This window comes from Aulonocara stuartgranti (assembly GCF_965226115.1).
Source record: "Aulonocara stuartgranti genome assembly, chromosome: 7".
In the NCBI taxonomy this organism is placed as follows: Eukaryota; Metazoa; Chordata; class Actinopteri; order Cichliformes; family Cichlidae; genus Aulonocara; species Aulonocara stuartgranti.
This window is the reverse complement of record NC_138945.1, coordinates 49,179,909-49,251,997: the sequence shown is the minus strand read 5'-3', so window position 1 is coordinate 49,251,997 and position 72,089 is coordinate 49,179,909. Positions and strand designations below refer to the sequence as shown.

At 38.4% G+C, this 72,089-nt stretch overlaps 1 protein-coding gene across 1 annotated transcript; it reads right to left on the bottom strand.

Moving 5' to 3' along the window:
• Window positions 1-18,016: 18,016 nt before the first annotated feature.
• On the bottom strand, window positions 18,017-44,556 carry lingo1a (leucine rich repeat and Ig domain containing 1a). Its single transcript, XM_082542796.1, has 2 exons — window positions 44,020-44,556; window positions 18,017-22,107 (listed from the first exon to the last, which is right to left on the bottom strand). The coding sequence occupies exon 2, from the start codon at window positions 22,093-22,095 to the stop codon at window positions 20,248-20,250; it is 1,848 nt and encodes a 615-aa protein (XP_082398922.1). The 5' UTR covers window positions 22,096-22,107; window positions 44,020-44,556; the 3' UTR covers window positions 18,017-20,247.
• Window positions 44,557-72,089: the final 27,533 nt, after the last annotated feature.

Below are 72,089 nucleotides of genomic sequence, written 5' to 3'. Positions count from 1 at the left end.
CACGTGTGGGACTAATAAAGGTTATCTTATCTTATCTTATGTTGTTGGTGATTTTTAGGGCTACTTGAGCAGAAAGCAGAAAGACAGGATTTTCTTAGAACGAGTCAAAGAAAACTGAAGTAAAGGTGAACTACTAGTACCAAAATTGCATATCATAAAGTAGTTTTTCATAACTAACCATACCTAATTTTATTCATGATAAAGATTTTTAATATATCGTAGTTTTAAATCCATTTTCTCTGCCTGTCCTGTTCTGAGCCACAAGGGAACCAGAACCTATCCTGGATGTCGTAAGGCAAAATGCAGGATAAACCCTGGACAGTTCAACAGACTGCTGCAGTAATTAACACAGAGAGACAGGCAATCATTCTTGAGACAGCCATTCTAGAAATACCAATTAACTGAACCCATGCATATCTGTGGGAGGAAGCTGGAATACCCAGAGACAACACAGGAAGGTCCCAGTAGGCCAGTGGATTCAAACCAGGAATCCACTTCTGAGACAACAGTGCTAAGCACCACATCACTCTGATATTCAGGTTTTTGTTTTGTTTTTTAAATTACAGTTAATATATATAAAAGGTATTATCTCACATTTCCGTTCATATTTTTCTGTTGTATAAAGTCCAAAAGCTAAAATGACAGTTGAGCATGTTATGATGGCGTACATATTTGAACATGTGCAGTCAAAATATGAGCCGCATCTTCGTGTTTATCATACATTCTGGGTGTTCAGTTTCTGCTGAAACTAATTAATTGTTGGAATGAAGAAAGCCATATGCACAGTCTGAAGGGTTATTGCAGTGTTGTGTTATGGTGTTGGACAGGTTTGCATGTTGACTTGTTTGGCTGATGTATCAAACATGTATTTCTCTGACGGGGCTAAAGCAACTGAGATTTTTGAACGCTTTGCTTAATTAAGCATCAACTCATATTCAGTTTAGATCAGTTTCACTAACATAGCATTTTTTCAGTTAATCCTACTGAGGGGCAGATGGTCAGATGATTGGTGAGCTGAATGAGTCCAGACACAAACTAAGCAGAGGCACATTTCAAATCAGTGTTAGCCAAGATCACAATAAAAGATCATGTATGGAAAGCAGTATATTCCTTCAAAACATAATGCCTTAATACCAGTGTTGGGACTAACGCGTTATTAAGTAACGCGTTACAGTAACTACGTTATTATTGTGGTAACGAGCACGGTAACTAGTTATTATGCCAAAACCGGGAACGCGTTACTCGTTACTGGGATTTAGATAGGCTCGTTATTCGTTACTTCGTGTGGTGGCTATCGCGGTCGGAGCGGATGAAACCAGGAGATGTCCTTACTGAATCATCAGAGCTGTGATGGAGAAACAGGTTTACCTTTTAGGTGACATGAATGAGTTGAAGGGAAGTTATGAACTGTTTCTGAGAGACAAATAACACCAGGATCCTTTTCTAAGTAGCTGACAGCTGGTAACTGTGCAGGGGCGGGTCTAGCAAAGTGTTGCCAGGGGGGCATGTAGGGAATTAAAAGGGAAAGGGGGGCACAAGGAAATACTTTCTTATTCTCATTTAAAATGTCTCACTTTTAAAAAAATAATTATCTGCGTCTTACAACAAACGATTGATAGATTGATACATATATACCATCAGAACAGTGTACATCACTGTCACAACAGCGTTTGTTTTCATTCAAAGGCTTTATGATTTTTCCTATAATGGTGGGCCAGTCTCTAGTCAAAATGTCCGGGCCAATTTTCTGTCCCAGTCCAGCCCTGTATGCAGCTCATCTGCAGTCTGGTGTTACCTACATCTTCCTATTCAGAAGGCAGAATTTCCGAGTTCTGAGTACAATCGAAAGCACCACGACTGCAGTTTTTGTGTTGGATGTAAAAAGCGAGGATAGAATGGCTAGGATAGAATCAGGCGTGGGATTTCTCTCGTAGAAATGTGCACATTATTTTTTCCTTTCTATTGGTAGGTGGCACAGTGCACTTGTGGCAAGTAAGCAAGCTAGAAGACTGGCAATCTTGCTGGGTATCCAGTTACGGAAGCAACACATTAACAAGAGAATTCTGAGTTAAACCAAAGTTACTTTCCCTAGTAACTAGTTACTCTGAAAGTAACGAGTAACTTGAAGTAACTGAGTTACTTTTGATAGAAGTAACTAGTAATGTAAAGTTACTAATTTAAAGTAACTTACCCAACACTGCTTAATACACTGTTGTTAGACAGGCTGATTAATTTGCGTTGACTATTCAGAACCTCCAGAAATCAGAGAAACAGAGATTTGATAGATATGATGAATACACCCCTATTAAAATAATTAGCCATTTGCCAGCATGCCAAAAATCAAACCAGTTGTATTTTGAGTTGACCTTTTGTTGTAAATTCAGCTTCTTTGGCTTTGCTGTTGGCACTATTTGTCAAACACAAATAAACAGAAAAGTCTAAATTTGATGCAAACCTTTTTAATTTGACTGAGAGAGTAAACTCATACAGCCCCACCCTCTTTATTTTATCTCCTGTTCTCAACTCAGATCTCTCAATATGCAATACATACTTTACATACATTGTCACTGTACAGATCTCTTGTATGTATGTGTATATATATATATATATATATATATATATATATATGTGTGTGTATTTTATGACTATTGTTCCTTTTATTAATTGTGTTTTTTGTAAGGTGACCTTGGGTTTCTGAAAGGCGCCCTCAAATAAAATGTATTATTGTTATTATTATTATTATTATATGTACCACCGGCAGATAGGGGAGGCCGATATCCAGAAATCCAGTGGCTGGACAAAGCTGGACTGAAGGACAGCACAAAGGCACTAATCATGGCAGCACAAGAACAAGAGGCTGGGGTCTATCACACCAGGCAAGACCCCAGGTGCAGGCTGTGTAAAGATGCCCCTGAGACAATCCAGCACATAACAGCAGGGTGCAAGATGCTACCAGGCAGGGCATACAGGGAACGCCATAACCAAGTGGCCGGCATAGTGTACAGGAACATCTGTGCCGAGTATAACCTGGAAGTTCCGAGGTCAAAATGGTAGATGCCCCCAAGGGTGGTGGAGAATGACCGAGCTAAGATCCTGTGGGACTTCCAGATACAGACGGACAAAATGGTGCTGGCTAACCAACCGGACATAGTGGTGGTAGATAAACAGAAGAAGACGGCCGTAGTGATCGATGTAGCGGTTCCGAATGACAGCAATATCAGGAAGAAGGAACACGAGAAGCTCGAGAAATACATAGGGCTCAGAGAAGAGCTCGAGAGGATGTGGAGGGTGAAGGTGACGGTGGTCCCCGTGGTAATCGGAGCACTAGGTGCGGTGACTCCCAAGCTAGGCGAGTGGCTCCAGCAGATCCCGGGAACAACATCGGAGATCTCTGTCCAGAAGAGCGCAGTCCTGGGAACAGCTAAGATACTGCGCAGGACCCTCAAGCTCCCAGGCATCTGGTAGAGGACCCGAGCTTGAAGGATAAACCGCCCGCAGGGGCGTGCTGGGTGTTTTTTTTGTTTTGTTTTTTTATATATATATATATATGATGATACAGCCACTGGCTTTATAATGTCTCATGACACCCAGTTCTTACTTTCTTTATATTAAAGTCAGGTTTGAGGCTCTGGTAAAACATAGGTCAATTGCTTTTCAAAGTAGGAAAATGAAAATATGAAATATGTACAACACATTGATGCTTGTTCTAAGGCAGATCAAGGTTATTTATGCGCTGTCTTTCTGTGGCTGTGCTTGCATCTATGCTGTAGTTGAATTTACAAATCTGCATAAACATGAACTGAAGAGCCAATCTTTATGAATGCTAAGTTTGTCTGTGAAGGTTCTCAGTCATCCAGGTCATCGTAGTCAAAGGAGCTTGCAAAGAAAAGCGTCTGGACTTCTTTAAGTTACTTGAAGACGTTTCACCTCTCATCCGAGAAGCTTCTTCAGTTCTAAGGTCAAATGGTGGAGAGTCCCAGATATAAACCTAGTGGGAGTATCCCCCCAAAGAGGGACAAAAGGACCCCCTGATGATCCTCTAATCACCTGAGCCAAGGTGGGCGTGGGTCCCAATCAGCCAGAGTTTCGGGTGTGTTCATTGTGAAACCTGGCCCCACCTTATCATGCGAATTCCTGAAGTCAGATGGCCCAGGATGTGAGTGGGCGTTAAGGCTTCTGGGAAGGGATCTCATGCTAAGTTTGCAATGTCATCTTAATAAATGCTTTGTAAGACAAAAAAATGCAACAGTTGCAACAGTAACACTATGCTGTATGAATGCTGTTTCACCTAATATATATTTTCAGTTTTAACTTTACATGTGATGTATTGTACAGCTTTCAAAATTAATGCCGTCATTTACACTTGTATTTATATTTGTTTATTTACTAATTGCAGCTGTGACAAAACTTCTCATGTGACAAAACAAGAGAAATGAAATGATCGACACTATTATCTAGCATGAAGTCCTAAACATACAAAGGTAACAGAAAAATATGTAGCTTATTCTGAGTTAATTAGCAACCTCAGAACCAAGAGTGATGAGGTTGCATCACTCTGGAAAGCTGAGTGAATGTTGACCCCAGCCTAGCAGTCAGACCCTGAATGTGGGACCGTACCCTGCTTTGTTTTGTTAAATGGTAGTCGATGTCATTTTACAGAAAGCGCAAAAGTAATGTAAAGAGTATTATAATAAATTATTTTCTTCTGAGAGTAATCAATAATAATAATACATTAAATTTTTTGAGTAATGACCCCAAAACTGAGTACAACAAATTGGTTAAATATCTCTAACATATGCACTAATGTAATGTCTTTGATATGGTGACTTTCAAAGCCAAGCCAATGAGAACCAAATGAGAATCCGTAAGGAATCTAATTGATAAGTGATAACCATAATGTAATTGGAATTGCTAAATTCTTATCAATTCCCATCCCTATTTATGGCTGCTTTCTTGAACTTGGGCAGGAACAGGATTTTTTTTACCTTTCTGGTTTTAATTTGTTTGTTTTTCTTTGGTTTTTTAGTTTTCCTTTTTACCATCCATCGAACTTTTGCTGCTTGTCCAGGTTGCTGGGGCAGCAGTCTAGATGGATGACATAATCCCTCCATCATGTCCTGGATCTTCTGTGGGACCTCCTGCCAGTTGGACATGCCCAAAACACCTCACTTAGGAGGGGCCCAAGAGGGAAAACTAATCACCTCAGTTGACTCCTGGATGTGGGAAACTCTAAGCCCCTTCTGAGTGACCCTATCTCTAAGGGAGAGTTCAGGCACCCTTTGGAAGAAGCTCATTTCTTTTGCTTTTATCTGCAACATTATTCTTTTGGTCACTACCCACAGCTTGTGGTCACAGGAGTAAGAGAAAAGGAGATTGACAAACTGACAATTTTGCTTTCGGACTCAGCTCTCTCTTTACCACATCAAAGCGCTTGTCCACATTACTGCAGATACTGCACCAGCCTATTCATCAATCCCACATCCCCATACATGTGAACAAGACCCCAAGGTCCTTAAAGCCTTCCACTTGGGGCAGCAACTCATTTCCAAAGGAGTGGACACGCAACCCTATTATGATTGAGAACCACTGCATCTTGATGCTAATGTTAGTTCTCATTGTTGCTTCACACTAAACTGCAAACGTCACCAGTGCAATCTGGAGGTCAAGCCGACCGAATCACATCATCTGCAAAAAACAGAAATGGGTCTTCCCCAAGTGCCATGTATGCCCTGCCTGCTAACATCTTGCACCCTGCTGTTATGTGCTGGATTTTCTCAGGGGCATCTTTACACAGCCTGCACCTGGGATCTTGTCTGGTGTGGTAGACTACAGCTTGTTCCTGTGCTGCCATGATTAGTGCCTCCGCTCTATCTTTCAGTCCAGCTTTGTCCAGCCACTGGTAGGATTTCTGGATGCTTGCCACTTCCTATATCTGCTGATGGTACATACCGAATTGAGGTGAAACCCTCCATGCATGGTCAGGAGCTTCCTTGTCTTGATGTCAGTGGCTTCCATCTGCTGCTTTGGCCAGCCTATTATCCCAGCAGGGTACCTGATCCCGGGAAGGGCGTGGGTGTTGATAGCCTGGATCTTGTTCTTACCGTTCAGCTGACTCCTCAGGATTTGCCTGACCCTCTGCCGATACTTGGTGTTTGCTTTCCTAGCAACCTCTTCATGGTTCCCATTTGCCTGTGCCAGGTACTTGTAGCTGTCCTGAATATCTGTAATGTTGCCTTCTGCTAGTGTGATCCCCTCAGCTCTGTCTACCTAGCCAGTCTTGTCAATGATCTCACTGTGGGGTTCAGGCCTATGCAGAACAGCAGTGGGGACAGAGAATCTCCTTTTTAGATCCCACACTTGATGGTGACTTGTGCTATGGGCTTGAAGTTGGCCTCTGCTTTTTTAACACTATGTGACATAATAGACATTTAACTAAATTATTTCACTTATCTAGGTATGTTTGTTTCAATGTTTTTAGCATTTTTAGTTTTTAAACACTTGTTACTGTGTTACTCATTCTTCCATTTACTTTACATTTACAGTATCTTATTTTGGAAAACTTTTTAGGGCACAAGCACAATTAATTGGATAGTCCTACATCATTTTATTTGGCCTCAACTTCAGAGCAAATGCATTTACCTTGCAAAGATTAGTTTTGAATGACGCTTATATAACACATAGCCAAAGCAATCAGACCTTTCCCCATAGCTTCCTGCAACTCATTTCTTTGAGCAAGTTTAATTATCTTTAATAGCAAAGTCGGCCTCTGCATATCTGGTAAGAAACAAGGTCCATACCTCATAAATTCATTATACTGCTGGGCCTGGGTAGGAGGTAGTGCTTAAGGCAAGTAAGCTGCCTGTGTCACTTATAGAAAAGCACAGAATGAAGTTAGCTGTGGTATTTTGTTTTGATTGGACTGCAAAGAAAATTATAAATTGAGACAGAAATACTTAATTGTAATCAACCTGTATAATAACCATTCACACCCTGAGGGATGGACGTGTTTTTAGATATATCCTGATTTGATTAGATTTTTTCCTTAACTGTATTTGTGACTCTGCGACTGTCATGAAGCATCTCTGTCTTTGTAATCACAAATATCTTGCATGCACCAATAGAGATTGACAGACCACGTGACTTTCGCGCATTGCATGCCGGTAACTCGTGGCAAAACAATCCAAGTACCTGCATCAAATGCAAGCATTTGCAGCACCGCAAAACGTTCATTCTTCGGTTCCAATAAATTCTTGCTTTTTCTTTGCCGCACAAAAAGGTATGTACAAAACGAAGGAGAACAATGCCGGTCCGTACAAAGACAGACTTGATGAAAATTCAAAGAAAAGATACGAGGAAAAAATCAAAGGAGTGAAAGGGTCAGACCCTTACAAGCACACAGAGGAACAAAATACGTTAGTGTGCTGCCCAACTTTCACCACGCTCATATTTATAATCATACGGTTCTTGGAGTGAGTGCATACACTCGTGAAGTTTAGTAACTTCAGGTCACTGCAACAAGCCCAGGTACAGTTTACCGATGGATGGGTACAGGACCTTGAAATGCACCGTGTAGAAAGTAAAGACCATCGTACATATCATAAGTTTACCAGTCTCACAAATCGTCTTCATAAATACACATTCCTTAACCGTTTATTAATAGGACCTTTGAGCTCAACGGTAATTAATTAGTAGTAGAAATAATTTCTGGTAGCATCACAGAAATGTAGCAGTGACAATAATATTGTATGCTGTAATCGTACTGGGCAATTAGTGATACAAAACAACTGTTTTATCCTGTGAATAAAAGTATATGTTTTTGTCAGTGTACCATAATAACAGAAGCGAAACGCAATATTGTGTCAGGACAATTCACTATTTATGCACAATAAACAAAGGAGCATAGCGCGACAATTTCTGCTCAGCACCAGACTTGCTTGTAACCTATATCACCAATTATGTTAAGAAAAATGACGCATTAACTACAACAGCAGACTGACCTTTGTGGAAATGCTTGGAGCAGACTAACCTGTGAGCTGGAGTGTTCTAGGACGTTATATTTGATCTTTGAATGGCTGCAATCCAGTCGCGTCTTTGTTACTTCGGAAACATGGCTCGAACAATTTCTCTTCAACGACGTAATCCGAAAACAACCGATCTCTTTACCCGTCGGCTTCCCGTGGCTGTCATGCGACCGGCTATTGCAGTTAATAATACAACAGCTTCTTGCCAGTTTTTGTGTTTCTTTTTATCGCTGTATAACTGATTTCAATTGAAAGCCTGCGTGCGCTAGTACCTCTTGCCACGAGTTCCCAGAATTCTTTGCGGTTTTACCCCTGAGTGACGTCACATTTTCAATCTCTATAGTACTAACTATAGTGTTGGTTACTTTTTTTAAAAACTATATCTCAGTCTGCTCCTGTTTCAGTAGTACCAGCCTGTGTTTCATTGTACCTTCAAGCTCTCAGTTAATAATGCTTTCTTGGTTTCAGAAATCCTACAGCACCCAGTGTCTTGAGTTGCTCTTTAATGTGTCAAGAAACATGTTTTCTGGTAAATTCATCCCAGGGCCATTTGGTCTCTGTGGTGGTATAGGTCACAGATCCTGCCAGAACAAGCAATATGGGATTAGGAAAGAGTGTCTTCGTTAATGGCTGGCTCCATTGTTCCAGACTGCTAAGTCTAAGATAAGCAGTTAGCAGGTAGATATTCAGATCTACTGTCTCCAGGCTGAATTTGTTTCGCTTAAACTTCCAGTTCAGGATGCTCACATCATTTAAGCCAGTCGTTCCCAAACTTTTTTTGCTGGGCCCCCCTTTGTTTTACAAGAAAAATTTACAAAATATCAGCCTGATATTATATGTATCCCACTGTAACGTTACTGTATAAAGAGCTAACATCTCCAAGATGTCAGGAGTAGTTATTTATTACAAATGTTTGTGAACTAAAAGTCAAGAATGTGGGATACTGTTTGTCTGTGATTTGGAGAATCCTGCGCGTGCTCCCGACAGGGAAAACCAATTCTGCAGGGGAGACCTACCTTGGCACTTGTGCAGGTGAGCCAAAGGGAAGATATGCTTCACCATATTTTCTAGTCTTTGGCTTGGAAGGAAGTTGGTTTGGAAACATATTTGGTGATGCTTCATCTCCTGCTTTGCATTTGTGTGGGAGCCCCATCAAAAACCTGTCCATTATGCCAGCAGTGTCCAAGCTTTCTTTTTTTTTCTTTTTTTTTTCATACCACGCCCCCCCTGCAATGACTCTGCGGGCCCCACACTTTGGGAACCTCTGATTTAAGCAGACAAAAATGAAAATTCTAAAGCATTTTTTATCATCAGTAACCTCAACACTAAAAAAATACTTCATTTCCCATATAGTGCTCCTAAATTGCACCAATCCTTCAAACACAAGCCCATACTCCCATCAGTACACAAACAACAACAAAGCCTAAAGAGGCCCCAAAGGATCCTCAAGAGTAGTTTAGCTGGCTTTGAACAATGTATGTACATTTTATTTACCCCACAGAAATGAATAAAACGACTATTGTAACCCAGTTCCTAAAATCATCTTAAACAAAAAAAGAAGAAAAAGTAAAACATTTGATGTTCATTGTTTCTGTTCTTACTGTCCTTGTTTAATGTAAGTAACTTGTTGTCGTAGAGGACAGAGTGAAACCGGAAGGTTTACTGAGCTGTGGCTTCACGTAAACACTAAGCATCCACTCGACAGCGGTAAGCTAAATGTGGCTAATTAGACACGTGATGTACCGAGTGCGGTTACAGTTGTGGGGTGTCTCTAAAACGCACTGTTGTTATGCTAGTTATATCGTTAACCAAGTCATTAACCTGTGAAAGCTGTATATGTTTAAAGCAGCTGAAAATAAGTTTTATGGTAATTGTAAGCAGACTATATGTTGCTTCCTGATACTGTTCTAATGTCATTATAATGTCATATACTCAGTATTGAACACTTGGAGGTAATTTTTAGTATATTTCCACTTCTACTAATAGGCCTATGGTACAAGCTGGATTAAGCACATCTATTGTAATACTCCTATCTGTAGACTGAGTCCTTTTGTTTACATGTTATTGAAACCGCACCTAGTGCTCCGGTTACCACGGGGACCACCGTTACCTTCACCCTCCACATCCTCTCGAGCTCACACACTGGTGGAGGCAAGCTACAGTTGTAGCCACAGCTGCCCTGGGGCAGACTGACAGAAGCGAGGCTGCCATATCGCGCCATCGGCCCTTCTGGCCAACACCAGTAGGCGGTAGGTGAAGTGTCTTGCCCAAGGACACAACGACTGAGACTGTCCGAGCCGGGGCACATTTTTATTTTTATTCAATTTTTTTTTTTTTTTTGCTACTTTGGGGAAAAAAAATTATACTTGAAGTTCTGTTAAAACCTGTTGTAATTCAGTGTTGGTTACAACATCACTAAAGTACTTTTAAGCCACACAACTGTGTTTGTCTGGTTTCTCTGCCAATCATGTACCAGAGCTCTAAGAGTCGTTCTTAATCTTCTGATACTAGCCCAAAATTCTCATTACCTTGGTTATTATCCATTGGTACTGTGTATAACTCCACGTAAGTGCTACATGATCTTTCTCTTTATATCAGCAAAAAGGAAAAAATATGACATGACGGGAGGCCTTTCTTATATATAGTGTATTGTGTGACAAGACTTTATGTAATCATGTAGTCTGTAATTTCAGGTGATAATACTAGGTGGTTCCTTGAACCTCATGTCATTTATAACGTGGTCCATGCTTAAACAAAAGTTTCTTGAGACAGAAATTATTCCAAGGATGACCGCTAGATTACCATCTGTAGGCAGATCACAGCACAGATCAAGTCAGTGAAACCACTAAATCAAGAGCCACAAAGCTCATCTGTGAACAAAGGGAGAATGAATAAAAAAAAAAATATGCATCTTTGTTCAAATGTGAGAAAACTTCATATCCGATCCACAATTTTGTGTGCATGATACATGAACCTATTAAATTTTAACAAAAAAAGGACCTAAATGTGAGTGCAGCTTACTAATATTGTCCTTTTTAAAGATGCAAACTCTGCAGAGAATCAATTATGTGAAATAGAAAAAAAGCAGCAATTCACTCTGTGAATGAAGGCGACGCGCCACAGAGAGATTTGCATTGTGCTTGTCCAACTTGCAGAACCAACCTGCCAGAGATGATTTTGTGTTTCCTTAGAAGGAAGTACTGTCTGTAATACAAATGAACATCTTTGGTGCAGAGTTGTAACCTTTTTGTACTTAATGTGTTTTGACATTATGTATTATCTATATAAAGTATAAAAAGGGATAGTCAGGGAAATGAAGAAAGTAGACAGACTACTGAGGGATTGCATGTATAACAAACAGAGACATGGCAAAAGTAAAGGAAAAGGCTTACAGTAAGTTGCAAATGTGATTGCACATTAAGGAAGGAGAAAAGGACTTGTATTGATTAACCGCGCTGAGAGATCGAGCTGGAAAGGATGTGCAGTAGGTTAGAGTGGTTAAGAGTAGAGATGGAAATGTGCTGACAAGTGATGAGAGTGTGGTGAGAAGATGGAAGAAGTACTTTAAGGAGCTGAAAAATGTGAATCTACAAAGTCCAAATCTCAACCTGATTAAAATGCTGTGGCGGGACCTGAAGAAAGCTGTTGATTAGCAAATGTCCGCAAACCACAAACCTCAATAAAGTGAAACAACATTGTAAAAAAAGAGTGGGCCAAAATTCCTCTAGTGATGTGAGAGACATCCATAAAATGACTACTTTAAGTTTGTCTTGCTATAAATGGTTCTGCAAGCTACTGAGGTCTATTTCTTTTTTCACACAGTGCTTCTGCATTTTTGGCTAACTTTTATTTATGGAATATGTCATATATTTTTGTTTGTTTGAGGTAAGGACTAGCTATTTATTCTGTCCTGATATATAAAACCTAGGCACTGACAGAGGCTCTGCTTTGTTTTAACATATGATAACTCATATACCTTCAATAAGGGTGAAATTGGTATGGTTTTGATAACAATATTACTACTGCCACTTCTACTACTACTATTACTAATAATAATTCAGTTTCATAGTCATATAATGACTGAAAGCCATAAAAAAGACAAAGAAAAATATTTCAGAGAACTCTGTATTATTTTATAAGACAACTGAGGCATCTCTGGAGGTTTCCTCTATGGTGTAATTTGAGAGAAACAGGATTTTCTCACCCTCATCTTCTTCCTTGTCACCCCTTTTAAATAATTGAAAGCTGAGCAAAGCTGGGCAATTCTGTCCCACTGAATAAGAGAAAATTCTTTTGTGCACTCCTGCAGTGAGACTGCTAAAAAAGCCAAAACAGCTTAGATTTGTAATATCTTTGCAGCTGTGTGGTGCCTTGCCATTGTTGTATTGATCATCCCCAGGGCTTTGCAAAGAGAGAAAGTCATTGCTGAGACATTCAACTTGTTTGTGTTATCCACCCTTTTTTCTCTGAGGGATTTGGGTTATAGAGAACAACTGGATTGATCACAGCTCCCTTTGTATTGTCAAGTACGCCTGAACATTTCTCTATGAGAATTTTAAGATATGAATTGGCCTTTTAAAGTTACCCTGTCATACAGTTATTACCTCTGGAGATAATTAGTAACTGTTCTAGGAAATTGCTTTATTTGATAATGCACACTCCATGTAATAATAATACCGCTGTCAAAAATAAGTGATTCTGAATAGATCAGCTCATTTGAGAATGACCTGTAATTAACATCAATGTATATGGAGTCCTTTCCTTTCTACATCGATGCCTATATGCACCTCTAATACAGGGAGCACACTTTATCATAATGATGACACAATTTTGAACACAACCCATCATTATTTTAATTCATAGTTGAATATGAGGCATTTGCAAAGCATGCCACTGAGTGGGAACAGCTGTGCTGAGGGAATTGTTTGTTTGTAGAACACAAGCCACGTGCATTTCATGCACTTCTATCAAGTGTTCATGAACTGTTTGGCTCAGAACTGTAATATACAAATCAGTCTGTCTATTAAAATTTTAAATGTTTGATATGCCCCAATGAGCTTCCAAGTGCTAGCAGCTTCATATTGTAGATGACAGTTCCAAACTATCTTTGATTCGACATGTTTATATTAGCCTACAGGTCATTATCATTTTATGCCTAAAACTATAATACACTATAATGCCTGAGGTAACAAAAATGGACTCTGAGCTGAACTATAGGGATGAAAACATACTATATTTTGGAGATAAAGGTAAACATATTTTGAATTAAACACCATAATTTCCCACCAGTATTCTTGTAATCTGCCTCTTAAAAGCTTTAAGACCAGTAGATGTATTGCCAGTTCCATATGATTATACAAGACCTACCAAATATCTCATATTTATTTTATTTCACTCCTCCTACAAATCTTTCTTGTGGTCCTTATGTTCAAAATGTTGAACCTTCAACATGAATGAAATAACATATAGCAGGGCCTCTGAAAAACTACAGACAGGCAAAAACACAATATCAGAAAACAGATGGAGAAAATAATGAAAGATGAAACCCGCACTCACCTGCAGATATCTTGAAACAATGCTGACAAATGGGAGTAGCAGCCTGGCTATGCTGTTTCATCAGATCACATCGTCTATCTCACAACAGCACCTGCCTCAGCTACCCCATCAAATTTCTGCAACCTGCTGTCCTTGAGGCAAGTAGGCAGAAGCCAAATTATTTGCAGAATAGCTACCCACTTCAAGGTGAAACAGCAGCTGAGATCTCAATTATTTCACAGCGGCATATTCAGGACTTGTGCAGGGGAATTGGAAATGGAACACAATTATAGGATGGATTGGCCCCTTACCGTCTTACCTATTTACCTGCATAATAATTGCCCAAATCACTGTGGTAATGCATTTGCCTATAAACAATCAGCTGCCCCATAAAGTGAGGACAAATGATAGGCTCAGTAGAGAAATTTCCTTTCATTGGGTTTATTTTAGCAGGTTGCCAAAGACCTGGTTTTAATGGCAGACAGATGCAGTCTTTTTGCTGTCACATTTCTTTGAACTGGGAACTCATGACTCTTTCATGGGGTTGTTAAATAAATAAGAAGGCTAGATTGAGTCGCCTACAGAGATGTGGGTTGTGGCATATGGTCCAGGCCAAAATGGGCCTCAACAGATTGCACTTTTTGGATGCCATCTTTGTCCATGTTTCATAGCCACAAGCTGGCCACAACAGTAAAACAATAGCAAAGCAGCCTTTTAAAGAACGCAGTGGGAAGTGTGTGTGTATGTATGTGTGTTTGGGGGGTGGGGTGGGGGGGAGCCAGTGTTTTTAACATAGCAGGGCTCAGGGTGGTGTTAACTATGACTATGCAGAACTCTACTAAACATCAAAGCAACAGCTAAGTCTCCTCATGGGAGCCGCACCACACATAAACCCCTGAACTCAGAAGGATCAAAGACTCACCCACTATTCAACTAAAGGCATATTAAACAAATATGAAAATTCTTAATATTTTGTTAGAAGTATAAATAGACAGGCCTCCACTTGGAACACACTTTTTACGATGATCATCTTATAATTACTGAGGATATTCAGAGAAAATGTTATGGGACTTAAGCTGCCTCTTTGTTTTTTGCTAGATTCTCTGCTTTCTGTAGTACTCTCTTTCTAATTTTATCTACCACTCTGTATTTGCGCTTATAAAAGCTTTCATGTCTAATTTCGAAACAATTCTGGAAATTATAAGGAAAAAAGTCACCATATATTACATATACTGGAATCCATATATTGCTGAAAAAGGACATTTCTGCTTTGACAGAATTCCATTAAAATGAGACAAGAGACTCTTACCTTGTTCCCTTAGAAGAGCCAGGAAATGGTTGGCCTTGGTTCTTTTCAAATACCTATGTATAGACTTCATGTTCACATTAAAAGTACAAACCTTTATCTGGCAAAAAAAAAAAAGATTGCTGGCGATGCCTATTAAATAATCATTATTATGATGATTCAACTGATTCAACTATGATCATTCAACAGAATAGCATGGCTCTGGTGGGGAAGAAAACTGCACATGAAGCTGAGGGACACCTGGGTTCTGGAACCATTTTCCTGGTTAAGGCCTGGACTCTTTTCCACTCTGGAGTTTGCACTTGTGCATTGACTGACAGCTCAGCGTACCTTCTTTGAGCCTTCTTGGAGTCACTGGTTGGAAAACTGAATTTTGCTCCCAGCAGGAGACTCCTTTATCCTGCTGGAAAATTTCAATGACAGTGAAACTGGAGGATCATGAAGAGGCTGAACAGAATATGAGCCCGAGTGGAGTTTTGTAATTGGACTTCTGCGCTCACCACAGACTGTCCATAACAATAAGATCCATGGACATATGTCTTCGACACTTGAGTGCAGAAAGGGACCGAAGAGTCAATCCCTATCCCCATCAGGTGTAAAACTTGCCCCATCTGGAGGCAAGTTTTACACATGACCCTGAGCCTCTTAAGGGTTATTCTGAGAACCTGTGCCATTTCATTTGTAAATGCAGTTTCTACTTTCTCAACTTCGTACACTTTTTTCTATGTACATTATACAGGATTAAATATAAAAATCATATATGTTCCTGAAGCATTCAGGTCTTCTGAGTAAAGGCACCTTATAAGGTAAAATTGTAGACCCTCTAAAAATATGTTTTCATTTAAAGAACATATTCCAAAAATTAGAGCTAGCATTAGCAAATAAACATACCTTTGTGATTTATCATCATTGATACGTTTTTCCTGATAACCAACCGTGGCCAAGCTGTGAAATCTAGAGGAGGCTGCAGTGTGAAAAAGGTCGTAATAGCTGCTTTAGCACCTTAGCAAAGAAAGCCCCAATGATGAAGACTGGATGTCAGCTTTAATTTAAAAAAAGTACGTTAAACAGACTGAGACACTACCAGTTCTCTAAAATTAGTATCTATGAAAAATGACGTGGTTAACTGAAATAAATTAAATAAATAAATAAACGCATGAAAAAATACAAAACTTTCTATTTTCCAGAGTCACCACCTTCATTTTTCATTAATGCTTTTAATCTGTAGATATATAGAGTTGCCCATGTCACACAGTGTTCAAGACTTTTAGAAATATATTCATACTTTTTTTTTTCTAAATCAAAATGTTGGCCTTTGCTTCTGAGCTTTTTAAAATCGATTTAATTAGAGGCGCGGACCTATATTATTTGCCAATAATATAGTTGTTTATGCAGTGACATTTTTTCATAGTGTTTTACTTCTTTGCTAAAAGAATGGTCCTATAAAGTTCCTCCATTTCTAGGGACAGTTAGCTAATAGGGAACACTTTGATGATGACTACAGAAGAAGTAATATATTTCAGTTCTTCAATTCATTCATATGTTTGAAAATGGTGCTATTTGTCAATGCTGTTAACCAACGGATAACCAACGAAGATCTATTTACTGTTTTGCTAGCTTTAACTCTGTTTTGCTAGCTTTGCCTCAAGTTATGGTAGTGTTTTATTTTAAGCCTGGTTATTTCACATACTATACTTTCACTCAATGTAAAAAAACTGTGTATATTTTAAGCATATGTTTAAATGATTAGAGGGTTCAAGAGACTTATTACTACAATATAACATTTGTAACACTGTTGGGTACGTCGTCCTTAAAATTATTATTCAGTTTATTCATTATTAATTTAATTTGATTTAAATACATTTTAAGATGTAACCTTTTTCCATTTTTAAATCAAATTAAAAGTACAGTGGTTGTCCCATGTGTACTTTGTTAATTATTGAATTGGAATATTTTATGAAATATCACATATAGGATTTAGAATCGATTTTAATCAGGACTGTGTATGGTTTGACTGAGAGTGACTGAAATAGATTCAGAAATAGGTATAATATAGAAACACATATAATAAGAGATGTTTTCATCCTTTGATATGAATATGAGAGACAGCGACCTGCCATGAGTTTAGATTCCACATCAACATAAAAATCTCAAATGACTTGCTTTTTATTTTAGGCATCTGAAGCTTCTACTTTCTGATAGAAGTGCAGCCAACAGCAAATTCCCACTTTTGTTTGCTTACATGCTGTGTTTCCCAGATGTTGTTAAGAGCGTGGATTTGGATGAGTGCAAGGAAGACCCAGAGGTGTGTCTATATTTTCATGCTCAGTTGAGGAAAGACAACTTGTCGCATGGTGTCAGAATCCATCAGCCTGTTCCTGACCTAGAATTTTAAGCACAGATCTAATATCTGAGGAATGAAAACAATGGATGTCTCCATTACTCCCTGGAGCTCTTGGGCCTCAAGAATAGCTTCTTTCCTCTTCTATTCTGCCTGTCTGTTTTTGAGTCAGAAGATAAATGAGCATGCTTTGATACAGCTTGAGGAAAAAAAGAATGTCAAAAGTCCCCACGGAGTCCTAAAAGGCAGCAAAGATATGGAATAAAAGGGAATGGGACAGAGATTCAAACTCACTGAAGGACAGAAGTATTTTATGAAACCAGGCTGTCCTAGTCGTATCCTTGGTCATTTCCCATAATCGTCAAAGGGCAACCTAATTTGCTACTGTTTTTCTAAGACATATCACAGAATAATAGTGTTACTCAAAGTGAAACAGCCAGTATTTGGTTATATTTCGAAGTTCCCTAGCTGATGACTTTGTCTCTTTTAAAATTACAATTGTGCAGAGTAAATTAAAAATATTTCCAATATGCAACACAGTGCCAGTGAACCTTTACTAATGGTGGTTAATAAATGTTTAGAAGCTAGGCAAATGAACAATTGGACTACAATTTTCCCTGTAAACAAGTAATTAGCACTGAAATATATGATATTAAATTTCCCTTCAGTCTGAATCATCATGTAATGAGCTATTCAATTGAAAAAAATCAAACATTAAGTTCCTCATTTGGCCACTGATACACATATACTTGGTAATCAGAAGTTTAGAAAATTATGCTAAATTAAAAAATGAAAAAAAAAAAAAGAATCTGGTAGCTTGTAAATGAAATAATTAATGGAAATTGTGGCAATTTTACATAAGTGATGAGGAGCTTCAGCACCTGAAAAGTCATCAGTACATATATCTGAGCTGAATCTACCGATACATAGCTATGACATATATATTATTTCTATAAGAAAAAACAATTGAAACTTTAAAACCAAGATAAAAGCATCACTTTTTTTTTTACAAAAGTCCATAGATTGTTTAATACAACATACCATATTCTCAACAATTCAACATCAACAAAATTTTGTTAATTAAAAAAAAAATCTGCATATTACCTTTATTGCACAGAACAATTTGAATGTATTTTCCATAGATTTCTTTTTTAGTATATATATTTTTTTGTAAAAAGTTGGCTTGGACTACATGGTCAGTATAGTCCATGGTCAAAATCAAAAAAAGGAATAACATATACCAAAATCAGAACTTCCCAAACCACTTAGGAAGGAAAAAAAAAAGGCTAGGTACAGTTGCCACACTTTGAACAAAGAGAGCATTCATAATCAGCAAGAGGGAGAACCATGAGCCATATCCAGCGTTTTTTTTTGTTTTGTTTTGTTTTTTTCTCCTTTATGCAAAACGGATTACACCAAAGCTGCTTCAGATTGCTCCATGGGTGAAACCATCTGTGTCACTTCAACCATCTGCATATTCAGTTCTTACTTCCAGCCATTACTGTGATGTAATATGCAATGTCATCCATCATAGATAACTTGGCCTTTATCCTCACATGTTTTCAAAGCCCGGCTGTACAACAGTGTGTACTTGAAAAGGTAACTTTTGATTTTATTTGCAGAACCAAGTGGGAGCATAATATGCTGCAGTTTTTCCCCCTGACAAATAAATGCACATTTCTAGGAAAAAACGAACATATAAATGATTCTGGAAGGTAATTTTTCCATGGCTTTGCTGGGGGAGGCAGTATTGTCATGAATAAAGCATTAATTTCATTAAATTTAAAAAAAAAAATCAAGAAAGAAATGACAGAAATGTTCTTACAGCTTGAGGAGCACATCATATCCAAAGCGTGAGCACCGCAAGTTTTATTCCATCTAATCATGTTGAGCACAAACTAATACTATTACATAAGTTTTTTTGAAATGCTATTTAAAAGCTTAGGAGTAAGTACTTAAGTGCCAGAGTCAACCATTCTTTTGGATGGCAAAACTGCTGTGGATAGGTGCATCTATTGTGAGAACAGAGCATGGTTTCAAACACTTTTCTCATTTCCTTTTTGTGTCAGGTCCTTAATCTATCTGTGAGCACTGTCTGGGTAACATCTGAAAATGGACTGAGTGGCACTGGTGCTAAGTACTCACTTCAAACCATTATGTAAAAATGTTTAATACTCACATTTAACATGATTTTATGCATTTTTTTGCATTAATTGTTTATGTGAATATTGTCGGTGTAAAAATGCAATTTTTCTTATATACCTTTTGGCTGTTTTTTAGCTGATTTTTTAGATCGGTAAAAATGGACCGATTGCCAAAAATTTGCACCAAATTACTGCTGTAATCATCATTGCGTTAACAGGGTTATAATCTGATTTTACAGACTGTTAATTGTTTTTTCTTGGTTATGAATTGGGTGCTGTGAAATTAAGATAACATTTTACAGATGTTAGTAACAGTTTTGTCTCTCGAAGAATTTGCTGTGTTTTTTTCATAATATGACACAATAAATTTCCTGAATCACAGAAAAACCATGGAAAAGAAAAAAAGGAGGCACAGGAGTATTCACAATGATATACAGTGATGAAGATGTACTTGAATTGGCCAGTGTTTAAGGTGCTCAACAACCCATACAAATATCATTCATAAGAGAACACCTAACTTCAGAATAAAGCAAACACGAAATAAAAAAAATACGCACAAAAAACAGAGACGGCCAAAATATGATCTGCCCCTCGCATTCTAGCTTTTAAAATGTTTTATTTTTATTTTTGTGATATAGTTATCTCATTAGAAATCCACAGGAATAAGAACTGCCTATGACAAATCTGATTTTCAATTAATGCCCCCACAGGCCTTGTGGAAACCACAGATGCCATGTAACACTGGGTGTGGTTTCATTCCTTGTCCATCAGTCAGGAGAAAGAACATTTTACTCTATGTTAACAGACCAGGATCCACAGGTTTGTAAGAGAGGAAAGGAAATGTCTTCTTTACCATTTGTCTTATTTTAAAGTTCAAAATTAATAAATTCCACAGCTCTGTTAGATCATTTTCATGTTAAATTTGCGAGGAGCATCCACTGTGGTGCTGCTCATGCCAGCGTCTGATTTCCGTGGCACATACTCAATCTCAATGTTGTGTTTAGTGTTGCCTTTACCTCTGCTCCAGAGGAACAGCAGTACCAGGCAAAAGAGGACGACACCAAGAAAGGAGATGAATCCCATTGTAGTTGCAATAATCAATGTCTTTATGTCGAATGGGAAAGGGGCATTGACTTTTGTATCATTAGCTCCAGTTTCTGTCGGCTGGTTGGATATGAAAGCAAATGTTTTGTTGGGCTGGTGTGGCCAGTCAGGCGAATAGCTATGAATATGAAGGTGTGCAAGAGAGGTGTCATTTCCACCTGCGTTGCTAGCTATACACACATATGTACCGTTGTCTTGAATCTGGGCATAGCGCACTTCGAGAGTACCATCTGGCAACACAGACAGCCTTCCAATCATCTTGGTGGTGATAAACTTTTTCTGTGGAGATCGCCACATTATCACTGGAGCGGGATCCCCATCTGCTTGGCAAGCAAAATGAACAATGGCTCCCTCGTCAACAAATTTTTGCTGAGGTTTGCGATCCCTAATCCTAGACTTGCGACACGTGAAGTAGTTTGGCTGCAGAACATCTGGGAAGTCTTTGAACTCTTTGCCTTGGACGAACTCAGGGGAGGCACAGGTGGGCTGCTGCCTGTTGAAGTTCAGTCTCCAGCGCCGGCGGAAAACCCACAATAGTCGACAGTCACAGGCCAAGGGATTATCATACAATGCCAGGGTTTCCAGGTTGCCAACTGAATGGAAAGCAGACTCCTCTAAAGTACTAAGCGAGTTCCCAGACACATTTAGTATTTTCAGGTAGTTTAGACCTCGGAAAGAGTAGGGTTCAATCATTGCCAGTCTGCCTCCCACAAGGTGAAATTCCAGCAGACGCAGCAGATCATGGAGCTTATTTCCTTCAATGGTATGGATAGGGTTGTATGAAAGATTGAGAAAGCGCAAATAAACCAAGTGCTGCAAGGCTACATAAGGAATTGTGGTCAGGTTGGCATTTGCAATCGTCAGGTAGGTGAGATTTAATCCATACAAGCAATTTGGGGTCATCGTATCCAAATATGGCCAATTTGCTATTTCCAATATTTTTAACCGATAGAGCCGTTTAAAAGAATAATCCCGTATGACATTGATATTGAGGTGACGCAGCCTGAGAGTGATTAAACTGTGGAGGTGGGTAAAAGCCTCTGTTGGCACAGAAGACAAGTTGCACTTCTCAAGACTCAGGTGCTCAAGACTACTTAGGCCATGAAAAGCTCGATGGGAGATGAAAACCAGATCATTATCACCCACTTCTAAAGAGCGGAGGTTATACAAATCCTGGAACATGTAGTCCAACAGGATGACAATCTTGTTCTCACTTATGTCCAGCTGTGTAAGATTGCTCAGACCTGTGAACACACCGAGCTGGATGAGCTTTAGCTTGTTGCTACGTAGCCCCAATATTCGCAAGCCATAAAGGTTGTTGAATGCTCCAGGCTCAATAGTGGAGATTGTGTTTTCACTCAGTTCCAGGTGTTCAAGGTTGGGACAGTTGGCAAACTCATCTGGGTTAATGGTTCTGATACGGTTCTTGCTGAGGTCCAGCAGTCTTGTTTCTGCAGGAATGCCTTCAGGAACTGTTATGAGTCTCTTGCGGTGGCACATCACCGATCGCTCTTGAACATTGCAATCACACCGGGATGGACAGCCTGTTGTGGATCCAGACAGAATGGTGCTCAGCATCAGAATCAGAATAGGCTGCCAGAAAGCCACCAGGTAGCTGTGCCCAGTCGCTTCCCTGCCCACCATCTTATCGGTTACCTAGAGAGACGCAGATACATAGCAAAATGTTCATGATGATCTGTTCAGTTAAAAGACAAATACAGTGCAAATTGTGAAAAACTGAAACATATGAGCTAAAACAATAGTTTTAACAGTCTTGAGCAATGAGTTGATTTGTCATCATGCAGTTTAATGATAAAATTCTACTATTTTACATTATATGTGGGAGATGTTCAGAACAGGAGTCTGAATTAATAGCTCTCAGAACAATTCTCTTTGGTTATTATGTGCATTTTCTGGCAGTTGGCAAGTTCAACAACTGCATGTGCTAAAAGGACAACATTCTGATGCGACACAAATGGTAACAGAACAGAGAAGAGTAGAGAGAGTGTGTCCTGCTGCAATATTCATGAACAGACTAAAGATGAATAGAGGTTACAAGGAATAAGGTATGTGCATGCAATTATAAATTCTGCATCTTGAACTTGCCAGTGCAGAGTTTCAAAAGGTATTTTAAATCCGAGCAGCTCCTGTAAATACACAGTCGTCCATGAGACCTTGTTATATGAATAAAAATACTGATCCAAGGAAGAAAATCAAAGGCAAAATCATTCTAGTAATCTACATACATCTTTCACTACTGTATACCATCTTGGTGTACGCTGTGGAGTCCTGAACATATCTACACTAAACCTTACAAATAATCAATCAGTCAATGCTGTCTCCGTGACATAAAGCAAAGAGACGTGTCTAGTGGAATTAACAACATATTTCTGTGATCCAAGTCATGCTGTGTTGTAACAACTTTTTCTGAGCAAATCCGTGGTTTAGTGTGGTATTTTGAAGTCTTTTTCTTCCTATTACTTAAAATGTAAATTTGCTGTGTGAGGGTTTGCTGTGTGAGGGTGGAGCAACAGTAACAAAATGATACAATCAAAGATAAAAATGGTGGCAACTATGACGTATGTGCTATGGATGACAGTTGCTCACAGTTAAAATATAGACCATCAGTGAATTAGAAATGGAGAGATACATATGTACAAGACAGGAAACAAAACCTGTTTGATTTGATTCCACTGGTTAGCGTGAGTCTATCCTTTCTAACAGCAATGAAATGATCCATTTGTGTCATAGCAGAACACCCATTTACAAACAAACAAAAAAAGAGCATGTGATCAGCATTAATGCTACAACAATTTTGAACTATATTACCACACAAGGAGTTGGATGAAAATAAGAGGTAAAAAATGTAAAGAAAAAACAGGCTGAAAATTTTTTTTTCACATATAATTTGCACTCCTCTTTAGACATGTCCCTGGGAAATGCCTGTCAATGTGTGATCACTGTTGTCACAATACAGTGAATATTCCCAGTGGTATGCAGTTTTATCTCTTCTTCTAAATTAGTCTTTAGGATCCCCAGCACCTCATCTGGTATAGCATGCGACTCAGATGCCAAGGCTAAGTTCTCACTACATTAACCCATCCTGGTCTCTGTATTGCGTGTCATTCCCCGTCTCTGTCTCCCAATCTTTCTGTCTCTCTGTGAGGCACACAAAAGCCACCAAAAAAGAAAAAAGTCAATTTCTGAGTGGTTATGTGATTGTTCTTCCAGATGCCCAGGAGGTCTGTGAAGATGGATAATGCACCTTTATATTTCAGCAGATTCAGTGGACCACAATACATTTGACAGATTGATAGTGTAGAAAGAAAAAATCAGTGATATCCAGCTTGACAGTTAATTATGGGGTAACCTGTTACTACTATTGTGGCCACCAGCCACTGATAATTTTTACCCCAGTGAGCCCATAGTCAACTGGACAGTAGAATCATGAAAAAATGGGTTAGATTTACTTTGCTCAATTTCATTTTATTCGCTCTGAGGTCAAAGTTCAGATTGGGGATTTGATGATACCATCTGTAATCAAGTGATGCCAGAAACAGTTGAGAATTTGTCTGAATTCAGAGACCTGCACCGGAACCTGCTGTGCTTCATGCTGCCTCTGGATATACTTAATATTTCTTGTTCCTTAATGTACACTGATTAAGTAAGTGGCCTGTGAGTGACATAGTGTGTCATAGGACATCGCAAGAAGTCTATGAAAAGTGAAAAAAAAAAAGGCCTCATGACAGGCTCAGACTCTATCTGTTGGCCTACATTGTGGGGATATATCACATATTGGCTATCACTCAATGAGATGCTATTATGCCCAGCCCTAATGCCACTGACACGTTAACACAATCATAGAAATATTCAAAGTATAATCCCCTGTTGGTAAAGCTCCTTGACTACAACTTCAGCAGGTTGTGGATTGCAGTAAGGCTTCCGAACAAGTCCCTGCACTCTTCTATACATCCCAACAGTGCACGTGATTGGGCAATATTAATAAGAAATTTGAATATTTAAGTAAAGTTTTTGATGAAATTGCATTTTTATGACTTAGATGCATCTAAGTCATTTGCAGCACAATTTACAATTTATAGCACACGGCTTCAGCAGCAAATATGCAATGAAACATGAAAAGATATGGACACATTAAGATGAAGAATGCTATCCATGGGTAAACATTTGCAGCTCTGTTTTGTTAATGATCTGGTGTTATCATCCCCTCACAGGCATGTATTCTGAATGTGTTCTTCATTCGAATCAGCACTCCAGTGAGCTCCCACAGAATTACATTAATTGAGGTGAAGTGAGAGGGGGTGTGCTGCTCAAAAGAATGAATATGTAAGAGAAATAAGACAGTGGGGCTCAATAAATGAGGACTCACTGGTCCAAGACCAGTAATAACTAGATCAATGAATAGAGAGATTAATGCCTTTATGCCAGGATCCGCTGGGATGCTGAAGATGTTGCTTCATACGTAAAGTAGATGGTGCCCTGTTACAATGGAGTAGGTGTAGGCAGTTCAGTGTAGCATTAAAACACGGTCCAAGTCGCTATAATTAAGTAAAGTTTAATATGACATTTTATGGTTTTGATATAGAGCCCAATTTTAAAATAATTTTCAAAACCCAAGAAAGAGCAGGTAGATGAAGGAAAGATGGTCTTCAGATTCTCGACACACTGAAGCTAACAGTACAGCACTACAATCATAACACAGTAACCGAAACATTCAGCCAGTTCATGTAAAAAAGGTTCACGTTAAACTTTAACATCTGCACTGTAGCAAGCTAGAAATTATTTTCTTTTCCATATCTTATCATTCCTTTTTTAACAATTAGCACATTCGAGAATATGCATGTATCAGTGTCATTAAGTCCTAATCATCACAGAGTAATCCGAGTCACATTTTAGTTTACCTGTCAGAAGATATCACTTCTGAGCCTTGTTAAATACCATTGTTAAATACCTTTAAGCTTCCTGGAAATCCGTAAGATGATGCTGACCTTATCTGTAGCACAAAGTGTTAAAAGCCTTTAAAGCCCATTCCTCTGCAAACCGCTTCGTCAGCTGCCCGTCTAATCCTTAATGGCCAGACCAAGGACTGGAATCTTACTTCACCACCTATTTACTCTTCTTTAACATGCCCTCACACTCTTGTCCCCAGTGTTTACAATTTCATATGATGCCTATTAGTGGTATCAAGCATAAGTAATTCCAGTCATATTTTCTTTGTATAATTTGCAAATTTATATTTTTGTGTAAGTTGACAAAAGTGTTTTATTCTCTTTCTGCTATCACTTTAATCACTTCTAAGATGCTTATTGGCTTTCTAACTGCAAGTAGCATTGCAGGTATTAAAGCATAAACTAAAAGTGACACCATGACTAAATGCAAGTTTTTTTGACCTTTAGCAAGTGGTAGTAAGATCTGTCTCACACTGTCCTGGATGAATTTGAACAAAATTGTTAACCTTGTGTCATTGAGAAGCTACGCTGCCTGCTGGCACTGTTGGCTGGGTTTGAACCTGTGATATGGCAGGGCTTAAATGTAAGCTGACGCCCGACAGATGGACAGTAAAGCCCTAATCCAGGTGAAGAAGCTGGTTGGTGCATCGAGGTGCAGAATTCCAACAGTGGCCAGCTGTTGTTCTGACAAAACTCTGCTGTAAAACCTGTAGACATGTCCCTCCTGAACTTCACCTCTCAAAGGGGTCATTATTGCTTCTGCGCAGTGTTCTGTTCATTGATGTCTCATTCTGTAGTACAGCAACAAATAGGAAACTGGGAAAGAATTACCAGTACATTCTGCATATGTAGGGAATGACAGGAATTTCTGATGTTGAGTCTGCCTTTACTGATAAAAAAAAAAAAAAGATGCAAACAAAACTACTTTCTAATTAAAAGAAAAAGCCACTTACACAAAGCCTGTCAGGAGACCAAACTTACACCAAAGGAAAAAACAAAACAAAAAAAACAAACAAAAAAAAAATACTGGGGATGGGTTTATACATTAAAAGTTGATTACTTGGACCAGTCATATTGAAAGGGATTGTTTTGTTGTTCCAGCTCGAAAAAGATGTTTTTTTTTCCTTTTAATAAGACAATCAACAGGGCAATTAGAAAGATATTAACTCAGTTTTATAATAAATAGTGAATTCTTATTGTTTTGACATATTTTTAAAAATCATTTTATAAAACCCTTACTTTTAGCTCTACTTTAGAGATGTTGCCCTATAGTCATAGTAAAAGATTTTGATGATAGTAGACAGTTGCCAATGTAAAGAAAATACAATTATAGTTGGATAGATAATATTATTTGGGTTTGGTTCAACTGATTAGCTTATTGTTAAACTAGAAGGGATATCTATTTCAAATTCAACAGCATGCTTTCAGGAACTGTAAGCTCTAAAATAAAAACAGTGTAGCCAATAATAATAATAGCTAATGATTCTGGTCAAATTTTTTTAAATCATGTTTCATTAAACATTAGTTTATCGAGGCCCATAGCTGGGGCTGTTGTGTATTTTCTTTTTTCTTTGTTGGGTGTTTGGTGTGCAATTTAGGGATCGTGATGTTCTATCATTATTAAACTATTCAGCTTGCCAGCTCTCTGCAGAGAATCGTGATTTTTTTTTTGTTCTTTCTTTTTAAGGAGATAAAGTGTATTTTGGAAAGACTCAAATAAGACTCACTAATGAGAGCTCACATGTTTTTCACAGCATCCAAAACAATTACCGTAATAAAAGGAAACGAGCCAAAATTAAGCCTAGAGGAATTACACAAAAAGGTCTAAAAAAAATCATTTTCTAATTAAAAGCATACTTATAATGATGTCAATTATCTGAATTTGGCAAATTATTTCATCATATATTTTGTTAAGACTGACAAACAAAACAGAAAAATCTAATAAATGCGGTGAAGCTGACAAAAACAAGAACGTAGGCTATTTTTCACTCAGCAACTTCACTTGGATATGTCTGTTGTTTAATAGTTATCCTGTTTAGAGCTTAGTTAAACTATCATGTGAAAAAACATGTGTAGGCCTTTAGGAAGAAGTCATTAGCAATTTGGATATGAGAGCTATTTAAATCAGCCCTGACAGTTAGAAGACGATCCTGATATAATATTGATGAACTGATAATGTAAAGCGTGATGTGCTATTTATAACTAATATCACAGTTCAGACTGCCCAGCAACACTTCAAAATGAATAAAAGGGAAACTGATTATAAAAACTTACTTATTAGTGAAAAAATAGCTCAGTGGATATCATTCCAACTCTATCCATGTCTTTTTCCCCCCATCACGGGGCGACCGTGGCGCTGGGGGTTGGGAAGCGCATCTGTTGGCCAGAGGGGCCGATGGCGCGATATGGCAGTCTTGCTTCTGTCAGTCTGTCCCAGGGCAGCTGTGGCTACAACTGTAGCTTGCCTCCACCAGTGTGTGAATGTGAGAGTGAATGAATGGTGGCATTGTAAAGCGCTTTGGGTGCCTTGAAAAGCGCTATATAAATCCATTATTATTATTTATTTTATTTGACCTCCAAACACTGAGCGTAGAATGAAACACAATAAATAACAACTTGGGTTGTGTGTTTGTGTGTGTTTAACTTTTCAAATGGTTAGCCAATTAGACAAATGTACAGCAAAGATGTGGCAACCACTTAACATAGCCTTTATCACTTTGTTAGCTAATGTTGTGGACCCCATTTTGAGTCTTGATTTCTTTTGCTGAAAGAGACTCTAGGGCTCGAAGCAACTAAGTCAGGGTCGCACACATCTACACGTGGGCTCTTCTCCCAGCAACACAGGAGAAGCCAACACCCCGAGCTCCAGAAGCCAAACTGAAAACAATGCAGACATTGCAATAAAAGTAGAAGAAGCACTAACTGCTGAAGGTCACAAGGCTTTAGGTTTCATACAGAATACTGATTTCATATGAGTGTTTTAGTGTTGGAGCTGAACCTGGCCTGTTCTACTTTGTGTAGTTTGGAAGGCTGAGAGCAAGTCTGCACTAACAAGGCCCCGTGAGGTACTTGAGAAAGTCTGTTTGAAGCAATGGGCCAGAACCATTTTTTTTTTTCCACAGTCAGCAGAACTTGATATATCGCTGTATACAATTTTTGGATAAACACTATTTGTTTCAATTGGGGGTAAATAGTTTACAAACTTAAATCTGATGCTCATAAATAAGTCAATCAATTGTTTTATCGATTATGGATACATGATTAATACACGAGTAACCATGTGGTTCATTACATCATGTTAAAATAAACTGAGAGACTAACAATGAAGGCAACAACAGCAATAAAATAATAATGATAATCAGCAGAAATAGTATTAGTACAGTGAGAGTATAGCTCAAGCCAGCTGTACCAATGTAAATGCACAAGTAGGAAGTTTAACCTAGTGCCCAAAATGGAATAGGAGGCAGGAAATTGAGCTAGATAAGAAGAAGAAAAAGAACATAAAAGGAAAAAAAAGAAAATGGATGAGTTATTGTTGTTATTATTGAAATTTTAGCTCATATGTGAGGGCAAATAATAACCACTGAATGTAGCATGCTATTAGCAGACAAACTGAATTTGTATTAAAGTTTTTCTTGATCAACTTTTGCATTGGTTTAGTAAACAAAATAGTGCTCGAGGCAATTAAGTTTCACGGATAATATCCCAAAAGGTCTTCTGTTTGATTTGCTGAATGAAAAACATGCTGTGAGTTTTTGCAAAATAGGGTAAACATGCACTGAGTAGTATGAGCTCAAACTGACCAATTGAGATAACCTGTAGTTTAGGTGCACTTTGTCTGTTATGGACTAATTTGCTCTTCTTATCCAGAAACAAAGAAACTGTTTCCTTGGCTACTGATGAGCAAAAAACACTGAAATCTCACCAATATTCTTGTAATGAATTTGCAGGATGATGTGCAAAAAACAAATGAGCTTAGGCGAATAAACAGGTCTCCCAATGCTCATCAGACGCCATGAAAACATTTGGTTATGTAATCATCCATCCATCCAATTTTCATTGAAAGGAAACTTCATATCCTGAATATTCTTTCTTTAGAGTTCGTCATTTGTTTGTTGTTATTATGCACAAAGTTTTATTTTGAATATTAATGTTTCGTTACAGTGCATTCATCCAAAGGTTTGAGATGTAAAAGGTAAAGTTTTCAAAAATAAAGCTGTAAAAATATATATAATTTTTTATATATACTTTTTAGATATACACCAGTTGATCGATAACAGCAAGCTGAAGGACATTTAGAATTGGAAACAAACAAAATCCCTGTCAGCTCAATCACATATCCTGCCAGAACATCCAAACCTATTTGAATAATCCACATTTTTGCTCTGAATTAATCATTCTTGAGTGATGGGTTAATATTATGCTGCTGAATCAAGCCCTTACCTCTTCTATGGCGCATAAGCATTTGCCAAGACATAGTGTATGATTTAATTTGAGAATGACAGTACTTATGCAAATCAAAACTGTCCTCAAGTAGTGCTATGGGGGAAGAATCGTTATTTAGAAGGTGAAGATGTTAAAATTGTAAAATTCAACATAAGGACCCTACTGAATAGCTTCCGAAATTTATTCAAGGTTAGAGGGAGGGTAAATGAACGATTTGCGAGGGGGATGAACATATTGCTCTTCTCACTAAATTTGTGAGTGAATAATTTTTTCCCTCAGATGAAGTGAGCAGATTTGGCAGTTACCCTCAGAGTGTGTTGCGGGTGGGGGTAATCTGTTTGTTGGTGAGCTCCTTTGCAGGCTTATGGAACAACTAGTATATCAACTTCCCCAAATACGTAGCCTTAATAGCCTCGAATAGACTGAAAACTGCACTGGTTCTTCAATTAAAGAAGTCAACATGGAAACATGCCTTCATCTCGTAATGAATAATTAAGGGCATATTTTATCAGCTGCTAGGAAGTATGACGGGCACAGTGTGGAGAGGCTCTCGGCTATATTGACTTTAATTGTGACTGGCATCTGAAGGCTTTCTTCCCAGTGTGGCGAAGAAAATGTCCCTTTTGCTTAGCTGTGCCTGCAGCTCACAATAACGGCTTTTAAAGGGAAACGAGCTGTAATTAGTGGATAGAGAGTTGACCCTCATGCATAAAATCCCCAACTAATGCACCGGGATCAGACTTTAGAGGGTACTGTTGTTGCACAATGTAGTAGGGAATGGCCTATATTAGTGAAGCTCCAACCACACAGGAGTTGTTTACAAAACCCATTATTGTGTGTCAGGACTTTTGTTTTTACAACTTGCAGTCACCAGGAAATATATGTCAAGTTGAGATGAACTTAGCAGTATTAAAAAAGATTATGATATTGCCAACACAATTTGCACAGTGTGCTTAATCAGACTTACTGTGTAATAGAGGGTTGGGTAGGAAGGAAGACGCCATAAATCTTTGTAACTGCTTGACGTGAGTTGAGATGACAGAAGATTTTAATCAATAAAGCATACATTAGTGTTTGCTGATGGATTGCAATTGCTTAACATAAATACTCAAATATGTTCAAAGTACTTCATCCATGTCTAATTTCCAAAACTGCCTTAATTTTCTGTTCTCACAGTCTCAGTGTAGCTCCAACTATTTCCAGCAGGGATTAGAGTGGGGGCAAAAAAGCACCGTACTTTGAGATAGTTCCCAATGCCTAAGATTTCTTTTTATGTATTGGCAAGGTGGAGCTGACTGATGATCTCTTTGGTTCTCCAATATCTTTATCGTGTCATTGTTAAATATCCAAAATAATACATAATCTTATCAACTTTCATCTATAATGAAATGTAGGAAAAGTATATCGAAAGTCTTTGTATTTTCTATCTCAAATACTACAGGGGTATCTCATCTCTAAATTACAAAATACCATCATAAAGGTGACCTTTAAAATCCATATTTTAATAAAACCTTTCCATAAGTGCTAGTACAGTGGTAGAAGTCAGAATCAGAAGCTTTTTCCAGAAAATCTAATCTTTTAAAGCGGTTGCAATATCTCCCTCTGGAAATTTCCAAGCGTCTACAAGAATATATCATTGAAATGGTGTTGAAAAACCGACATAATCCTATACTTGTGTCTTCAACTTGGGAGCAGCACCTGCACAAAGACACAAAATTTAAAAGTGCATGATACAACTAGATGAAACAACACGTGGATTTGGAATGTACCACTGTTGGCCATGGCAGTGGTGGATATAATGGGGCTTTAAAGTCTCATGTTTCTTTTCTATAATTTGTATTTATTCTAACTAAAAAAGGAATTATTATTGAATTCCTACTACTATAGCAACCGCTATTCAATAACGTATAACTCGAGCAACAAACAGACAAAAGCAATAATCACAGAATCTGTCACCCACGGCTTCCATCTAGTTCCAGTATTTACATTTCACATTCGCCATCATATTTGTGATATGATTCAACGAAAATAGGTAATAAGCTGTTTCCCCGTCCTCAACCCTGGCTCAGGTTTTTTTGTTTTTTTTTTGAAATGGCTTAGTTCTTTTAGATCTTCATTTCTGTATAGCATCATGAAGAAGAGGATTTCATTGACTTGAGACCTAGTGTGTTCATTTGCAAAGTCCTAAAGTACAAGATTGTAGATACAATTTGACCTTCAATGGAAACACTAAAAATTAAAACAAACAAAAAGAAACAGATTTTTTTTTACTTTTACACAATTCTTGATTAATGGCTGTCAAATGCACCAACTGCCTGTGCAAAATAACTTCATTTTCCTCATTTGGGATTTATTTCCTATAATGGCAAGGGCTCAGACAAAACACTGACTCACAAGCGCTTTATCAAAAAACTGAAGTACGGTATAAGAACTGTGACAGTCAGTTATTTCAATGCTCTCATGCAGACTGTGTTTATGCGGCATGACAAAAATGGTATTTTTTCACCTTTTCAGTATGGGAAAAGTCAAATGGTAGATTTAACCTCCCAAAATAGTGACAGATCTGCACAGTGCAGTTTCCCTATTAACAGTTTCTTTATATGGGAAGGGAATTCTGGCATTTGTTTTAATGAGTGTTGATGCAGACTTTCATCTGGTCATTTTCAGTACTAAACTTTAATGAGCAGGAACTCAGAGCAACAGCGTATTTGATATTCATTAAGTACTGTTTTTGCACTGGAAACCAGTGACTCTGGATCAGTGCTTTGAATAAAACAAATCATTTGATTCTCTATGCAGACAAAGCAAACTCTAGATGGCTCTAAATTAATTGTCAAAAGGCTACAGCTGATTAGACCAACAACGCAGCTTTCTCCTGATAAATACACCTGACATCGTATACACTGTCCTGAAAACACATTTATTCTTACAGTTTTACCATAAAATAAACCATAAAATCTTAAGCTCCATTTTATTATTCCTTTGTTACATTGCAGCACGGTGGCACGGTGGTTAGCACTGTTGCCGCACAGCAAAAAGGTCCTGAGTTCAATTCCAACACCAGGCCGGGGTCTTTCTGTGTGGAGTTTGCATGTTCTCCCCGTGTTTGCGTGGGTTCCCTCCGGGTACTCCGGCTTCCTCCCACCGTCCAACGACATGCAGCTTGTGGGGATAGGTTAATTGGATAATCCAAATTGTCACTAGGTGTGAACGTTCGAATGAATGTGAGTGCGAATGGTTGTGTGTCCCTGTGTGTTGGCCCTGCGACAGACTGGCGACCTGTCCAGGGTGTACCCTGCCTCTCGCCCTATGACAGCTGGGATAGGCTCCAGCGCCCCCCGCGACCCTGAAAAGGATAAGCGGAAGCGAATGGATGGATGGATGGACATTGCTATTAATCTGATCCCTTCACCACAGATGGGACGGATGTTAACATATACTTGTTAAGGTAGAGCTTTCTATCCTGATAACCCATACTCTGTGGAGCAAAGGCAAAAAAGGAAAAACATCAACAGTGAGAAAGACACACAATGGGGAGTTTATTTGCTATTTCTAGCACCATGAAAAAGAACCTATGCCATACCAGTGGGAGAACCTTGTTCACATAAGATAAATGATTTAGCCTACTGTAATTAGTGACCATGAATGGATGGCTATCAATTGAACAGCTAAAATGGTATTAGATCATTTATCTATTTTTATACGTGCAAAATGATTCACCAGTCGTTCAGTCTTCAGTCTTTTACCAGCAAACGCACACAATGAACTAGCCTCTCCCTAAAATAACAAAACAAAAACCACACAGTTTCATTTATCTCTAATTTAAAATCTATGCAACACTTCATTCTATTTTCCTCTTGTTTTGAGATGATGGCTCAACGCACATTCATTTTAAAGAACGCAGAGGTGGATGGGCTTGTTTGTATCAGTTGACATGAAACTACACATGAACTTTAAAGCTAATAGTAGCAATTCACTGCATTATTTGGGAAAAGAAACTCTATTTAGATGGCCACAGCTACAATGTTGGTCTGTTTTCTCTCTAGCCACAATCCACGAAGGATTGAACAGGTCTGGTCATCCCCACAGTGGCTTCAGAGCAGAGATAGGGGAGCTTAATCCATGTCCTCTGAGAGATTGCCCAGAAAGATGAAGCCTTAATTAGCCAGATAAAACCTCACATAATGACGCTATTGATATAGACTGAGAAATGAGGTCTAAGCTGAAACCCTCTCCCCCAAATAAAACAAAGACTATTGCGCATAAGATGGTTGAGATGGGCTGGGAAGACACTTTGTAAAGTGACTGCGGTGGATGGAAAAAGGGGGCAGATCGCTCTCACTCTCAACTCCAGCAGGGGAGCATTGTCTCATCTCTCTGAACAATCCACCTGCTCCAAATTCTCTCATAAGAAGCTTAGAGAAAAATGCTGACCTTCATATAAACAAAGATTATGTGGAGGAAAACAACAACAGTTTTGGAGTACTTAAGCAATAGCACTCTGGGGAGGTTCAAGCAATTAAAGGCAAAATTACTCATCTGAGCTGTCCTTGTATCCTCCCATTCCATATCTTTGCTTTTGTGTAGTAAGACGAGGTCATAGAGATAGTGAAAAGAAAGAGAATCACATCTCTATTCTTTTGCTAATCCTAGGGGTACTAGAGGGAACAAAATCTTACTTTCAGAAAGACAATCTAGGTATTTCACATGCTATACATGGATCAATGACAAGGTGACCCAGTACAGTAATAGCAGATGGCTTTAAGGTTGGCAAAGACACTGCAAACCTCTTCAATGCTTGTTCTTCGAAGAAGTTACAGACATTAGCACCAGATTCCTTTCGTTTTCTTATTATTAAATAATAACTCCTACAACTGACTTAAATTTGTAGAATTTCATGTACACTATACGTAGATTAATATATCTTAACACTAGGAAAAGAAAGCCTCATTATATTTGAGTGCAACTGATATCAAAGCACATCCAGCCTCAATCTGTAGAGTTAGGAGGTGAGATCCCTTCTGCCACTCATGCCTTAATTAATGAGAATGGCTGTCTGTTTTCTTTGTTTCCCTGCAAAGAGCAGTGCCTATGTTGAAGCACGCTGACAGGCAGACGCTTGTGGACACACGTTTTAGAATTTCATCTTTGTACTCTTGTCATGTTATTCTTGTCGTGATGTAACTTGTATGCCATTTACAGAGGACATGTAATTGCTGAAATGAAGCCAACTGTGCTGTAAAATCCTGTTTTTTGGGTTTTTTTTTATTCACTTTATATGTTCAATCTGGATTGAGAAACACATTTTTATTTACAGAACCAGCTGAAGGGATCAGATAAGATGAGCCATTACTTAACCAATAAGCATTTTCCCGCTGTGGAAAAAAAAAATCCACAGCAGATTTTAATGACATGTTAATTCACTATTTGAAACGGAAACGGTCTCATAACCAGTTAACTGTACTGGACATTTCTCATATACATAATTTTACTTTTCACTGTATTTCCACTTATTATTAGTGTTAAAATGTGTTTGACAAAAACAAACTGTAGCAAGTTGTTACAATGCTGTTTTACAGGCAAAATAAATAATCAGTCATTCAAAAAGTTGATTCATCTATAACCAAATTAACTTTTAGTCATCTGATTAACTTGACAGAACCTCTGATGATGACTTTTTTGTCTGTCACAGGTAAAGGGAACACTAGCTTCTTTAATTTTTAGAGCCTGTTATAATTTATTTTATTTTTTTTAACCTTCTGCCCACTTTTCAAGGTCTTTAAACCTACGTAACTTCATTACCGTTTGTGTTAGAGACAAAATTCAAGTGGTTTTTGAAAGCTGAAAAGATGAGTGGCATACATGATAATTGGGTGATAAAGGGTTTTAATGTTCTAATCTCAAAAGTAAGAATTATGTGAGATGAAAATGATCCCGTCTATTTCTCGAATGTATTTGAATTTTATTCATTTTCTCATCAAAATCATTTCTGCTCACCTTTTGCACTGTTTTCTAAGTCAGTTATGAGATGTGTGGGTTAAATTGTCTGGACCATCCTCTCACACCACATCAGTGCTCCTCAGACCTGATCTCTTTCCCCTCCTAATTCCCACAGGTTCCCAAACTACTTTGCACTTCTGTGGCAGCGCAACACACGCCGGCATCCGACAAGGTCAAATGCCATTTCATTTTCTCATCTTTGATCGCTGCACGGCTCTTTCATCAGTCTCACCCTCCCCATCCACCCGCATGCTACCGTCACCATTTTGCCAGTTAAACTGACCTTTCTTCTCTCCCTCAGTTTTGAAGAATGGCAGAAACTGGAATTAAAATACATGCTCCAGATGTAAAATATTATCAAAACCATAAAGCTTGTGAGAGTGTCTTTATTTAAAGAAAATAATAATGATGTCTAGGGAAAAAGAATTAAAAATAAAACAAGTCCACCTTGAAAATCCTGGATTTCTCTCTTGTATCATTTTTAGACTTCCGGCATGTTTAGGCTTAAAGGACTAAAAGGAAACAGCTGCTGAACTGTCTGTCACATCAGAATACGGTGTTAAAATGCCAAACTGCAACATTTATATGCGTTTTTCCTGCTAAAGATAGACTTTCAGTATCCTACATGTCAACTGACTTCGGGGTCTGATTGAAAAAGATTTAAACGTGAATGCAAAGTCTCAGAATTTCTACGAGATGCGAGACAGCACCGTGCAGGAGTCTAACTGTAGGTGGGATTATTACTGCCTCTTCGTGTCTAGCAAAACAACATCTCTTCATGCCACTCAGTCTGGTCGATAACCTGAAATCTGACCTCTTGTTTCCTCCCTGCACTTTCCCTATCCTCCTTCAACAATATTAGCAGTTCGTTGTTACATTGTTCGGTTATTCTCTCTCTCTCTCGCTCTCTGTTAACAGCCAGAGGGTAAAAGAAAGTCGTAGTGAGGAAGGGAAACGGAGAGACAAACCAGACTGAGAGAGCTTTTAGGGAAGTTAAACTGAAAGAGTAAGATGGAGGTAGAGCACCAAAGAGATGAACGAGGGGAGCTTTTAGGGAACTAAAAGCTGCTCCCCCTTATACCTCAAAGCAAGGCCCCTGTTTTCTTGAATCACATGATGAATGGGAACAGACTGTCAATGGATAAAAAGCAGCTTCACTGATCTCACGAAAGGGAGGGATAATGGACTTGAAGCACATTAAAATACTTGAATTATCTTGAGTCACTTTAATCCATGTGTCATGGAGGATAACCTCTCTATACTTTGGCACTAAGGTGTCACTTTCTTAATGAATCCTAATGGGATTAGTGGCTTTTAATGGCGATTTTAACTTGTCAAGGCCCATCAAATACAAAGAAAAACAATGCAAAATCAGAAACACCTTATTCAGAGCTCACTATCTCAATGTAAAGTAGCTTTGAAAAATATGGCAACATTTTCCAACCAGCCAGTTCAACAACCAGTTAACCAGAACTAACCTATTAGATTGTATTGTATCTACTCTATTTCCATGTCAAAATGCACAATACCGACAGTTTAAAGGCTTCAATTATCAGATAAAGGGAAAACCTTTACTACACAATATTGTTGGTAAAAAGATAACAGCACATGGCTCTTTCTTAGCACAAGCTCTGGCATAGTTTATGAACTCATACACATGTACTCTGTCATACAATACCAGGGTCTGCATGGCACTACATCTGTCAGTCAAACCTGGTGAATCAGTGTTTGTGTACAACTCTCAACACTTCACAACAAAAAGGAAGGAGGCACCACCACCACATGTTGCTATACTGCAATTATGCTTTGAGTTAAATCCAGTTTTTCAGCTAAAAACTACACACAAAACAATCCTTAAAAAACATCCTTAAAAAACCAACAATGAACTCTGCCAATCACTGATTACCATTTGCCCAACCATAATGTAAAAGAAGATCTGTATTGTTGTTTAAATGAGCTCAGCACTAGCCAAAATATTCTTTTTTTGAAGACGTGACTTTTACGCTACTACATCAATTTGAAATCACAGGAGACATGTAGCAGGTTGGGTGCAAATGACAACTCTGTTTCTAAGTACTTCCTCAGTCAGCCTACTAGACAGAGGGAAGAGAGTCGAGAGTACTAGCACTGCACCTAAACACCGGACTCTGAACTCTGAATCTCAATGGGCTATTTTAACAGCCATTACATCAAGGAGGTGGGGCACAAACACAAATCTTGTTCCCACTTATGAAAAATATCATATGCTCCATTCAAGTGAGGCTGTGAAAGTGGAGCTGCTGTTGTATCACAATTGTGTTTCAAATTGCCACCAAATAGCACTGTTTGAATTGCTGCTTTGAATAGAAAGATGCAACATATTGTAATTTTGCCTCACAATAGTAATCATCAGCGCTGCTACACCATTTATTCAAACTCCAGCCATGAATGCATGTGACATTATCAAATGGGTCAATAATATCCATTGTCTACAACTGGAAAAGAAGGGAAGACGGCTTAAACGACGGACAGGGAATTTACATGTCAAAAACATCACATTTTCGATGATCCCGGTTCAGTGTGTTTTGTGGCCTGCTGATACACCTAAAATGTAACCATTATTCTCCATAAAAGTATATATAGTGCGCAGCGTAGCTATACACTAGATCACCTGTTTGCCATATGACTATAAGCTGTAAATAAGTGAAACTATGGAGTACGTTTTCAATGGCTGAGGCTACCTTGACTGACTTCTGATCGGGTGTTTTCACCCCAAAGTCCCATCTGAAGCTGTCAGTCTTAGGCCATCAGCTCACTCAGTCAACATAATTTAGAGCCCACTAACAGTTTAGGAGAGTGGCATTTACACGCAGTCATCCAAGAGGTGAGTGTTTAAGCCTTCTTGGCAACAGAGTTTCATTACTCTTTCATCATTCATGACTCCACTCCACAGGGTTGGTAAAAATCCTTAGCAAATACAAACCTTTGACCAATAGCTTCATCTGGCATCAATAAAGGCTAAATTGTTATTGAAATCCAAATTTTTAATAAAAGTTGATGGTAGGCATGCAATCAATTTTGACTGCTTGTTGCCATTCAAAATCCCACCTCTTTGTGAAGACCTTGATCTCGCACACAAGCACAAAATGGTTCTCTGAAAGCCCCTTTGGAGAATTTCCCTAAAGCCATTTTTCACACCGCTGTGAAGTAGATCAGAATTAGCTGCACTTGTCTGATTTTTTTTTTCAAACGCAAATTCTTTAAATGTTAATGAACCCCACAGGCTAATGTAAATGCATGACATTTACACATGCCTCTGACATGCCTCTAACAAGATTGTACACTACAATGACATTTTACTTAAGGAGTAAGCAGTGGGCAGAAATCTAAAACAGCCTGAATTTGATAGGTATCTGCCCCCCTCCATTCTAAACCTCTCCCACCTGACTAACACGGGCACAAACATGTGCTTCATGCACTCTGGAAATAAGTAAATCCTGATTTCAGACTTAAAAAAAAAATTAAAACCCCAGTCTTTTCAGATACTTTGCTTTTATGCTACTTTACTGTATGTAGAACTGCACAAACCACACCCCTGCATTCCCTCTCGGGTCACTTGAAATACAGTATGCAAACAAAATGCAATATCCAATTTTTTGGGGGTGTTTTTTCTCAGACGACAAAAATATGTTGCTTATCCGAGTTTTAAAGCATCCATTGGCTGCTTATTTGCATTAATTTTCTCTTTAGTTTCCTGCTTTTGATTGCAATGAGCCATGAAAGATATGTCATGCAGTTAAATATTAATGTAAAAGCCAAGTCACAGCAGGATGTGAATATTGTCTGTTAGAATTCACACATCAAGACTTGAAACCCGTGCATTTCTGCATATTAAGTGTATGGTAGTTGCAGCTTTGTGACAGGTATCTGTGATGTGACAAATAAATGGTTTCCATTCTGGTGTAAATTCTGGATTAGTGTGCACAATAATCACGTTAATGTTTCTACCATCGCAGAATTAAGGGCAATGCAATTAGAATTACAAATGTGAAATCAGATGCGACACAGTGAAAGCCATTTTCACTAAAATGGTAAATGGCCTGTATTTGTATAGCGCTTTACTAGTCCCTAAGGACCCCAAAGCGCTTTACACAACCAGTCATCCACCCATTCACACACTGGTGATGGCAAGCTACATTGTAGCTACAGCCACCCTGGGGTGCACTGACAGAGGCGCGGCTGGCCCGACAGTGGCACCACCGGGCCCTCCGACCACCTCCAGTAAGCAACGGGTGAAGTGTCTTGCCCAAGGACACAACTACCGAGACTGGCCAAGCCTGGACTCAAACCGGCAACCTTCCGATTACAAGGCAAACTCCCAACTCTTGAGCCACGATCGCTATGCTGCCCTCACCACACGTGACCATGTGAAGCTAGACAGCTAGCGAACAAAATAGACGAGATCTTCCACACAAGGCTTGCTTTTCTTGCTTTTAATGAAGATCCTTTAAAGCCTTATCTCTCTCAAGGCTTCTCCTTGCTATTTCTTATTTGTAACTGAAATACACAGAAAGTGAAAATAAATTGCTAGCTAATACACATCCTAATGACAAACTTAAAGATTAGCCTAGCTTAACACGTGCGTTACATTAGCATCGCAGTTCACTCCAGGTAAACACATATAAAAGTTGTTTCTTAACACATTAATATTCACAAAGACGAACGTTTCCCAAGGTACAAGCGTGTACATGAACTCGTTCACTCTTTTAATACGGAGAAAACACGTCAAAGATATGCGAATGAACCGAGCGCTCCCTCGCTCCCGTTTCCGCACATACAATACGAAGATCGCTTGTGATAACGATGTCTCACTCTGAGCAAATTTCGAATCCATACATTTTAACTGTTGTTAGCATGAATTACTTAGAATATTTCTTAACTTTGAACTTATTTATCACTTTGCTTATGTAACTTAATCAGACTATGCACTAACTACTGACCTTTGACCAAAAGGCATAACAATCGCCCTATCGTGGTAAAGTTGAGGGCACAGCAAGGGCCACATATCCTCAAATATCTTTAAACAGCGAATCATTTACAGTAAGAATTGTAGAAATTCAGAATAAATTAACAGATATTCTAAAGAACGTTTTTTATAGTAACGTAACACATTAAACATGTGCTTCTTTATCTTTTTGGAGTTTTTTAACAAACCCTGACACTGCACCACCACAAGACCAGTAAATATATAATATGTGCACAACTGCAAAGAAACACAAACACAGAGTGTAACACATAAAAGTAGTTTAAATCTGCAATGAGACACAGCCCCTACATGGCAGACAGCTGCTACATTATAAAAAAAATTACACTGCATTTCATAAGTTGCGTTTGACTTGGGCAGGTTAGCCTTATGGGAAAGAAAAGAAATAGATTGCTGTTGACACTGTTGAGGAGCTGTTTTCAGCACCTCTGCTATGCTGTCTGGGACACTTTCCCAATTGATGGAAATACTTACATGAAAGTGATTGCACTGCTGGAACTACAAAAGCGAGAATAAAAATGCTCATGAGTTTTTGACAGCACATATAGCTGTTCCTTCTCCTTACCCACTTCTAAAGATATCAGCCAAGGACAAGATGCTTCCTCCTCCCATCAAATAGCCACTATGATCCCACTACAGATCTTTTATAACCACACCACCCAGCCTCGGGCAAAAAGTGGAACGACAGCCGGGGGCTTATAAAAACAACGTAATTGCAGTCTCATGTGAAAAGTCTCAGCGCTGCCATCCTAGCATTATGTGGGCACCATGGCCTCACAACTGGGAGCTAATAAACACCTTGTCAATGCAGTAGGTGTTAGCTTTACACCCAGGATGAGTGTCTCCAGGATACATGTTAACACATCATAAATCCACTCACTATTGGTCACTTAGTGTGTTGTGAGAAAGCAAGCCTGTGATCAGTCATCATACACTAACATCATGGTCCACACCATCACCACCCACTTTGTCTTGACTGCTTCTCTGTCCCAGTCTGCTGTCTATGATGAGGCTGATCTCTACCATGAATGAATAATGCTGCACACATATTTCAGTCTGATCTCATTAGTTTACTGTTCCATTCTCTGTCTATATCTGGTTACATTTCAAGCATGGGCTACTAAGACATAACCATTCTTCACTGAAATATAATGGTGTTACGAGGATCAAGATTTTCCTGTGATATCTGATACTCTGTATTATACTGCCCGCTATGTAGAGATTTAGCTTATTGCAAACATTGATCAGCACGTTGTAATTCAATACTGCATGCCAACAGCAGCATGAATTTGTAGGCCAGAATGGAGAGGAGCGTTTTCTACATGTGTGTCGTAGCCTACTGTACTGTAGGGCAAAGAGGTTAATCCTACTGAAAAAATGTAGATAGTCAAGGTCAGTGGCTGCACATTTGTTTAATGAAGGCAGCCGGGGCGTCTGGACAAAGCGGATCACACACTTCAGGAGCCTCTTAACTGCTGCAAAGCAGCTATGATTGAGTCAGCAGTGTGCCAATCATCAATGAAAACAAAAAACAGTAAAACATGACAGAAATAGGGCTTTAAGCCTGGGGATGAAATTAACAACCACAGGGCAGGATTAAAAAAAAAAACAGAAAAACACTTACTGTAATGGGGTCACTCTAAAGTCATTACTGAGTCCAAGAAGCAAACAAAGGTACCTTGATAGGGAGAGCACATCGGACCATCCAACCAAAGCCCCCCACTCACCCACACACATACAGGTGCCACACCCTTGTGGCTGTGTGATATCTCAGTGTACCCCCTATCTATCACGTTAGATTGTGCGCCCAGATAATGCCAGAGAAGCTGTGCTGCTGCTGTTGCTGCTGATGGAACGACTGGAGGCTGCTCCTGTTCGAGCTGGCTGTCCGCTCCTTCCGGCTATTTATAACCAATAGAGCTACAGCACTTTATGAATGTCTGCAGGCACAGCATCACAGAGTCTTCTGATGCTCTGCCTCAACAGCTTTTGTGAGAATTATATGCATATAACAGTACACACATTATAATAGGCTGTCCTGCACAATAAAGCGGGAAGACATTCAGGGGCCGCTGTCACATTCCCTAAAAATGCAGCCTCTAATAACAAACAACAGATGGAGTGTGGCACCATAAACGCACAAGTTTCATCTTGTGGACTGCTTCGTCGCAATTGGTGCTATATATAGATCCCACGTCTGTAGTCTAGTTGAAAACAAAGAGTCCCAAGTCGTTTCACAAAAAAGAAAAAAACAAATGCACCACCACACCGCTGCAGAAGCCTGCTTGCTTTTTATACGCTGCCCATTTAACAGATAGCCATCTTTGCAGATGAATAAAATGGCATAGGAGGGAGGATCACGACTGCCTCACACTTCAACACAATGACAAATGTTATCTCAGCAGAGCCTATACGTGGTCAAATAAAGGCTAGATGAAGATAACATTTTGCAATTCACTCACCTCCCTACACACACACACACAGACACAGTCCATGTTCTGCCTCTCTCTCTCACGAACACAAACACACACACACGCACACATTCGCGGGACAATTAAATTTGATTAATGCTTTAAGCTTTCGTCCTCTCCGACGAGCACACGCACACGCAGAAATGAGCAGAAAAGCAGATTTAAAATGTGCACCGATAACAAAACTCTAAATGAATTTGGAATGTGTCTTTATTGGATGTTCTGATACCTGCAGAGGACGCGCCTAATCACACTCAAGTCCCCGTTTGCTTTTCTGTCCTGTCAACAAATTCTGTCCTTATCATTTGGGACTTGCAGGAATATATGTGTATATGTATATTGTTGATTTGACATCGGAAAGCGCTCCTTGGAGTTACAAATAAACCTCTCTTATGAACTGATGTCGCCACTAGCGCACTAGAATTCACATATTTGATGGATGTTTTCTTCAAAGTAGCCAGGGGGAGACCAGGGTTTGGCTGCATACTATCCACCTCTCTAAAATCTTGGCCTCACCCCACATTAAACCGCAGTGACATAAGCACGGAAACCGAAATGTATCTGCATTATTTTATTTATTTATTGATTGATTTATTTTAAAAACAGTTTTTCCTAAATGTATTTTATTTTATTTCACTGGCTTTATTAACCAAATACTCACCTGCTGTAGCCCTCACTGCTTCCAAGCATCCTTTCGCATTTCTTCCCGACGGCAACTCCCAGCCACCAACACTTAAACTGAGACGCACTATCTCAAGTCCATCTCCTTGATAGATAGCTTTAAAAGATGACAAGGGAGAACAGACACCAGGCAGCCGTTTCCTGCTGATTTCCAACGACTTTCTCCAAAACGGCACTGCTGCAGTTCTGAGACGATAGCAGTAGTTAAAACAGATAACCCACACAAACGCGCACATACAGCGCGATCCTCCCTTGGTAATGGGGCTCCTTGTGAGCCCGAACTCGTCCGATGAGAATAAAGGAGGAATGCAAATGGAAGGTAGAGAACAACTCCCACGCACTGCTCCCGATCCAAGCGCACAGCTCCCTGATGCAGTCTCTCCACAGCACACTCTCGGTACTGTGTGACTGGCTGTCGTCAGTGGCACAGGCAATCCGATTGCTGGAGGGAGGGACGGAGATGATCAGCGGAACGCACTCTGCCCGGTGTCCTACTCAAGTGTGTGTGGTAAAGCTGTGTGTTTGCCTGGGCGTGTGTGCCGTGTTCTATCACGTCACATACGCAATTCGTCCATTTAGTGGTATATTCATTTAGACCCCACGCGTTTTGTTAACCTTCCTTATATGTCCAGATATGTCTTTCCAGATTTCAGCCTCTCCTCTGGCGCGCACAGAAACGTTGACGCACACGGGCACATGGGACATAAAGCAGCAATATATTCTGAGGGTAAACTGAACCTAATTTGTCCGCGACACCTTTGTAACGTGCAAATGCTTCACCGAAACGTCATGGAAAATACGGTTATATATAATTACATATGTGTCTGAGAAAGAAGTGGAAACCAAAAGGGAACGTGAGACGAGGAAGGAAGGGAGTCTATGAGAAAGTAGCAGTTCCCTTTTTAAAGGCCTGATGGCACTGTGGGCTTCGGGTACTGCAGTCAAACATACACAGGCATTCACAACACACTGCTTCTTCCATGAGGCAGTCTGTGCAGTATGCTCCCTAATACATACCTGATATTTTACCTCCTGTGATTTTTAAACGGAGTCTATGGACAATCACTTAGAGATGGTAGGTGATTTAAAACTGGAAAATAAAATTACAACCCCAATCAAAAAAAGGGTTGCTGTGTAAAAACGCAGTGATTTCTTGTAATCACATTTTTCACAACAAAACATAGAAAAAATAGATATTTAAACTGAGACTTTTTACTGTGTCACTGAAAAATAGGTATTTATGAATTTGATGTCGCCACACTTTCTGAGTAAAAAAGTGGGACAGAGCAACAAAAGGCTGGAAAAGGAAGTGGTAGAAGGAAGGAAGAGCAACTTAGAGAGTTTCTCAGAAGGAAAGATGGGCAGAGGCTTATTAATCTGGAAAAAAAAAACTGCATCTACAAATAGCGGAGCCATTTCAGAGTAACCTTCCTCATAATGAAATTGCTAAGACTCTGAATATTTCATTCTCTGCAGTAACACAATATCAAAAAAATCAGGAGAATCGCTGTGTGCAAAGGACAAGGCCAAAAAACCCCAATACTGGACACTCATGGGTTTCAGACCCTCTGGTAGCACTGCATTAAATACAGGCATGATTCTGACATGGAAACCATTGCTTTGACTGGGGAACACTTCCAGAAGTCACTGTCTGTAAACACTGTCCAGGATCCAGGATAAGAAATCTATCATACAAAAAAAACATATGCTAACATGATCCAGAGCAACTTATGCTCCCTTTTAGATGATGTACTTTTCATGGATGGTCTTGCATTCAGTAAGACGTTGCTAAACCACATACTGCAGCTATTACAACTTCATGGCTTTAGCTGGTCTGCCTGCAGTCCAGGCTATTCACCAACTGAAAATATTTTGCACATGAAATGAAAGATATGAAAAGGAAACACACTGCTGAACACCTAGAATCCTATATAAGAGAAGACTGGGACAACATTCCTCTACCAAAACTCCAGCAGTTGGTCTCCTCAGTTCCCAGATGTTTAGAGTGTGTCATTACAAAAAGAGGGGATGCTACAGTAGTAAGCCCTGTGTCAACTTTTTTTTCTATTGCTGTCATGAAATTTAAAATGAGCTAAAAATTTTCACAAAATAACGAAATATCTCAGTTTAAACATTTGGTATGTTTCTATGTTCGACTGCAAAATCGGACTTATTCACCATAGACATCTGTAAGTTTACATGGTGCTTGCACTGTCTGCCATGACATGTTCCATTTATGAATCCTTACTTTGCTGTTAGGTGTAACCCTTACCAATGACCCATTTTAAAAAATTATATATATATCATTAAAAACTTTTATCAATGTCATAAACAATAGGACCTTAACTCACTGATTGGTGAAAACTTGCAAAGCACTGTGCCCATGAGTTAATGAATGGTCTTAAATGTAAACCAAAAACCAAAACAATGGATTTTACATTGTTTCAGGAAAAACACACACATATTTATGTGCATATAATACAAACACAATTATGAGTGTTTAATTCATTTTCAGAAATAGAGTCACATTAATCTTGTCTAACCTCGAGTGGCCATAAAGTTGAACATTAGCATGTTTGTTAGCATGGCAAAAATAAATTGTTGAAATTTAGATTTTTCAGCAATTTTCTCAATTTTCTAGTTTTTCTCAATTTTGTGCTCATGATGAAACTTATTCATGCGTTCAGTATAGAAGATCTGTAACCACCCATTTAGCCACTTCCTTGATGTCCACCTGCTAGTCTATTCTTTACTGCACTTCCCACGCTGTCAAAGTCAATGCTGACATCATTACTCAAGACCAATCATTCTCTTGCCCACCTTCAGTGAGCCAATCAGCTCCAACCCATGTGCTTTAAATCTCAGTGCTCTTCTGTCTTCCAGTCTGTCATTTGTACAGCCACCTCCTCCCCATCTCTGCCTCACCCTGCTCAATCAGAACCCATCCAAGTCCCCATCTTCACCAGCACCAGCGTCTATCATTGCTGGGATTCTGTTCTGCCATAATGAGTCTTGGCAAATAAATGAGACCAAATAGATTAATTAATTTCTGTATCACAGAAAATCATGTTCCATTCTTACAAACGATCTCTTGAACTACCTGTTATCTTTGAGTACTGGATGCTGGTGTTAAATGATTTGGTTGGTTTCGTATCACTGATGAACATACTAGGAAGGCACTAACTTATTTTTTTTGTGATTAGCTGAGGTGTAATTACAGTAAAAAATAGAATATTTTGTAACTGAAATATGATTTTGATGGTGTTTACGTCTGTGTACATTAACTGCAAAAGGTCTTTAAAGTAAGCTATAAAATGAAGTTATTCCTATTTTGAAGAGTTTTAGGACTTAGATTTTAACTTCGATTTCAAAAACTATAATGTACCCTATATTATCTGCTTACACTATGACAAAGTCACACAAAATATTTGTCCAGCAGTCTTGAAATCTGTCACTTTTGCATGCCTAAAGCAACTCTGCACAGGAACTTAAGCCATTCTGGCACCACAGCTACTTGTCAATGTCTTCAGCAGCAGATCACGCATGGCCAAGGTACCCTTGCAATGAGTAGAAGGAATTTTGCCAGTATTTTAGAGTTATTTCCACGCTGCCTGGCTATAAAACCATTCTGTTAGACAGGGGCTTTTTCTTTCCAGATCACTACCCTAGAACTGACAGTATATTTCCCTATAGATATAAAGTTAAAAATAAACAATTGTAATACGTTTTGTGTACTGGTGCTTGACATGTTTCATCAATATATATTACTCATCAGCTGATCGATATGAGTAAAATAAAATTAATAAGTAAATGCACGATTATACTCAGATTTGCAGTACTAGTCAAACATGCTCACTGTGTTATTAGATGAATAAAACTCAGAGAAAATTAGATTCCAAAAGGGAACATTTGACTGTGACATGATGCACCTCATAGGCGGGAGGAGAGAGGCGAAGTTCGTAGACCTCATTCTTCTCTACTTCGTCTCCATCCTCTCTGCCCTGCTAAGAGCTGCAAACAACAACAGAGGTAACAATGGATACCTAGTGACGCCACAGACTTTGAAAGGATCCCATCAATAATTAATTTGTTCAGCTGTGTTCCTCAACACTGGCACGCATGCTTGTCCTTAATCTTCTCTTATACTTGGTGTGAGGGGTTTCTGTCAGGTGGATAATCATGACACTGCAAGATGAATGACTCTGTGATTAGATGATAAAATAACCATTTTCTTGTTATGCTACAATCGTTCTTGATAGGTGAGTGGCTTTGTATAAGTAGTTTCAAGGTTGTCATTCTTGCTGGGTAACTATTGATAAGGCTGGCCCCCCAATGAATTCTGATACCGATACAGTCTTTGGCATCATTTTAAGAGTCACTATTTCAACAGAAATAAAGAAATATATTTTTGAGAATGAATCATGAATTGTGTCTGCAAGCTAGAATAACTTTCGCTCTGACTTAATTTATGTTGCCAAATTAAATTCTGGTGTTCAGAATCTTTTTTCCTTCACAGTAGGAGACAAATGAAAACTTGGGAATGAAATCTTAACTGTTTTCAACATCAAGTGAAAACTGAATTCACCAGTTGCCGACAGCCTTTTATTTTTGTTGTTTTTGTTTGTTTTTCAGTCTTTGGTCCCTTTGGTATTTCTTTTTTCAAAAGGCAGATTGACTCTTATTATGAGTTGCAGCTAACCATTTAGCGTGTGATCATATATCCATTCAGCAACAACAGATAAATATTAAGATGCCAACAAGTAGTTGAATCTTTCACTGCTGCGCAATTGTCTGCTGGGAAACCTTCATGCATCTGGATGCTACAGACCAAGTACACCCACATGGTGATGGCATTCCCCAATGACAGTGGCCTCTCTTAGCTGGACATTGCCTCATTTCACAAGAGCTGTTCAAAAAAGACTCAAGAAACAGGACAAAGAGCCCATGGTATTGATCTAGACTCCAGACTCTCACTTTGTAACCCACAGGATCAAAATGATCCACTGCCAGCTTTCCCTGCCAGCCATGGGACGCCCATGGTGGTTTTTAAAGTTGTGGCTGATTTGTGTATTTACATGTGTATTCACCTGGTGGGCTGCCAAGGTACTGCAGGAATAATAACAAAAACTCAGGTTGAAATTACAACTTGGTACAGTTATATATTTATCTAAATATATTTGTTTATTTACTGTTGGCTGTGCGACAGACTGGCCATCTGTCCAGGGTGTATCCCACCTCCTGCCCTATGGTAGCTGGGATAGACTCCAGCTTCCCTCTACCCAGAGACTGGGATAAATGGAAGAGACTGTGAGGGTTGGTTTGTAAATTAAAACTGATAATAGGAGGTTAGTTTGTTATATTACTCATGGTCCTCATTTACTGCAGTGGCAGGTCAACTTAATATCAGAGCAAAACGTGCAATAGACATGTTGGTCCGCTGTGTCCATTTCACGCTTTGCCTCTCCAAAATCTGAAATGGAGATGCGTGAAGAAGTTGCATTACCAGCAGGGCGAGATAATATATTTTAAGACACGAAGTCGGTGGTGAGCAAAAAACGTACTAAGGATATTTCCGGGTCCTTAATTGTCAGAATCGATTAAGCTAGGGGGCTAATATGTATTTACGTGTAAATGTGACAGTAATGTCTGCTAAATGCTTTCCTGTGATTATTTTCATGTAAAATAGCTCCCTTTGCTGCAATGTTTTGGAGACCAAAGTGTGAAATTGACACGGTGGACGGGCGTTTCTGTTGTTACACACTTTGTCGTGATATTGGGTTGGCAGGTGGGTCACACATTGGCCTCAACGCTTGACTGAGTAGTATTAGCAATTGATCATGTTTTTAAAAAATGAAATTTTCAAGGAAATGCAGTGCTTTATCTTGTATTTTGATTCGAGTGAAGATGTAATATTGGGTGGGTCCCAAGGGAATTTTCTGGTTTTTAAATGTGCTGCAGCACTCTTGACTTTGGGAACAAGCTGGGTTTATTTATTCATACAACAGCAGTCTCACAAAGTGGCTTTATTTTATAGCACATTAGTATATGATACGCCCGTGAAATACAAAAATAGTTAGAAAGATGGAGTTTTTATTTTTTAAAGATCTTTAGGAGTATTGCTTATTTTCCTTTGTGTTACAAATCTGCATTTGCTGGTTGTTTTCTATTTTTAAAACTTTACAACCGTGCAAAAAATACTTGGGTATAGCAGGAATCTGTGGTTTGGGCAGAAACCCTTTGCACATTTGCTGTGTGCCACAAAATGCAGCAGCCAGAAACTCTTTGGGGGGGATATGTTAGGCAAGCATTGGTCCTGGCTGGGACCAAATTTGACATCTCATAACACTTACTTGCTCCAAAGTAATATCGATTTCTTTTCCAGAAAAGAAACAACAACAATATAAAGCTAAAAAAAAACCAGAACCCAGACACAGCACAGCAAAACTCAACAGCAAGAAAAACCTCTTGAAACAAAGTAAACAGGACTTACAAACCTATAAACTTTCCTTCTCTGTTTTCCATCAAACTTTGTTGGCTGTTAAGTTGGTCAAAGTAAAGAAGCATAAATATTTATTTCTTGCCCTGTTTTTCTTTCTTTCTTTTTGCGGCACTTACCTAAAATCCATCTCTTTACTCACTATTCTTCTAATCCTTACAAATGGCAACACACTCCCCACTGTCACTCAAACGTCCTCACACATAAATAATAGGCACATACATCGACTCACTCATTGTCTCTCAGTCTCACACTCACACTCATTTGCCCTGACTTGTGTTATTGTACTGCTATGTAAAATGGCTGGTGCAGTGAAAATGGAAAGCAGTGAGGTTGGAAGGGAAAAGTCCCTCAATGGGCTTTGAATTGCCAAGGTCCTGAATAAGCATTGTAATATGGGCTTGCAGGCAGCAACCAAATATGCAAAGAATTGGATTTGGCATTACTGACATCTAGTTTTACCCTCGCAAATGCGCAACCTACAGAAATACAAAATCATAATTTAGCGGTAATGCACACTATTAACAAGCTTTAACAATGTAAAGGATATTGTTCTGGGACTGCGTGTGGTTTAGGGAGTGATTGCTTTGGTTTTGTAGCATGACATCCTCAGATATAGAACTATGTTCATAACAAATAATTGAAACTCATAATGTTGCAAGAGTTTCAATCCAACATGAAAATGACAGCCATCAAGATCATGAAATCTGTTTGAGATGACAGCAGTACACCAAAGGAATATGTAATGGTCATAAAAATGATGACATATTCACATTGATAAGTCAACTAATGAACAGCTCAGCACCCATAATCATTGCTGAACACATTTCTGAACCTTGTTATAGTAGCTTTGACACAATTGCTCCCACAGATGTACTAAGTGGAAAAGCATACAGCAAGAAGGGATCCTGGATACTAACTCTAAGGCTAGTGTTTCTTTGGGCTTACTAGCACAGACCATACTGATATCAGAGGTATTATCTGGCCTATCATAGTAATGAAGAATAAATACTGTGGCAACTTGGACCTAGATCTGGACCTAGACCTAGCCCAGTGGTCATATGAGCAATACTTTGTCTTCAGTGGTTTATATTTCCCACAAAACAATTGGCAGGCTGCTGCTCTCTCACCGCTACTCAGGCTCAGTGCAGTGCAAGAAAGACTGCAAAGAAAAATGATGCTCCCATGCCACTTGCACACACTGCTTTGGGCAGACTATCATTCCCATTAAACTAATAACAGTTAGCTTCTTATCTCACAGTGTCTTGGCAAAGTCACTTCCACCCTTGAACACATTGCCTTTGAATGCTGGGGCTTAATCTATCACTGAGGCCCAAATGAGACCGCATAATCCTCTGCAATTTTTTGTTCTTGTATTTCACATTATCACTGATTTCTACTGCATTTTTTATAAACTTTTTTTTATTTTCTTCCATTTTGGAACAATGATGCTGTCCTTCAGTTTCATAAGCAGACAGAATGTTCAATCAAGAAAAAATAGCTGATGTCAGAAGCTAGTACATGAGTGGGTTTATTCTTTTGTTGAACCAATTTTCATTATCAAATTACCATTTGAAACTATTCAGATAGTGGAAATATTTAAAGTTTAATGTAAAATGTGACAGTGTCAATGCTCCCATCCACAACCTTATACAACACTTGATTCTGGAGAATCAGTGCACAGGTGTTTCGATGCTTTAGAGGCAAATGAAAGTCCAACAGGTCCCAGGTCAGTTCATATTCTCTCTTGGCATTTAGGACTTTGGTAAAGATCAATTTTCTTTGTTTTACCTTTAAATAATGCAGCCCACAGAAAGACTAATTTAAACAACACCACTAACAGAATATAATAAGAACTTTCTCAGCAATGAACAACAAAACAGTTTGACCTGGAAATATTCATATTATTGAAAGCTCAATTATGTTTTTTTTACTTTTCTTTTTGCAAACAGGATAACATTGCTAACATGAATGAAAGCTACAATGATCTCACTCGTTTTTTTTTTATGTTAAAGTTCAAACTATCTTCACTCATTAAGAAGTGTCAGCCTTAACAAACCAATTCAGCACCACTGCTGCTAAATTTGATCAATAATACCATTAACAATAGCTGTCAGTTTGCTGGGTGTGGTTGAGCTCATGCTGAATAAAAAGACAGAACGTAAAGAGAATTAAAGAATATTATTTCTTGCTATCACCTTAAGAGTCAAAAGAATATACTTTGGATTAAGACTCATTTAATTTACTGAGGTACTATAAATAAATCCAGCCAGAAGAAAAAAAATCAACAATGTTGTTTTTTAAATAAATGACTTTTTTTTTTTTAGTTTTTTAAAGTAAATTTAAGAGTGAAAGCATTTTCTGTCTTGCCGACTTTGACTTATACCCACTGTCATTTCTTGGACAAAGGTCAAAGACCTTTTCTGATTTGTGTTAGTCTCTCTGGTGGGGGTTACCTTCTTCTTGGTGTCTCTCTGTGGGCCTTCATCTATCTGATGTTTCTAGTTCAGCGTGTACTCCACTGTCCTTGATGCTCAGTTCTGGTTTACAGATCATATGATCATTGCATCTCTGCTGCCTTCTTTTCTTGTTCAGCAGGTAATTGGTGACTCTCCTGTCTAAGACAGCTATAGCTGAACTCATCTGATCAACCAATGCTGCAGATTTTTCTAATGCAGATTTTTACAAAGATATTACCCAATAATATTGGGTAATATTATTCGCTAGTTTTCATTAATCTGCAGGAGCTTTGTCACTTTGTATATTCTTCTCTTACATCTTTTGAGACAATAGTGTTTGATCTAATACTGTGTAAACAGGACTGAATGTCTTTCTTTTTGTATTTGCTTCATGATCCAGTCAGTGACCAGCATGGCAGTCCTTTTGTCTCTTGTGTTTATGGTGGTGACTATCCTTTAAAAAAGATCGGACAGAATGCAAATATTACAAACACTTCATTCTACAGTGCCTTACATAAAACATAGTTACATGGCTAACATACAGAGAAATACCGTACTTGTTTGACAAGCTTCGGAACAAAATGAGCAAAAAGTGTGACCTCACCTGTTAATTTGTGTTTAAAAAAAGGTTTTAGGATGCATACTTTTTGGAATATAGTCAGTATTTAAATAAACAAATATACACGTAAATAACTCCAAAATGTAAGGAAACGATCCTATGAACCTCTTAATGGCGGCTGTACAATTTAGTGGTCAACCACTGTAGTTGCTCTTTTATCTTGTAGAACGAGCCGTTTGGGTTTTCATTTTGCCAACAAGACAAATGTGACAAATGTGTTTCCCTATAGACAAGCTATTACAAGCAGTGGTTTGGCCTCAGACCCCTGCAGATATTCTGCTCATGGCCTCTGAAACAATGGCTCTGTTTTTATTTATTTTTTCATCTGCAGGGCACCATCCATTGCCAGGGCTACTCGCTTGTCATCTTGGCATACAGACAATGGCTTCCGGACACAAGAGCTCCTTGTAAAAGATGTTGCCACCCCTCGGTCTCTGTGCAGTACAGACACACATAAAAATCCCAGCAAACACTTGGACACATAAACACAGGCACACACAAAGCTAATCTAGGACTGAATCGAATCGTATCCCTTTGTTTTTGAGATGGTAACTGAAGGTGAGGGAGTGGTATTGGGAGATTGGGAGTAGGATACACTGGTAATCACTATTTCAAATAATTTCACTATCCCCCCACCGCCCATACACTCCTCACTAACACTGCACTATTCCAAAGGGCAGGGAGAGATTTCAATCTCTTTACAGCTGCCACCATGACTTTAGTAAATTGTTGACAGCCAAATCCATGTCGATCTGCTGAGTGATTGCATGCTGCAAAAGGTCTAATCTCATTTTCTCTGCAGCTCACACTGACTGTAAACGAACAGACATTAAGTTGAAGTTAAGTTAAAACGTTCGATCATAGAAGCCACGCCTAGTTAAGAGTATTATGGAAAATCAATCATCAATAAGCCTTCAAAGCTGTTTGGTACAATAAGACTATGAAATGTTAAACTGTCCATTGTGAAAACTGTATCTGATACAAACAGTGTATGGCCTTATAGTATACACTTCACAGAGGATGTAGATGGCCTGTGTTATTAGACTTTGCTGATGTCAAACACATAAAAATGCTCAAAGAAGCTCAGCGCCTCTGGCTAGTTTTTCCATGGCATGCAATCTTAACGCTATTCATGCATTTAACAGTGTCACTAAAAGACATGAGTCATGAAAAAAATATAAGCCGATGTATACGAGCTGCGTAATTTAAAAACAGGCCTAGAACAAAGTATTTCATACAAAAGTCAAACTGGTTAACAAAAAGTGTTCAATATTATTGCTAATATTGAATCCATGTGTTCAAGGAAGTACTTAAACACTAACTGCTCTAGACAAATAAATAGATTAAATTTGACCACAAGTGTGTTTCAACAACACTTTCAACATGTGTACATATGCAAAATTTACTACTATCTACTATCTACTCAGCCTCCTTTTTACAGCTTAGATTTACTTCACACAAATTCACTCTCTATCTATTCATCCAGTATTCATCAGTCGGTCCAGGCAATCTTCTCATCTAATATATTCTAAAAACACTCTGAATCCACTGGTTTATAAATGCCATCATTTTATTTTAAAATATTTGTCACATTGGTATCATAGCCAAGTCAAATTTTCACCCTCACCTAGAATATTTTGTTGCAACATGTCTGTCTTTAACACACCAACCAATGGTTTGTGATCTACTGCACATTAGAGCGCCACCCGGGCAACGAAAATCTGTTTCTGTTAAAGAGAGCATGAGAACATGTTCATGCCAAGCAACTAAAAGGCAGCTTGCTTTTTAATTCCTCACACATTTCAGGGTCAGCCTCGTCAGGCGATTTCCTTTGCCTGTGAAGGCCTCTGGACAAAGGTGGAAAATGAGAGGAAAAAAATACTGATGAGGAATGTGGCAGTTACTCTGGACAACCAATCGCAAACCAACACTCACTCCAAGCTCTCACAAGCCATGAAAAACAATACAGCATATGAAGTATCTGGCTGCTTATATAAAAAGTGAAGATTTGGGGTATTTTGATGAATCAAATGCCCAACAACAATACCCCAAGGACATCATGGAAGAGTGTCATAAAGTCCTATCAAAAGATGATGTTAAAGACTGGGAAAAAGTGATGCTAGAGAGAAATCACACAAAGTTAGATGGTTTTAACAAAGGACTGAACAAGATTTCTATTGTACACTACTGTATATAAACAAAGGTATCAGATGATAAAGGTGTTTAGGGCCTAGCCATGCACTCTGCCTTTACAAACATTTGTAAAAGAATGGTTTGTTCTAAAGGGCCATAGGAGTCAAGTCAGTTGATGCAAATTCTTCCATTTAAAATATTCCATGATCAGCTGTAATTTGCATTACTGAAAAGTAAAAGAGTTTAGGAACCATAGCAACTCAGCCACAAAGTGGCAGACCACATAATGTTACCCAACTGGGGTTGCTGAGGCGCATAGTTCATAAAAGGCACCAAAGCCCTACCTATTCAGGAACGACAGAGTACCAAACCTAAAAAAACGTTGTGCCAGGAGCTTCGTGTGTTGGGCTTCCATGGCCAGAAGCTCCTGTAGGTGTAATGTGTAGGTGGCCGTGGACTTTTATCTATATAGTGCAGATGCAAAATCAGTAGGGAACAGGCCAAGACAATGAATTGAGAATGAGTCATAGCAGTAGTTTCCTCTTATGAGGTAATGTGTATGCAAAAACTGGCATTCCACATAAGCGCATATGTTGTTTGAAGAACAGTAACAGTTTGCCTAAACTAGTGAGGCTGATCTGACAGCTTTATGGCTGGACACATATGGAGAGTAACTTCAAAAGAAATACATATTCACTATTTACGCAAGGACATACCAAATGAAATGACAGCAATGCAAAGCATCTCACATTCAGCAGGAAATTCTCACAGTGCTGCGGTCAGCTAAATGCTGCTCCATATTTTTAGACTGTGCTCCTACTGTGAGCAGAACAGAACAGATGACTGTGATTGTACACTTTGTTACAACACAGAGGGAGAAGCGCAGAGATTAGAAAGCATTTTCTGGAATTCGCAGAGATAACCGATTGCACGCATCCTTGCACGAATGATGTCACTGGGAACATTAGTGGACAGGATGTTGACATTATGGACACGAGCGGTCAAGGACAATAACGGTAGATCAAATGAGGGGTAAACATAAACATATTCAAAACAGAGTTTGTGAAACGTGAAGGTCAGGTACACATGTGCTCAAACCCAGTTAGAGGCAGCATGAGATGCAATGCTAAAAGTGTCACAAGATGAAAGTCCAACTGCTGCTTGTGAAGCTAAAACTAGATCTGAAGCTGAAGTCATTACAGCTAAGATCAAAAGGCAACCATTCATGCGCCATCATAACATGGTATAGCATTTTAAATGAGATAAATATTACTGGTAAGACTCTGCAGACACTGTGCACTTAGTGCAGTAGTACAGCTGAATGTGACAAAATGATTCCTGTTGGACAATCACACTGACGGCAAATTTGAAAGCATGCAGTCAAATGAAAAATATCTGGCGCAGGAGTTGGATGCAGAGACCCGATTTCCTGAAACAGTGCACTGTGACACCCTCCCCCAAAAAAGGAAATATCTTCAACTACAAGGGAGACAGTGAGGTAGTAATGGATCCACACAACAGGTTTACAAGCTGTTTTACTGGACTACGCTATTGATGTTATGGAAGAGTATTTTTTTTCTCACATCCAGGGCACAGAGACATACTTGGGGAAGTGAATCTGATCACATCTGTCAATAAGAAAAATGCTAGAACTTTTCCCCAGGGAAACATTGCACTGGAAAAAGCCGTGACACATCGTGACACCAGACACATTAAAAGCAAAGGATATCCTGCAGAATTGAATGCTTTGAGCAGACTTCTAGATGCTGGAACTAAACAACTACAGAAACTCGAGTTCACCTCCAGTCTCCAATAATCGAATCGAATTTGGTTGTCCCACTGCTTTTTGCACCAGTTGCTGAAGGAGATCACAGTTTCCTAAAAGTGCAACAAACAAACAAAAATATAAAAAGCTACTGAGTACAATGACACAAGACAGACTTAACAGACTGCTAATGATCTTCATAAAGGATAATCCGGCACAGAGAATCAAACCACAGGGTCCAGTTAAAGTAGCAAACTCTACTGGTAGCTACCATTTAGTACTTGAGAAACCAAAGTTTGATTATTTTTAAAAAAATACAATAAGTGAGCTGCAGTAAGAGAAGTAAAGAATTTGAAGACATTATTATGAGAATTACTATTATCCTTTTTGTGCTATTGGTGTAATTAGTTGTAGTGGCAAAAACCTCCCCTACAGGCAGTTTTTGCCAGGCTTGTGGCATTTTTCCAAATTCTTCATTCCATATTTACCAATAACTCAAACAAAATTATGCTGCAGGTCCAAATTGTGGTGTCTGTTAAGTATGGGCAGCAGACATTGATCCAACAAATGGGGAAGGAAACATCACATTTGCAGGGGGCTGATGAAATGAAAATAATATATAGGAAAATCAAAAAGAACTAGGACTTATAATAAATCTTTAAGAAAATATGATATGATGTTAATGCAAAATGTTGTTCAGATTGGCCTACCCATTAAGGAGGAGCTAGAATACATGCAGTCATACAGTGGCTTGCAAAAGTATTCGGCCCCCTTGAACTTTCCCACATTTTGTCACATTACAGCCACAAACATGAATCAATTTTATTGGAATTCCACGTGAAAGACCAACACAAAGTGGTGCACACGTGAGAAGTGGAACAAAAATCATACATGATTCCAAACATTTTTTACAAATGAATAACTGCAAAGTGGGGTGTGCGTAATTATTCAGCCCCCTTTGGTCTGAGTGCAGTCAGTTGCCCATAGACATTGCCTGATGAGTGCTAATGACTAAATAGAGTGCACCTGTGTGTAATCTAATGTCAGTACAAATACAGCTGCTCTGTGACGGGCTCAGAGGTTGTCTAAGAGAATGTTGGGAGCAACAACACCATGAAGTCCAAAGAATACACCAGACAGGTCAGGGATAAAGTTATTGAGAAATTTAAAGCAGGCTTAGGCTACAAAAAGATTTCCCAAGCCTTGAACATCCCACGGAGCACTGTTCAAGCAATCATTCAGAAATGGAAGGAGTATGGCACAACTGTAAACCTACCAAGACAAGGCCGTCCACCTAAACTCACAGGCCGAACAAGGAGAGCACTGATCAGAAATGCAGCCAAGAGGCCCATGGTGACTCTGGACGACCTGCAGAGATCTACAGCTCAGGTGGGGGATTCTGTCCATAGGACAACTATTAGTCGTGCACTGCACAAAGTTGGCCTTTATGGAAGAGTGGCAAGAAGAAAGCCATTGTTAACAGAAAACCATAAGAAGTCCCGTTTGCAGTTTGCCACAAGCCATGTGGGGGACACAGCAAACATGTGGAAGAAGGTGCTCTGGTCAGACGAGACCAAAATGGAACTTTTTGGGCAAAATGCAAAACGCTATGTGTGGAGGAAAACTAACACAGCACATCACTCTGAACACACCATCCCCACTGTCAAATATGGTGGTGGCAGCATCATGCTCTGGGGGTGCTTCTCTTCAGCAGGGACAGGGAAGCTGGTCAGAGTTGATGGGAAGATGGATGGAGCCAAATATAGGGCAATCTTGGAAGAAAACCTCTTGGAGTCTGCAAAAGACTTGAGACTGGGGCGGAGGTTCACCTTCCAGCAGGACAACGACCCTAAACATAAAGCCAGGGCAACGAGGGAATGGTTTAAAACAAAACATCCATGTGTTAGAATGGCCCAGTCAAAGTCCAGATCTAAATCCAATCGAGAATCTGTGGCAAGATCTGAAAACTGCTGTTCACAAACGCTGTCCATCTAATCTGACTGAGCTGGAGCTGTTTGCAAAGAAGAATGGGCAAAGATTTCAGTCTCTAGATGTGCAAAGCTGGTAGAGACATACCCTAAAAGACTGGCAGCTGTAACTGCAGCAAAAAGTATTGACTCAGGGGGCTGAATAATTATGCACACCCCACTTTGCAATTATTTGTTTGTAAAAAAATGTTTGGAATCATGTATGATTTTTAAGATAAGATAAGATAAGATAGAACTTTATTAATCCCTCGGGTGGGTTCCTCTGGGAAATTCGACTTCCAAAAAAAAGCACAGCAACGTTCCACTTCTCACCTGTACACCACTTTGTATTGGTCTTTGATGTGGAATTCCAATAAAATTGATTCATGTTTGTGGCTGTAATGGGCCAAAATGTGGAAAAGTTCAAGGGGGTCGAATACTTTTGCAAGCCACTGTATATACACACATATGCTATAATCGTTATAGTAAATAAATCCTACATCCTAAGCATGTAGCACTCAATATATTCTATTGAGTTAATACATTTTATTTTACGAGTATATAAAAATAAAATACACAAATATGAACAAGTAAAGCAGACCTTAATAAATAATGTTGTATTTATTTATTTTCTCTTCCTTTCTCTATTTTCCGTAACCTTGATCAACAAACTCAATCTCTTCTCTTTCTTAAAAGCTTGTTCTTGCTGCAAACAAATATAAAACTGCCAACTTCTAAGAGAAATTATGGCAGCTTGGTGACCACAAAGACATGCCACAGTTATTTTGCTCTTTGATTTCCGCTTGGGGGCACAACTGCCAAGGAATAACATTAGAGAATGAGTCTTTGGCTTGGGCATATGGGTGTCCAGACACAAATTAATTCAGCAGTGATTGCAATACACTGTATCTCTAAGGGCACTATTGTGAATAATTTATGTATGTGTGTGTATGTATGTATGTATGTATGTATGTATGTATATATATATATATATATATATATATGCTATTAATTATTGTAATGCATGACTCAAAATTCTTCAGTGAAGTTAGTTTCTCATCATACTTGCATTTTCATCCTCAGTCTGGGAAATTATTTGAAGTCCTCGAGTGTTTTTCTCTGACCTTGCTAGAATTCTACCAGCTGCTATCTGAGTTTAGCACTGCACCACATGGTGTATGGCTTATTAATCACAATGAATCAAATGAAAAACAAAATCCACAGTTCTGTCTTGTTTGATTTACAACAATACACATTTCAGCATGGGCAACCCACTGTGATCCAAAGTCTGTCAGAAATGCACTCAAACAGAGCTGCATCTGTCAACATTCGCTGGAAATGGTTCAAACGCAAAGTAGTAGAATTTACACTACTGAGACCAAGAGCTTTTATTTAGTCACCCTGAGGGATTTTATGTTTTTGAATTTGGGGTTCCCAGAGGTGTTATCAGCATTCTTTCATGATTAATTTTATTGACTGTAATGCTGAATTGTATCTGAATTGCTAATTTTTGTGCTTGGTATTGAAATTTTCTTCTTTCAGTACACTATTCTGCCTATGGGGAGGTAGGATGGTGTAGACTGGCCCTGGGCAAAACACTGGACTCAAAGCAAAAAGTGAGTGAGTGTAAAGGCCAGTCTTATGGCAGTGAAATAGTTACAAAAAGATTGATAATTTTTTTGTGTTCATAGACATGAATTGCTAAGTTTTTCTCGTAGAGAAACCAGGGATGTGTCACTATGGCAACCAGAAAAGCAAAGTTTGAAAAGATGTGATCACAACATTTTTATATGACTAGCTGGAAAAAAAGGTAACACATGGAATTAATAATGTATTTCAAACAATAGTTGAACATGATTCATCTTCATGAACTCAAAATAATTTTAAGAAATTTAAAGTGAGGAACACGAAAAAGTTTCTGTCCTATGACTGTGACTGTATCACCAACTGCCACGAGGCCGGGTATTTTATTCTACAAGCCCTCGCGTTTTGCAACATATTTACTTTGATAAGCATGTGTGAATGAGAAACACACTGAAAATTTGTAGTAGCTAGCAAAGATTAAAGGGTGCTATATTAGTGTGCATCATTTGACACTTCATTCTTCCTGAATCTGTAATCTGTATCATCACCAAAACATTTCTTGGTTTTGGTCTTCACAGGAAAAAAGATGTGGCTGACCTTCAGATTTGATCCCTGACATCCTCATTTAAGGAAGAGTTTCATTTTACTTAATCTTCGTGCTGCCTTCAAAACTGTATAAATACTTTGAGAAGTTTTATTTGGTGACTTTTGAGAACTGCTGGATTAAATAAATAAATTATTGATATAACAACAAAAATGTCTAATTTATTTATGGCTTTAATCTAACATCACATTTTAGTTATATTTCAAAAAGGAAAAAAACAATTTTAAACGACAGTCAGCAACATGAAATCTGTTCTCAAATCAGTGTGGTTTGTCCCAGCTTTTCACAGGTTGCAGGATAAGCACCTCTATGATGCTGTACAATAGCAGTTCCACTACAGCATGGCGATCAACAGAGTAAATGTGCAGTAGCAAATAAAACCATTTAACCTCTTCAACCTACCTACCCTTCAGAGGCAAATGACAAATACATTGATATTTGTACATACATTAAATCCTGTGCGCACATTCACAGCTGCTGAGGTACAAAAGTGTTGCATTCAGACTAGCCACGGTACTCAGCTGAATCTCATTATTTCAATGCCATTTCTGAGGCAATTACTAGGTGGGGAAATGCTAGGTCTGTATTGGGTGGCTTTATTTGTTCCAGGGCTATGGCCATTTCTCACTGTATGGGTCAGGGCAACTGGCCAGCTCCCTTGCAGTGTATGTTTAGTGTTTATGTGTCTCCAATGAGTAGTATTTGCGGATTGCACTGAGGTCATTATTAGCAGTTTCAGTGACAAAAAGCCAATGTCTGAATGGTTCCTTGGATTGCTACTGATGGGGTGAAATGTCAGAAAATAAATCTGCTTACTAGTAATAAAGAATGTTGGAAAAAATACAGGGAGCTTCAAAATGACCTGATGTTTTTGATATTTCATGAAATAATGTCCTTGCTATTCAGAAGCTGATTTTTTATTTTACACTTTTGCTTAGTAGTTTATACTAGTGAAGCTATACATCAATTGAAAGATTTTTTAAATTCTTCTTCAATTTTGCTTTGAAATTGAAGTATAGTAATCACCGTCAGCTGTGTGTGTATGATTACTCTATTTCGATTTCTTTTAATTAATTCATTTTGATAATGTCCCAGTACAAAAGCAATGTTATCTCTGATCACTTTCTACTGTAAGGTAACCTCCAGTTCAGCATGCTAAATGAAGACCCAGTTGAAGAGTAGAGACAGGTGAAGTTAGAAAAAGGATTTTTCTTCTTTTTAGTGACAATCACATAGAACCCTGAAAACAACAGACACCACTGCCGAGCAGATGATTTAGCACACAGAGGTAAAATCTATTGAACATGTAGCTGGAAGTGATGGAGAAGAGACGAAGATGCGGCACTTATTACTTTTTCATGCATGCATACATTACAATGTCTATTTATACAATTTCTCAAAGACTTTTTTCTCTTTTCAACAACATTCATGGTATAAAGTATTTCCGGTATCACTACAGTTGAAAACACACAAAACAATTGAAGAATGATAAAGTTCCTCAGCTCCCAGAAACAAATGTAGCAAAAACACATTTAGTATATCCTTCAGAATTTCTTTTAGTACATCTTTATATTTAGCTGTTCTCATGAATTGTAATCTTATTTTACTTTTTTATGGTTTTAATCCACGTCATAGTGACTCTGATGCAATGTGGATGTGTCTCCGGTGCGTGCTTATAGTGACTGGGTTCACTGTTCTGGCCTTGAGCTGAAGCATTTGAAAGTAATAACTTTGGCAGCACATGCTGTCAGATATTAAACCCTTTCATGGTGGGAGGACTTTTTTTTTTTAACTCAGAAGAACTATTATAAAATAGTAGGTAACTTCTTTCACACAAGGAGCCCCCTGTGGTGCTAGATTTAATTTATAGAATTATTCTTGACACTGATGAGTGAAATGATGATTGAAGGTTAATTATATGCCAAGACCAAGGAAGGAAAGGCATATAACTATTCAACTATTTCTGCTCTAACAATGGTGTTCTATGACAGGTATCATAATCCCAAAGTTTAGTTTTGACTCCTATGTTATATCCAGGATATTATACTGTATAATTAATATAGAGAATATTAAATACACCTTAGATTAATATGTTATTTTAAAAAAATATTATATAAGCTCCTTGACCCATTTTCCAAAGGAAGTTTTGACCTTTTAATTGCAATGCTTTGTCAGACTAATTAGTGTAAACAGCATAACAATCGGACAATATTTCACCATTCTATAGTTCTTCGTCAGATACAAAGATTTTTGAAGTCATGCTTGTATTACAGTCTTTCCCATAATTATTAATAAATGATATATAATACTTAAGTAAAGTCCAAATAATGCAGTAAGGATCTAATTTTTTTGGTGTAAAAAAAAACAAACAAACAAGAAAAACAAAAAAAACCAGGACCAGAATCCTCTGGGACAGCTGTGGATATGCCTTTGATTTATTTAGGATCCTCACATAGACTTACATTTTTACTTCAGCTGAAGTCAAAGAGTTGCTTGTCACAGCCTTGGGAAGAATCTAAGAATTAAAGGTGGGGCGGGCCACTACAAGTATCCCACTGATACCACAGCCAATAAACACTTGCTGCTCACAGCTGGAGACAAGCCAATGCCACAGGGAAGTCACTGGATTAAAAGGTCTCCAGAACAATTGACAGGGCAAGGTAGGCTCTGCAAACCATGTAGAATAATACATGTTGTAGCCCCCTGTTTACGCTCTATTCCGTTTGCAAAAAGCATGACAAATAATTTCTTTCATCATGTTTTCTATTCCTCTAGAAGTAGATAAACATTGTTGTTTATAGGCAAATCAAGCACCTCACTCTGGACTATGTATAGATGTTGCTGTATCTCATTCTAATTTTTATGACTTTGTCAACAATTTTGTCCCTAATGATATCACATCTACATGTTCTTGTTTCTGTCTTTATTAGTGCTTATTCTAAAAATAAAATGTGTTGCAGTCCCAGTCAAAAACACCTAATTTTGCCCTTGAAGATTTAATAAATTATTTGGTTAATATCTGCCATGGGTCCTAAAATAAAGTATCATACAGTATCAAGGGAGATAAGAGCTCTGTCAGACATTTCAAGGAATATAAAATCAGATGCTATTTCTGCCTTTGTTAAGTGGATGGGGAACTTCCCAGAAGTTAAAAGGACACTGGGGACACCTCCAGATCTACCTGAGACAGCTTGGGCATACCCTGGTCATGCCACGCATGAAAAAGAAGACCTGATACTGATAAACTGGAAGCCCCAATCCAAGCAGCAATGACACTCCTGGGAGAGAGGAAAACTCCACCTACTGATGTGAATGTCCAATTTTCAGCTGGAAACTCTTCTTGAAAAAGGTGTTTTCCCTTTGCTCTTGAAAAACATCTAACTGCTTGCTCCTCTTTTCACGTGCCAGGGTGAAAAGAGTGAGGCAAACTGTGTGTTTTAGTGTTTGGCTAGATAGTTTAGCTAGATAGTTTTCGTATTTGTCATATTTCATGTCGTCTCCAAGAATAAGTGGTTTCACTTTGTGTATGTGTGTATTTATATGTATGGCATCAGAAAGAACCTGTATTGGTTACACTGTTTAATGTAAAGAGAATGAACTAGCAAATACGGCTAAATCAATATGTTTATGATTGAAATGGATTACAAATTAAAGCACCAGAATGAATGTTTTCATAAAGCCAGTCCTGTGTGTGTTTTTCTTCCCTGACCTTTTTAGGAAATCATGAAATGTGTATTACCTATAAACAGTAAGTGTGTTTCATAACGCTTTGTGGCGTGTTTCTTTTTCACCGCTGATTACATTCATTTTTATATCTGGATTATTTTTGAAAGGAAACAGCAACAAACTCAAAGGACGACCTTGTGTCTTTATTTGGGAAGAAATTAATTGCTCATCATCAATTCAGTCATTTCAGGTTTCGTGACAAGCCTAAATAGCCTTGAACAGAGGTTGAGAGTGAAAGGCAGTGTGCTTTTTAATGTGAAGTAGTTTGTTGTTACAATGTACACAATACACCCTGCAGTATGAAACAAAAAGATTTTTTATTAATAGAATAGACAAGTAGAATCGTTGCCATTGTTTAAACATTTAAGTTGTTATGTGTTTATACAAAATTACAAATGTATGAGCTTATTTGTGTCATGCTTTAAAACGGCTACACCTTTTTCTAATTTAACCTCCTAGGACCTGGCATTCACATATGTGGACATCACATTTCGGGTTATTTAGACCAAAATACTCAATTTTGCTCTACAAGGGCCTGACATCCACCTACGAGGACATTATACTGCTACAGTTCTATCAAAATTTTAAACGAATATCCTCATATGTGGCTCTTATTTTTCTTAAAAACAAAAACAAGGTAAAAAATCAAATCTGGTAATTCTTTGTTTTTACATTCATCGGGCCCCAATATGCCCAAATATCAAAGAGAAATTTAAAATGAATGCCATGGAAGAGTTCGGGTCTTAGGAGGTTAATACGCATCCTTGCAAGGCCATTATATATTTTTGGAGGAATTTTTTTTGTCTTTTTTTGTCATTGACATCAAAAGCTGTTTTGATGGATTAACTTGTAAGAAATTGTCTGTTGAATGTGCAAGTGAAATCAGAGTATGAAACTCATGGCTTTTAAAAGACTGAACATGTAATTTATCCTGACTCTCTCCCTCTGTGTAATGCAGATGTTTACTCCAGTGTACTGTGGCTCCACACTGTGTGTCTACTGAGGCTTTTAAAGCCTGTGCCAATCTTTAATGTGACCCTGTAATTAATCTTCACGTCCTGAAAAAGCAGAAAACATCCAGCTCTTTTACCACCTTTGTAAACTACCCTTCTCGCTACAGGAAAGTCTAAATGCGACCTTCGGTGATATTTTCTACAGCCCCTTGAGCCCTACTTAGCTATTTACTTTTAAGGTTATTGACACAAAGTTGTGGGATAAGAAAGCTCTGAGACGAACAAGCTGCATAATTGCTTTTGTAAAGAACCCTTTTTGAAGTCTCAAGGGTTCTAATGTAATTCCCTTGATAATACCATTATCTAACATTGCTTTCTCCTTCCAACCATGATATTCACAGAGGTGTGAGTAATTGTGGTTTGAAGGAAAGACTGGGAGCTGTGCTCTAAGGGTTTGATCTGTGATCTATCTTTTTTTTTTCCTTTTTTTTCAAATGATTAATTGCCAGTCATTCTTTTTCAAAGATCAGCAGTTCAGATCATTAAGGCACCTCTGCATAGAACTTGGTGTGGCACACTTCATCTACTCTACCTCCCACCCACAGACTTACATCTCCAGTATTGTATAACCATACTTCACATTCTGCAAAAAAAAAAAAAAAAGACCAAACAAATTGCTTCTCAATAGGGAGTAAATGACTCTCACAATCAATGCTATTTTCCTCAGATGCAACACATTAGTTACTGCCACTTGATACCATAGAAGGTTATTTGTCAAACAGCTAGTTCATGCTTTCACTGAGGCTATATTTCCGGACTGGTTTTCCACTGAAAAAGACCGAAGAGAATAAAGACTAATTTAAACATGAAAGCAGACATGATGAAAAATATCACATCACATGTGCTATTAAGCACTCTTAAACCTTGCCGAGAACATATAAATCTTCTGCATGTAGGCGGCTTAGATGATGTCACTGTAAGAAGTGTGTTGAAAGGCTACATTCTCACATTGCAAAATACAGTAGGTTTGGATGTAATGGGCTGTTGCTGTGATCGGTGTCTTGTATCATCACAGCCAACTGCAGTATTCTGCTCGTCAAACTCCCTGAAACCAGGCCGGGGACACCTAGTCTCATTAAACCGATTTGCTTCTCACTGTAACTTGCCACACTTTGTTGCCAGCAGACAGAGTAATTGGCGGAATCAATTAAAGTCTGCTTACTGTCTTGCCATTGTACTGGCACACTCCACAGCTCTCCAGGGTAGAGAAGAACAAAGAATGTACATCTTCACCTGAGTAAAGCTGAAGCCAGTAATTTTAGAGCAAATTGTAGTGTTCATTAAAATACACTTAAATTGCAAACAACTGGCTGTTTTTTTTTCTTTTACATTGAGAGATTTGTATTTATGTATTTATTTGTTACATTGAATAAAGCCAATGAGCAATATAAAGAATATAAATTAAAGGGAATTTCAGGTTTTTCCTTCACCTTAGAGCACTACTTTTCTTTCTATCTTTCTATTTTATTTGATTTAATTTTTTATTTTTTTTTTACAGCAAGTAAACCATGATGGTAAAAAAAAAAAGTGAGGAATCAAATCACAATTTATTTAGATTTACATTTTTCACTGTGGATGAAAAAGTAATTTCTTGACTTCCGTTTCCTCTACTCTTGACCTTCAGGAGGAATACCTCTGTGTCTTTTATTCTCGGGTGTCTACAGTGCCTTGAGAAAATGGGTTTCTGCTTGAAGAGACAATAAGCATAGCTTGCTGGGCTGCATATTGGCTGTTATTTGTTTATCTTTCTCTTCTTATGTAAGCAAGTGAGACACACAGAGAGAACTGGTTTATTGTTCCCACCGTGTATCACATGTGACAGAATTTTCTGTCATCAACTTTGATTATTATGCAGGTAAAAGGAAGATTGAAAAAATCCAGGGCTGATACGATTTAAACATGCAGCAGTAGAAATTGAAAAATGGGAGTTTTCTTTTCTTTTGTTTTTTAGCAACCGATGATGTATTTCATGGTCATATGAACAGGCCAATTGGATTAAGATTTTAGAAACTATTCAGTTCACTGTGAGTGTCAGCTAAGTTAGCCAGGAGCTGACAATAGAAATGAGCTTGATGCTGTTTAAAGTCATGTAGTTTAACCAGTTTTTCTTGGATTGCACATTCAAAGTAAGTATACTTTAATTGATCCTGCAATAATCCTGCATCTGGAACAACCACAAAACTAACTGAAAAATGGGTTTCATACAAATGCTCAGATGAGGGGTTTTTTTCTATCTTGTTTATTTTTTGAGACTCCTCACTGGATATGTTGATGTGGCAAAGCAGGGCAACCAATTCCCAACATTAACACTATGAGAGTTTGTATGCCCTGACAGAAAAATAATATTTAGATTTGAAAGCTACTTTAAGAGGAAATCTGAAAATAAAATTGTCCCTGCTAGATTTTTTTTTTCATTTTCACAGGTACTAGTGTGTTAGAAATTACTTGTTAAATTATGCATTTTCAGAGGTACCATATTTCTGGTTGATGCAGTATCAAATAAAGTGGCTACTTCCACTAAACTTCAACACAGAGAAAAAGCAGATACAGTGGCTCATACACAGAAACACGAAAAGTGAAGCTCTTCAGGTGCCATACTTCATACAATGGATCTGGTAAACTATTTCTTACAAAAAACACTTCCAACAAAATTACAAATAAATTAATAATAACAATTGAATGGCTGTTTTATAATTCCAGTCCATAGTAACTAAAGTTACTGTTTCATCAACAATTACCTCATGACTAGGTGGACTGAAACAGGCTGGTGAGGTACACTAACGACTTTTACTTTTTGTGAACTCAAAGTCAGTTGAAACCACCAAGCAATGCAGTGTAAGTCTTTAAAATGTTGTTTCTCCATTTGGTCTTAGAACTGAAGAAGCTTCTCGGATGAGAGGTAAAAACATCTAAAAGAAACTTAAAGAAGTGCAGTCGCTTTTTTTCTAAGCTCCTTAGACTATCATGACCTGGATGACTGAGAACCTACACAGACATCTTTGAAATGTTATGTAATACATGCCATGTTTTCTGTCTGCAGCTATTCAGTAGTTATATATGAGAAAATATGTTCTGTCAAAAGCCATTTTCACCAGTGTGGGTGTAGATTAAATTAAATTAAATTAAATGTGTTTGTGAGACAGGATGCAACAAGGTATGACAAAAATTTATGAAAGGGCAGGTAGTATGTGCAAGCTGAAGAGACAAGAAAAAAATACACCTAAGGTTTTTGCAAGGTCACATCCAAAACAAAACGGAAATGATTTCATTTTTCTTTGTGTGCTCAGTGAGTGGGACATTAATCAGGTAACAGAATTTTTTCTTGTTTCCCCCTTCCTCTGTAAGTAAACTGAGCAACAGAACACGAGTGTGTTGCGAAGGCTACATTACAGACTAACAAAAGGGGGGGGAGTCTTGGCATCACTTACCGTTGAATGCAAAGTTGCGTCCTAACAGGGAGCGATTTGCTTGTTGCATATTGCTTTCTTGCTGACGGTTGTGTGCAAACATTCAAGGCTCTATTTGGCTGTGTGTGTAACTGTGTGTACAAACCACACGCTGACACTCATCCTGACTGGGAAAACTCACAGTAGCAAAGACTACACCTGTCATACGTCAATAACTGGTTTTCTGCATTGTCACTGGTAGTCAGTTGCCCACCTCAAAAAAAAGTTTTAGAAAAGTTTATCTTGGGATATTCCCATTTTGCATAGCCGTCTTTTTTCCCCTTCCCATTGTTACTTATTAACTTTCATTAACTTTCTATGGTCTCTGGTTACCACACTGCTGCAAACTGCTTACTGTGTGGACAGGAAAACAAAGAAAGGTGTTCAGAATCTGTTCTGATACGGGCTATTTCACTTCCAATGTCCCACTGTAAAATTGCATTGTTAGTACCTTTCTCTTATACTTTATCTATTCAGTTCAATTCAATTTTATTTATATAGCGCCAAATCACAACAAAAGTCACCTCAAGGCGCTTTATAGATACAGAGAAAAGCCCAACAATCATATGACCCCCTATGAACTATTATGTTCTTTAAGACAATCAGCCATTATTCATTGTACTTTAAATTCATTTGTGGTCTGTCTGTCTGCTTTACGTGACAGCTATTGTGCAACCCTCCTCTTCTCAGTGTACACATCATTTGGGTCATCCAACGCATCCCAATCAAAGTCTCCATCAACCATCTGGTTACTTTGCTCAATCAATCAATCTTTGCACAGATCATGTTCATATGTTGATCTGATCACTGGTTTTCTTGAGGTTATTATCTACTGAAGCATATTTTCAAAGTGATTATATGCAATAAAATCCATATAAATTAGGGAAAAAAATCCACTTACTTTTTCTGTGTTCCAACGTCAGTAACTTTGACAATGTCATATTTGCACTTTGATGAAATTTTTATTTTGATACCAAGATTGTTTACACAGAGTTTGTAATTGAAGAGAACTACTCTAATTATTTTGGGCATGTCATTTTTGAGCAGGAACCTCAGTAAGACCTTTGGGGCTCAAGAGGATAAAAAGGCAACCACAGGCCCTTCTTCTTATATGTTGTATTTATTTTCATTTATAATTCTCCACTAATTATATGAGAAATTATTTTCTGTCATGTTTAGTTTTTAATGACTGGATCATTTCCAGAAACTATTTTAAGGCAGAAGTATCCAATCAGATTTTTGTTGACAAAGAAATCTTTTCAGTTGGCTCACTGCAGTTAGACTGTTATAACTGAAATACTATCAAAGCTATATGTGTTTGTATTTTGGGTTACACTGAATGGGATCAAAAAAGTCATCATCCTAGGTATTCCTGATTGTAGTTAACACAAAACAGTGAAGCCAGCTTAGCATGTCCCTGTTGCTAAGACAACTTTCATTTAATATGTTGGCCTGACTTTTGTCCATGTTTTTCTTTTTTAAAATCACCACCTCACCATGCACTGTAAGCCATTACTTATCTGTTAAACACACCAATATTTATATGTAGCTTTAGCTCCAAATTATCGCTGCCAACCTTGGATGAGACTCAGTAGTATAATCTTTGGTAGCATAAGGCGCTTGCCAATATGTGGGGCAATGACCTTCATGCACTAATGCTTTTCAATCATTCTAAAAGCTGAGTCTCACCCCAACAGCTTTTAGACAGATAAAACTAAACCTTTACAAGAGGAAGTTGCTGCTAACCCTTGGGTCTGTTTACAAACTAAACATATTTCCAACAAACTGCTATACTTCTACAATATCTGACTCCATTACTCACTTCTGCACAGCTGTATATTTTTTGTGATATAAGAAAAAAAATAATGCTAAAAAATTATCACCCCATTCCCTTTTGTGATTACACATTAATTTTGGAAAAATACATTGATGTCCTGCTGTCATTTCTTCTGAGCAAAGTCCTTGTGGAAATGATTACAGAACCCATTTCATATGTAAGACTAATGACTACTGAATATCCATTTAGGGGACCATTAAAACATACATCATAAGCAATAGAGATTAATTCCCTCATCTATTTTAATATCATTCCCAGTAATGATGCATATGTAATACACCTACACATGCATTCACAAAGAATGCAAATTCCTGAAAAATCATAATGTATCTGAATTTCTTGTCTACTGCGTGTCAAGAAAAGCAGTCACCTTTACAGAAAGAATTTTTCAAATCCAAGTT

Bases quoted from the DNA above. Each gene is read 5' to 3' on its own strand.
- lingo1a (XM_082542796.1), bottom strand. From the start codon at position 22,095: ATGGTGGGCAGGGAAGCGACTGGGCACAGCTACCTGGTGGCTTTCTGG.